The sequence below is a fragment of the Scomber scombrus genome, chromosome 11 (assembly GCF_963691925.1).
Source record: "Scomber scombrus chromosome 11, fScoSco1.1, whole genome shotgun sequence".
Taxonomy (NCBI): domain Eukaryota; kingdom Metazoa; phylum Chordata; class Actinopteri; order Scombriformes; family Scombridae; genus Scomber; species Scomber scombrus.
In genome coordinates, this window is record NC_084980.1 from 24,948,350 (window position 1) to 25,006,080 (window position 57,731).

The following is a 57,731-nucleotide window of genomic DNA, read 5'->3' on the forward strand; positions in this document are numbered from 1 at the left end:
AGGGGGACATTAATGGGGGGAAGAGAATAAAGGAGGGCTGGAGGTACAGCCTATATCCACAAAGCCATAATTAAAGCTGTGCATTAATTTAGGACATATGAAGATAATGTATTAAGTTGAATTTAGTAGGTCTGAGAATGTTTGCCTCCCTCTGGCTTCAGTCTCCTCCTGGCTTGATGCTCCCTCCAACTCAACATTCTGTGTGGACTGTAATTCAGTCCTTCCTCTATCACTCCAACCTCTGTCTCCTGGTTAGCTGCTCCTTCTACCTCAACATTCTCTGTGGGCTCCTCAATAATCCCTGACACATTTCCTCCAGCCTCTGTCTCCTCCTGGCTTTCTGTTCCCAGCAAACTCTCATTTCTCTGTGGCACAATGTCTTCCTCTTTCTCTCCTTCCATCTCCTCATCTTACCTATCATCACTCACTCCCTGTCCATCTGGAAACAAGGCACAATTTGCTCTTGGATTAATATAATTAACATCTCTTACACCTAATCAATAATAAACCCACCATACATAATGACAACATTGAAATTGTGCTTGTTATGTTGTTTTCTCTAACTGAATACCTCTGCAATGTAAATAGCTGGTACCTGTACATGTGTTATCCTTACCTTTTGTGCTCTTTGTCATCCAGCTGGTGAGTGATCCACTGCCTTTCTCAGCCTCTTTCAGCTCCTTTTGTTTTTGTTTTAACCTCCTCTCCTTACGAGGCATCTCTGCAGAATGAAATATGATTGATAAACTACAATCTAATGCACAAACACACACACACACACACACACACACACACACACACACACACACACACACACACACATTCTTTCTCTCTCTCTCTCTCTCTCTCTCTCTCTCTCTCTCTCTCTCTCTCTCTCTCTCTCTCTCTCTCACACACACAGTGACATTTGACATTTCATACCTTTTCAAGAATTAAGAATTATACTGTATAGCCACGGATTTACTCCATGGTGCTGATTCATAATCTGCCCTTTATTATTCCTAATGCTAATAATAAAGTAAATAATAATTAAATGATATAGAAATAATATATTTAAATGTATTTGTGCTTTTATTCAGTTTGACTATCCACTTTGTGTAAGACAACAAGGTTATAAAAGTTATATATTTTATATATTATATTTAATTTGTGTGTATATACAAATGTTATAAACAAGTAATATGTTTAATGAGTGGTTGAGAAAATCACAATTCAAATTCTTCTTTATTATTCTTATTATTGTTATTGTTGTTATATTTATACTGTAATAGTCCAAAATTATGTGAATATGCATGTACATTGCATAGTTTTAGTGAAATAACATAGCCTTAGCCTCCTTGCCTCTAGAACACATAGGAAACACACTGCAACTTACTTGACAGTAAAATGATACATCTCTCTAATGCACTTTGCCCATGACAAAAGAATCATATTGAAACATAGTCTGACATACTTTTTCCCTTCAGCACGCTGTGTGTGGTTAACTGTGCAGAGTCAGACAGGAAGGCACACCGTGCACAACGAATACCGCGGCAGTTGTTTAACTACTACTCGGGTCTTCGGTGTCTAGCAGTGACCACCGTCTCTAGCAGTTTAGCAGCGTTTAGCTACAGGGCACGTCTGGGCACGTCAGGGCAGTGAGGGCAGGTCTAGTGGATCATGTGACTGACCGAGGGTAGATCAAAATTATTATTATTTGTTAAATGTTATTCTTGAAGAGCCACACAGACAGACTTTCACACACACACACACACACACACACACACACACACACACACACACACACACACACACACACACACACACACACACACACACACACTTACAGAAAAAACAAAACAAAAAAAGATACAAATTGACAAAAGGGCACTTTGGGCATCAAGGGGCAAAGGGGCAACTCCAACTCCAACACACTACAATATGTATTCAGAAAGTTTTGAGATAATTAAACCAGTTTTTTTGGTTTTACATTATCATTCCTTTCTTTCCATTGTGTTTTTATCATTTCATCCGTATGATTACATTTAACTGACATAAATACATTTTAAGGAATGATAATGACAAACCAAAACAAAAAGTGATTGAATTATTTGAAAACTTTCTTAATGCATATATTGTAGTGTGTTGGAGATAGTTGGGCTGAGTTCCCAGCATGACTTGAGACAATGTGTTTACAGACATAAGTTAAAATAAATAAGTCACCACAGATGTTATCTGACAAAGATTAATGCTATACTGTTCATCACTAACTCTACAATCTTTCCAGTAGTTTACAGTTTGACATTAAAGAAGAAGGCATGTTGCACCCTGACTGAACGGTGTGTTATTTGGGACCTTACACATGTTGAAAGCTGTATAATAATGAAGTAAACAATAGAAACTTCCAGCTTCAGCTGATGATAGTTGCCAGCTGTGGTTTCATGTTGGGGGTCGTGTCGCAGCACTGACACAGCCCACGCGCACACAGGGAAAAGGAAGCGGGTCGTTTTATGAGACGCTGTCAGAGGTAAGATAGGCTACAGAAGAGAAGGAGAGCTGACAGAGAAACAGCCAGAGAGGAGAGGGTCAGAGGAATATAAAAAAAAGTAGAAGAACTAGACTTTGACCAGACAAGGATCTTGGTACACATCGGAGTGATTAGTGTTGTGACAGCAGAGTGCGATCAGATGCGACAGTTTGCCGTAGGCTAAGTGAGGAGATATTCGATTGTTTTAACAAAAAAGTGTATTGGACTGTGATCCTAACTATACCATTAAGGCTGAAGTAGTTTGTCGAGTTGTGAACGAGTTTAACTGCCAACACACGTTTTAGTCGCATATTAATAAGAGCTCTTCAGGATTTAAAGCTGGACAAAATAACTTTTGGGACTTCTTCACTCATCAGGGAATGAAACAAACAGCAAAGGTAAGACTCAGTATATTTCATATACTATAAGTAAGATATGATAATCACTTATGATAAACACATAACACCTCCACACGGGTATCAAGACCAAACCACACTGTATGATACAATCTAGCCAAGCACGATACGGTAGCTATACTCTACAGAGTGATGTAACCTACACAGAAGACTCTTCACAAACTCCAGCTGGTACAGAACAGCCGCTCGTATCATAACCAGAACTCCCTCTATTGAACACATGACTTTAAGATTCTGCTCCTCACTTTCAAGATCCTTCACAACCTGGCACCATCATGTCTCTCTGAACTTATTTACATCGACACACCTTCCCGAACCCCTCCGATCCTCCTCTGCCAACCAGCTCTCTACCTTGTCTGCCAACTTAACTACCATGAGGTAAGGAGCCTTCAGCCGATCTGCCTCCCGCCTTTGAAACTCTCTCCCACCAGACATTCTAACTATGCAATCACGTTCTTGTTTATTTATTGTACTGATGCACTTTGTAGTCACATTCATATTTATTCTTCATCTTTGCACTAAATGTTACCTGATTTATATTGTTTGATGTACTGTTGTTGTGTTATACGTGCCTTGTAAGGTGCCTTTAAATAAAATGCATTATTATTATTATTATAAATACAAATAACAAATAAATAATAAAATACAACAAATGAACAAAAGACACATTGTCCGTATTGTGATATATATAGTATGAAATGAGTTATGGCTTGAGGTAGTTTCTTCCCTCCCTAATGTCCTGTGCCACTAGTCTGATAGTGGCTGGGCCCTGATGTTCACTGGCCTGCAGTCTCTCTGATTATAGTCCACATTTGTTCTTGATTTTGTAGATTTTCCTTCTCACATCTGTGATGACTGAACTTTGACCTCATGTGTTCATGACTCCTCTCCTCTGTCTCCTCTCACAGGGAGAAGATGATCTGCAGGATCCTTCTGCTCATCAGCCTGATCTCCTGTGTCTCTGGTTAGTTTACATTCCTCACTTCCTCATCCAAAAAGAGAAAAGTCAAAAGCTTTGATGACTTTAGTTGTAAAATATATCAGTGAAAACATCAACATAACTATTGAAGCGAGTAGAAACTCTTCATTACATTTGGGAAGATTATCTATATTCAATGATTACTTAGATTGTATTTATTATTGGTATCAAGAATTACCTTTTTTACTTTTACTTATTTTTAAACACTTTCCCTCTCTGTCTCCTCAACAGGAACATTTGAAGTGAAAGTGACACAGACCTCCTATCAGGCAGAGGAGAACCACAACATCACACTTGAATGGGTGTTTACAACCAAACCTGACAGTTCCTCCACCTCACTGAACATCTTCTGTCGACTGCTTACAGAGGACAAGGACCCAGTCCTGTATCATGTAGGTGATGAGGTCCCAGAGTCTCAGGATGAACAGTTTGCAGGACGAGTTCAGTGTGACAAAGACGCCCTCAGAGAAGGACGAATCAGACTTCATGTGTCCAGACTCAGGACTGATGACTCGGGTCTGTACCATTGTCAGGTGCTCACTGATTATGGAATGAACTCTGACAGATGCCGCCTCAATGTCACTGGTAAGATGATTCAGTAAAAGTCAGAAAGTCTTTTTAACGCATGTTATCAGTGATGTACAGACTGGTGAATCAGAAATGTGTGAATAGTTCATCCACCACTGATTATGAGTTATATAAATCGTCCATATTGAGCCTTTGCTGTTTGTTTCATTCCCTGATGAGTGAAGAAGTCCCAACGCTATTTTGTCCAACTTTAAATCCTGAAGAGCTCTTATTAATATGTGGTTGCAATCAGCAGCCATTGTATTGTTAACAATATGCTGTATGTGAACACAAACATCATTAAGTTCAAACCCAAACTGTCCAGATTTTAATTTTGGACATGAACAGTGTGAAGTGTCACAAGTCGGAGAGTTGAATGTTGGGATAACAGAACTTGTGGAATACAAGTACAATTATTATTATTGTTCTGTCCTTTACAGCAGCTGTTGATCAACCCAAACCTCAGAAACCTACTGTGAGACCACAACCAGAGAGTCTGGGATCAGTCAGGATCGGCCTCTACGTTGGACTGACACCAGCTGGACTTGCTGTCTGTGCTGTACTCTGCTTTGCCTTCAGACGTCGTTTTAGTAAATGTTCTGATAAGACAGGACTTGGGCTTATATCACATTCCTCTTCAAGTAAATCAGTTAAATGGGAACAGACCCCAGTGCATATGGAGGTATGAAAGTTATGTTTCTCATGCCTGCTTTTCTCTGCACATCCAACCTGACCTCTGACCTTTTGGGAGAACCCAGCAGGATGAGAGTGTGAGAGAGGAGAGCAACATCTGATTACACCCATCAGGACTAACAGGACTCTGAAGTATCCCCCTTTTCTGTCAGGGTGGATGTAAATAATAAGTGTAAATAATGCTTCAGTGTAAATGTTTGTTCTTTTGTTCTGGATGCTCCATGTTTGCCACAAAAAAGTAACATAAACAAAGACGGTTTTAGAAAAATTACAACCAAAGACATCTAAACAGTCACCTTCTGAGCAGTGTGTCTGTTTCAATTTCTCGTCATGTGACTCATCCTCTCGTCATGTGACTCACCAGCTTTATCTGAGCGAAGAAACCTCGCCTGTCTGATAGTCAAAGATTCAGCTGTTTGTTTCTTATGAGAGTTTGGAGAGACAACATGCATGATGTCGTTCAGCCTGAGCTGTTGAAGACTGTTTCCAGACAACATGGCCGTCCCCTGCAGCTTATTGTTCTAATGACTTGGAAGGTTTTCTAAAATCTTATTTACGCAATGAATGATTTTTCCTCATGTAGTTTATAATGTGTATATATTGTAAATAAATCTGTACTTTTATGAGATAAGTTCTGACTTTTCAACCGGTGATGACAGCACAATTGTCCATCCTGATCATTGACTGTAATCAATGATCCTGATAGGTAATCCAACCCAGTGAACAATGAGCTGTGAAGTTCAAACCTCAAACAAGTTACAAGTCTGTAAGTTGTTTTGTCATTTTGCTCTGAAATGAACCGAATGTTTGATTTTATTAATATATTATTTAGCGTATTTTAACAGTATTGCCTGAGTCAGATCGTCACTGTTTAAACGTTACTCTTTGTCATAATGTGTAGTGTTGTGGGAGCTGTAATGAAATATGTTTGTAGCCTAAAGGAAAAAGAAATAAAACCTTGATAAATATGTTCGGGTATTTTTATAAGGCAAGCCGAGGGTTTCCAGTTGTTTCAGGTCAGCCCAAAAAAAGAAAAAGAAAAAGAAAAGGTGACCTGGACGTAATTTACTAATACATGAGGAAAAATGAAAACCCCATGACTTTCTGTGGCTCATAATGACAGATAAGTGTCTGGTGTTATATTTTATATATGTTTGTGTTTCACAACCCTTTAACAAAATGCTTCCGGCTGTCTGTAAAGGCGAAACCTTTTTCCTTGAGGCCAGAGACGATCAGAGAGGAGCAGGGCGCCCTCTGCTGTTTCTTGGGGGGTACAGCCATAGACATATATTCACGTATATATGTCTATGGGTACAGCTGAACACATCTAAGACATCTAAAAATAAAATTATGAATAAGCACAAAGAATAAAAAAACAAAGGCTATTTGTGATTCATTTTTTCAAAAACTGATAATGTGAAATTTAGAACACAGGCAAACAGAAAACAGGATTTCAATCAGGCATAAAACCAGAATACAAAAACTTAATAAAAGGTGGTGCTCTAAGGTTAAGATCATATGAGAGACACATTTTTGCCATTTCCTTGTGTCTTGAAAGTTAGGGTTAGCTGTGTTGAGCTGTGGTGGAAGTACAGTAACAAAAAGAGGGACTTTAGCCCTAAAAAGACTGCTACTTAGGAGATAAAGATATCTACTTGATTTGACTCGTCTGAGCAGTTGAAGCTTCATATTAGCTTTAAATAAACTTTTAAATACATTCTTGTTGATTTAGTCCTCCATCATGTACATTAAAAGTGCATCATGAAGGGATCTTCTAATGGTCAGAATGAACAGCAGGCATGATTACAGCAAAAAAAAGCTGTTTCAATGTTCATTTTTGGCTCCTGAATGTTGTTTTAGACTTGAAACCCGTGAACTTGGCCTTAAACAGAAGAAAATCCACATCTGTGACCCACCATACAGCAAAAGAAGTGGACTACCCGGATGTAGTCCTTGTTGAGCCAGCTTGTACAATGTGATACTAAATGTATGCAAGAATGCTATCACACCTTGTTTGTTGCATCTCTGGTGCTCAGATTTATTTTAAAGCTAAGTATGAAAAACAACAGCAAAAAACATCTGCAGGTTTTAAAACCCAATTTAGAAAATGGTTTTATGTGATATGAAGCACTCATTAATATCTGAGAAATCTGGGACTTATATCATCAACCAGTAGATGGATTTGACTTATCATTGTCGTTTATATTCTTGTAACACAGGAAAACATAATTACAGTAACTTTTAAGTCACATTATTTCAACATCTGTTAACTCCCAACGATCTCTTTCAGGGCCGAGGTCAAGTCTGGATACTTGTACTGAAATCCGGCCTCTAAAGTCCTCTTGGGTATGACTTTCTGGCCCTGTGTGAGGACCACAGCCCTCTCCGAGCCCATGAATGCATTCATAACGAAGCCGGGTACAGGAAATATAGTGGGCCGCCTCAGGAGCCGCCCCAGTTCTTTAGTGAACTCGTAGTTGGTGTTCAGGGCGGGTGAAACTCCATTTAACACCTGTGCTGAAGGGGAAGGGGTGTCTGCAGGGGGCTCCAGGGCGTGGGCGATGATCCCTGCTAGATCTGAGACGTGGATCCAGGGGAAAGGCTGTGTCCCGGAGCCCAGGGTGCCCCCGAGGCCAAGCCAGAAGGGCAGCAGCATTTGCTTCATGGCACCGCCGTCACGACCCAGCACTGCCCCTGGTGGACAGAGCAGGTACAGCATGAAGTAATCTTTATATGTTTGTTCTCATAGCTGCAGATCAGGTGAATTTACTTCATTAAAAAGGGTAGAATACACTGCTTTTTTCTTTTTAATGACAGACAATGAAGATACATATAAGTACACTGATAAACTTATTGATACATTTTTTTGTTGTGGATACTTGATTTAATCAATCTTCCATTTTTCTCATCCACTGCACTTTTTAAATGAGTGTAATTGGAAGTTATGTTGACTTAAATAACTACTTGAACTTATATTAGTGCTACACTGTTTATCAGATGATGGGAAATGTTAGGGGGGGCTGTGCAAAGGGGGGTGGGGGGTAGATAAGGTAAACAGGAGGTGGATGGGAATAAAGGAGAAAAACAGGGTTACCTTTGTTGTCATGTGTGTAAATCTGCACCTATATATGTATGTAAGTTAACTTTATTTTATTTATTTAATCATTTTTTTAATCTTTTAGTTGTTTAACTGTATTTTAACTCTCTTTGAAGCACTTCAACAACAAAAATGTGCTTAATAAATACATTTGTCTTGACTAAACTATCACAAATCTACCTGCTTGTTAAACCTGAGCGTGCTGTGCGCAGTTTAACTTTTACGTCCCACTGTCATGATTTTCTATAAATGGATTATTTGTACGTACCCGGCCTGATGACCACTTGTTTGGTGTTTTTTGCCACATTCTCAGGCAGGAGTGCGGAGGCCTCCCACTCTTTCACCAGTCTAGAAAGGAGGTCAAACGGTGACCATTCACTGTCTTCTGTGTACTCAGCTGTCAGACTGGGCTCGTAGCACGCTGAGAGTAAAGAAACAACAACAAACGTCAGTCTCTGTATTGTTTATCACCCAACAGCATTGAAGAATTTTAAATTGCATCACTTTTACAGAGACGTACCTACACCTGAGACCAGGACCCAGGAGTGAGGAGGACTGGAGGAAGCAGCGATAGCTTGAGCGAGAGTTTTTGTAGTGTCGATGCGACTGGAAAACAAATCCTTCTTGTAGCTTTCGTTCCACCTGAAACAACCAAAACAGATTTAACATTATTATATAAAGAATATAGAAATAAAACTGCATTAAAACTGACGGGACACCAGCCTCAGCATTGCTCACTGTGTATAGAAATGACAAAATTAAACGGCAACTACATTCAATTAAAGTTTATTTTGTTCAGGCTTTTAGTATTGTGGAGCTAAAACGATTATTTGAATAATAAGACAGAAAATTCATTTATAGCTACTTTGATAATGATAGTTGTAGTCAATTTTTAAAGAAGAAAATGCTGGTTTGGATGACAATAAAAGAATGCAGAGACAGTTTTCTAGGTTAAAGCACATTTGTGGGTCGTTAGTTGCAATGTTTATGCATATGTGTTTAATGTTTGCTCATTCCATCTTCTCAAATATCAGGTTCCATTTCCATTTCTTCTTAATTTACAGTCTAAGGGCTGCAACTAATCAGTATTGTCATCTTTTCTTTTTTCTTTTTTTAATATGTGTTTTCAGGATTTTTTGCCTTTAATGGACAGCTAAAAACTAGACACATAGAAAAGAAACAAGGACACAGAGAGGCAGGACATGCAACAAGGGTTTCTAGCTGGAGCTGAACCAGGAATGTGGTGGTTATGTGGCATACACTGTAACCATTCGACTTTCTCAAATTCATCAATTCTTTCATTGGTCATTAAAATGTCAGAACATGGTGAAATATGTCAGTCACAGTTTCCCAAAGTCCAAGCTGACGTCAACTCAAAGATATTCAGTTTACTGTCACAAAAAAACAAAAAAAACCCAGAATATATTCACATGTAAAAAGATGGAGTCACTGAATTCGGAAATGTTCATCTTTAAAATGATTGAGATATTATTAAAATATTGGTGAATAATTTAGCAGGCAATCGACTCATCATTGCAGCTCCAATACAATGTGATTGTAACTTAAATATTACTTTTGCACTGTTGATCATATGAAACAGGCACTTTAAATGGCTCTGGAAACGAAGAATGGACATTTTTCACAATTTTCTGACACTATACGGAGAAGACAATAAATTACTAGAAAATAATCTGAAAATAAATAATTAATTTAAAAATGTTAGTTGTAGCCCTTGTTTATGTGTTGCTCACCATCGCAGTGGGTTCATGAGATTCTCTCCGGCCAAATTGACGGCACCTTCACACGGTGGGAGGCCACTAGACTCTAATTCACCCTGCAGATGCACAGAGGAGGAAAAGTATAAGAGTTTAAATGTGATGCTGCATCTGGAGACAAGCACAGTGAGCTCCAGTTTTACTATTAACTCGATCAAACTGAGATCGTACCCATGTTATCTTCCCTGGACCGGGCTGGCGAGATATCACTGTGACCTCGTGACCTTTGTTTCTGAGCAGGCGAATCAGCTCACGGCCCACGAAGCCAGATCCTCCTCCTGCAAGAGAGACAATGTAGAGAAATGCACAAAGAAATCAGAGGAACCATGAAATGCATGCATATGTACTTTAATAGATGTAGGGGCTGCAGCTAATGATTACTTTTATTGTTGATTAATAATTTTTAGGGCTGTGGTGATTAATCAATTAATCTATTAGTTGCCAATTACTGAACTAACCAACCAATTACTAGTTTTGAGTCATTTTTAAGAAGAAAATGTCCACATTTTCTGATTCCAGCTTCTCAAATGTGAATATTTTATGGTTTCATTAGTCCTCTATGCCAGTAAACTGAATATCTTTGGGTTGTTTGTTATGGTCTGAACACAATAACACATTTCATGATGTCACCTTGAGCTTTAGTGTTATAGTTTTCGTGACTTTTCAGCATTTTCTGACATTTTACAGACCAAACAACTAATTGATTAATTGAGGGAATATTGGACAGGTTAATACATAATGAGAAATGATTGTTAGTTTCAGCCCTAAGCTTTTTGTCTATAAAGTATATATGTACATTATGTAGAATTGTCACTGTAGTTTTCCACAACCCAAATTGATGTCTTCAAATGTATTTTTGTCTGACAAACAGTCCAAAAACCCAAAGATATTCAGTTTATGATTATTTATAACAAAGAAAACATCACATTTTAACATTTGAGAATCTGCAGGAAGCAAATATTTATGCTTAACTTTTTTTTGGAAGAGACTAAAACACTTATTCATTATTAGAATAACTGTCAATCAGCTTTCTCTCGATAGCTTAATCGATTAATGGACTTATTATTGCAGCTCAAATTAGATACAAACAGACACTGAAGGCACCACACTCTCAGGAACAGTGCGCATGCGTACAACACATGCTTACGAAACAGGTCTCTGTGCATTACTTAAGCAAACTTAGCTTTAAATAGCAATAAAACACCACAATGACACATTGGTATGTTAAAGCATACATGTGGCTCTCTATTTTGATTATAACTTTAATTGTCATTAACTTCCTCGTTCGTAAATTCAACTTATACCCACAATGCTAACATTATCTAACAGCTAGCAGGCAGCATTGTGTCACTCTGACCTTTCTGCAGCTACTTTAAAAATAAACTTAACTCTGGAAAAACCCACATACCTATTAAGACTCTCATAGTCCCCAAATATGCGTCCAATGTTGACTTAAATAACGAGTGTGGCTGCAGGAGTCTCCGAGCTTCATGAAGGTGATGTTCAGTGAAGAGGCTGTGAGTTGTTTTGAGCCTTTTTGGAACAAGCGAAGCTCCGTAGCCAGTTAATTACGTCATTTTGTAGTTTAAAATATTGTAGTTTTTAAGGCTCTGTGTTCAATAACGACTTTATAAACACATTTTATTGTCTATTAGTTATCTCTACAGTTGTTCATTGATTTTTATTTTTTACATTAGTGTGATAATGAGGTTTATTAATGTTTTTATATGAGAGGGTGCAGATATATAAAAGCTAATAAAACTGTGAATTTAATCAAGTTTAATTCATACAGTTTAACAGTATGAAACCCGTCATTACAGTTCATAAATAAAAAATAAGTTCTAAATAAATTAAAAGTAAACGTGACAGACATCTCAAATTAGAAAACTCTGAATAGATTTTGATAACAGATAAACTTTTCTTATTTTTCATATATTGTAGATACTCAAATTGATATTGTATTTAAATTAAAAAATAACTTAAATTATTGAGTGGTTTTGAGATATTTTGGCTTTGTGGATATGAAACTTACCTAACCAAATAAAAAGGTTTATAATGCTACAAATATTGATATTTTTATTCACAAAATAGGAAATTAAAAGCTTTTTTCCGATATAAATCTTATGGGAAGATTTTAGTTAAAAACAGAGAGAAAAAATACAACACAAAATGAGCAATTACAAAATAAATGAATAATATCCTCTTTTTGAGTTCATCGCTATGTTATGTTTTCTTTTTCTTTTTCTTTTTCTTTTTCTTTTTCTTTTTCTTTTTCTTTTTCTTTTTCTTTTTCTTTTTCTTTTTTTTTCTTTTTCTTTTTCTCTTAGTTTATATTTTCATTTTTATTTTAATTTAATTTTATGATTATTATATTATTTTATTTTTATTTTATTTTATGATTATTATATTATTTTAGTTTAGTTTTTATTATTATTTTTATTTTATTTTATGATCATTATATTATTTTAGTTTTATTTTATTTTATGATTATTATATTATCTTAGTTTTATTTTTATTTTTATTTTTTTAGTTTTTTCTATTTTATGATAATTATATATATTGTTGTTTTTTTAATTTTTAATTTTCATTTCATTTCATTTCATTTCCTTTCATTTCATTTCATTTCATTTTATTTTATTTTATTTTATTTTATTTTATTTTATTTCATTTAATTTTATTTTATTTCAATATATGATTATTTTACTTTATTTTACTTTATTTTATTTTATTAGTATTTTGTTATTATTTTATTTCATTTTATTATTATTTTATTAATTTATTTTATATTATATTATTTATATTTTCAGGCTGTATTATTGACCCGGAAGCTTCCTGCCTTGTGACGACAGACAGCAGCAGACACCACGTGGTTTAGATAAAGAGATAAATTGAGCTGCAGCCTCATTAACAGCCTCTTTCTCTCTTTCTCCTCCTCTTCGCGGGTTGTTGGTGGTCTGTCGTATCTGAGAAGAAAACCCGCGTGTGTTGAAGCTTCATGCACGGTACGTTTTAATCTCCTCCTTCATATTTATCTAAGTTTATTTGGAGCTGATGTGTTTATTTGTCTGCTTGTGGCTTTTTTTGAGCTCATTTCCGCCTTTTTATTGTGATTGTTAGCTGCTTCAGTAGCTCCAGCAGACCTCATGGTTGCTACTAATGAGGCAGGTTTTTACCTTTTTAATAATTCAGACTCCTGCTAAAGTTGTAATCCTGCACCTGGATGCTGTTTTTAGACTCAAATGTCTAAATAAATGGCATTTTAATGAGCTACTACATGGTGGTTTATTTAATTACATGAAGTGACCACAGGCCTCAATCCTGGCTTTGGTTTTGGGGTTAGGGAAAACAAAAGTGAAATCCTGCTGCACCTTACTATGGCTGCAACTATCTGATTAAAGGGCAGATTCACCTTTTTTTATGAAGTCTATTTGAAACATTCAGGTGCATAAATTAACTTTGAAACCTGTTTTTTTTTCTTTTTTCCCCCTTGCTGTAATCATTCTTCCTGTTCATAACTGAAGGGTGCAGCCTACTAATGGTCCACAATTAAGATTCAGTTAGTCATAAAAGACTACCTTCACATTTTATATGCTTGAATTAGAGTATTGGTGTTTTAACTCCAAATGACTACTCCATTTATCAAAATAGCTGCAGATTGAATTTAATAGTCTGCATCTAACCGACTAATCATCGCCTGCTGCAGGAGTTTTGTGGTGACTTCAGTTCCTTACAGTCAAACCTTAATGATGAGTTGCATGTGAGTCCGTGTTTCAGCTGAACCTCGTGATTATTCTTTCACTGCACTGATGGGTTTGACACAATAGATGATGGACAGGATGTTGATGGCTTGTTCTGCAATTTGAGACTAAATGTGATTTTTCAATTGTTTTTTAGGACTGAACATCTGGACTGGATTGATCTCTATAAAGTTTAAGGTCAGTATCATCAGCGTTTTGGTTGTTACATGTGCTGATAACATGGAGTTGCCCATTACTATAAAACTAAACCTGTAAACTAGGGCTGCAACTAGCAAGCATTTTCATTATTTATTAATTTGATTTAGTTACTTGAGGCTGTGAATTTCTTCATTTTGTCTAAACACAAATAAGATTTTCAATTATCTGTCATTTATGAGAAGGAAGAACATAAAGAATTTGACATTTTACAAGCTGGAGACATTAAATGTTTGTCAATATAAATTAGAAAAAAAACTTTTTTTTTTTTTTTAAAGTAGCTGCAGATTGTGAATCGACTAATCATTGTAGCTTTAATGTAAAAGATTCAGCACAGCGAACTTGTTAACTCATCTTTGTGTTTTTACTCTTACAGGTAATGTGAATGTGTGACATGCATCCAGCGCTGGAACCTCAACTTTGGAGTAGTGTAATTTTATGAGCACTTAGTAAAATGTGTTAACTTCCTTGACATTTGTTCATTTGTAGGATAATTTATAGTTTATATCAATTAATGCACCACATGTCTGAGCCTTAAATCCCTAACAGGGTAGAGGTTTATGGCACAACTTAAACTACTAAGGTGCATAGTGAAGGAGGATGAAGTCAAAGCTCCAGCAACATTTGTAGTATAGAACTTTTTTAGATAAGCATACATCCAATGTGTTTTTATGGTGACCCTAATTGAAGGCCACCAACTGGAGCTTTGACTTTTTGGATTTATATCTAGTCAAGTATTGTGATGCAAGTTGTGAAATTCATTGTATGTCTTAAGCATAATGATCAATAAAGTGTGTTGTGGGAAAATATGTGTATTGCTTCTTATCTTGCATATAAATGAGGTAATGTGAATGTGCTTCATAAATAAGCCCAGTAAATGTAACTACAATGGTAAAGACTGGTGGGTATAATTAAAAATGTAACACTAATAACAGATGAACAAATGCCTACTTGAAGCAATTATACATGTAACTTGAGTCCAGTTTATTACGTCTTTAGTTAAAATAACTTGAAGCTTTTTGGACTAAAGTTTAAATATCTTTTTATTGAACAACATCAGCATGTTGAATCATTTATAAAAAAAATCTTTACAAAACAATACAGTGCATAATACTGTTAAAAAGTCCAGAGATGAAGCTGAAATCTTATGAGTTGAGCAGAAATACAAAATGCTGATAAGGTTTGATATAAGTCATAAAATACATTATTTTTTTTACAAAGCAAAACATGATCCAGAACATTCAAACTTAGTCAGATACTTTTCTGCCATAAATTAAACTTTTCAAAGCAGTTTAAAAAATATACTTTAGATTTACATTTATGGACATCAGTCACGGAAAACGTGTTGAAATGTGTTTTATAAAGGCAGGTGGGATGGTTGGATGGAGGTGGACGCTGAGCAGTGATCACATGTTGGGAGTCGAGCTACAGATTTATAAAATAGTGGTGGAAATATGTATTTCAAGAGTGGATTTGAATATTAACTCCATTAATAAAGAAAAACAATTTTAAGTGTCTTGAGCCAGATTCTGTTCAGACTGATGCATTCAATGTCTATAATACAAAAAACCAAGTGTCCAGGTTCCCTGTTTGACCTGAAAGTGTCTTAAACTGGAGTTTGCACAGAAGAGCAAAACAATGAAGGTTTTTATAAATTAAATTAATTAATCATAAGGCTTAGTCTATTACTGAAATGAATGAGTGAATGCTCTGCTTTTTGGGAACAAGTAGTAGTCAAAGTACTACACTAAAGTGTTTTCTGGATATGTATTATGTTTGCCTTGTTCAAGTGTTCTACTCCGTAATGAACACAAAAAGTAAAAAAATAATAATATAAAAATATTAAAAGTATTTACAGTTCTGTTATACAGATCAGGTACAAGCAATTCATTTCTCGTGCCTGCACCTCAGACGTTCAGTCAAACTGAAAATGTTTCAACACGTATCTACAAAGCTCTGAGCTAGTGCTTTGGTTTAGTCTGTATATAATTAAAGGACGAGTTCGCAGTTTTTCCAAGCTCATCTTAAAACAATCAGGTGCTTGAATTACCTCGCTATCATCAAATCCCTCTTTGTGTTGATGGATAAAGATTTTCTGTTTGGCTGTAGGAGCTTAACAAAAAAAAGGCAATTTGACACTAAAAAGACAGTAACGTTGAAAATATTGACTTGATTTGACTAATTTGGACGGCTGAAGCTTCATATTAGCTTCAAATAGACTTTTTTTTAACCAATTTTTGTGGATTTTGGCCTCCATCACTTACATTGTAAGTACATTATGAAGGTATCTTCTAATAGTCCGTATGAACAGGAGGAACGCTTGGAAAAAATGTGAAACTCTCCTTTAAACACAGCTCATATGTTGCCTTTAAGTGTAGTTTTAGATCGCTCTCTTTACACTCAAAGTTCATTCGACGTCCCCGTTTTGTGCGGCACAATTAGCCGAATTGGAATCAGCGTTACTGGTTCCCATTGTGGTTTTTCCCGTGAACCGATTCTTCTTATTTCCCGATTGGTCTTGTGAAATGCCTTCGAAGAGTCGAGCCATGAAGGCGAAGCCGTTCTGCCTAATATAGGACTTTGCAGCGAAGGTGTAGAGGACAGGATTGGCACAGCTGCTGATGAAGGCCAGAGCCGACGTCACCGCACGACTGGATTTAGCGATATAATCCAATCTGCAGACAAACAAACATCTTAGACCACAATTTAAGTACATTTATTAGTGCAAATGTAATTTACTGCTGTATACAAGTACACATCTGAGGTACACTTGAGTATTTACATTTTGTGCTACTTTATACTTATACTACACCACATTTCAGAGGGAAATATTACTGGATTACACTTTTTTCACAGCCATCGTTGCTAGTTACTTCAAATCTAACCTTTTTTTTCTTCTTTTTTTTTTTTTTTTTTTTTACATTTGAGAGATATAAAAACACCCTGTACACATTTCTGTTAGCTGGGTTTTTCCTAATGTGACCTACAGTATACAAAAATGGAAATAAAAAATGATTTTTCAGCTTCCAAATGAAAAATGGGCCAAATTTGCCCCTGAACAGTATGTAAGGGGTTAACATTTTCTAATGCATAAATCCTAGGTTTTCAAAGATAACTGTTTTATAGTGTTATTTCTTACTATGTGTCGGTGAAAATATTTGTGTGAGATCTTGGGTGAAAAGTATGAAAAGCATCCGTTACTCACGTTTCTCTTGTTGATGAGTTTTCGTTGTACCACTCAGCCGCCACCTAAAACAGACCGACTAACAAAGTCACTCAAAAGGTCATGATCATTTATCTAAAAGCATGTAGTGAGATTTATGGTGTTAGAGATACTGCGAACACGCCCCTCTCACACACCTGTATCATGTTGATAACGTGGTACGGCAGCCAGAAAAGGCCAAACATCACCACAATAGCCAGGATGAATTTCTCGCTGCGGACGTTACGGCGGAACTTGGTCTGCCTCAAACGTTTCAGGATGAGGACGTAGCTGGTTACGATGACTGCGTAAGGGAGTATGAATCCTGCCACGGTTTCAAAGGCGTACTGAAACCTCACCTGCATAAAACAAAAAAAAACAGATGTTCACTTTAATGACAGCATGGACCTCTGCGGACATGAACGGATCTGTCAAAACACAGCAGAGCAGGCGGAGAGCAAGAACAACATGCAGGAGCTTGTGTTCATTCATAAAACAAAGCTGATACTTAAAAACTTTTATGCAAAACTGAGCAAAGTCCCTGCGTGTATAACTGTTAAATGGTTTTAGTATTTTTGTCATGGCATGTTTGTAAAACCCAGGTGTTGTCTCTAGAAGAAAATGCAGGTAATAAATGTTCAAATCTTAAATGTAGGAGTATTTTTAAGTTCCACAAACCAGACAGCTATCAATGAAGAGACTCTTTTAAAAGAGCATTTCACTGATTTAGTATTATACTTCAATAAATCGATGCAGCAGAACCAGAGATATCGAGAGATAGTTTTACTTTAGACACTCTTCTTCTTCCTTGTCAAGACTACATTACAAGTGATATGAGGCCATTTATAAAACTTCATGCAGCTCCCTCAGAAGCCACAAAAAGCTTTAAATAACTAGTTCCCATGCACAGTAGTACTCCCCGACAGCTGTAAACAGACCTTAATGTGTAGGAGAGGTGTTCTCAAAATAAATGCTTCTTTTTTTTAAATGTTTGTTTGTACGTTGCCATATTTGTGGATGTCTTTTTCTTCTTTCCGTGGAACATTTTAGCATTTAAGGAAGAAGAAAACAATGCACTATTTGGTAATGAGGAACCTGATCTCACTAATCTCTTACAGTAAGTCGTAACAACGTGACAGAAATAACGTGCAATATCTGCTCTGTATCTAAAACACTTTGTTCATTTACTTTATGTCCTTTAAAAGTCATATCCAGAGCAATTCAGACTACTTTTTGCTAATTATCCCACAATGAAAGGCTCCAAAAAGGTTCCAAATGTTTCAAGTTGGTCTTAAAACAATGATCAGGTGTGTAATAGATTTACCTCACTGTAATCATTCCTCCTTTTTAAAACTCACTTTTAAAATGATCTCCTTCAAATGTTCAGTGTAAGTGCATTATGAAGGGATCTTTTAATAGCTAGTATGAACAGGAGGAATTATTATGGCAAGAAAAAACAATTTCAGTGCTCATTTGGGTACCTGAGTATTGATTGAAGACATACTTTAAAAGTTGCGGACTTGTCCTTTAATTTAACTATTTACACTTGTGCTTTTCCATCCTTCTTTTTTGACGGATTTTACCAATAAATCAAGATTTTTTTTGTGCTTTTAGTGCTTTGAATTTTCATTGAAAGTACATTTAAAGCATATATATAATATATATATGTGAATATAACAATATATCCGGCACTTAGTAATAAAGGAGTGTCTGAAAAAAAAGCAAACAATGACACCTCACATCAGCCAAAGTGTGTTGTTCAATGTAATTAAATCCAAATTTAACGGCTCTAATGTAATTTTGTCAATGCATAGTGCTTTTAACCTTCATATCACCATCTCAGTTAATATATTACTCTTGTAAATAATGTCAAGATTATTTTATTATATATCTTTTACTATTACTGTTCTGATTGTTATTTGTACTATTTTATTGTTCTTTATTCTCTGTCTTATTGCTGCTCTTTTGTTCTATTTTACTGTCCACGTTGCTGCTGTAATAATGCAAATTTCCCCATTGTGGGACTAATAGAGGAATGTCTTATCTTATCATACAACCTTCTTGAATTGGCGGATCATGACGTCACGTGAATGCTCGCATGTCGTTAACACCTGCAAACACTCATCTCACAACTGTCTGACCCATCCAATCCTTTCAAGTCTGTGCACGCCACAGCTATGATTCCTCAAAAATTGGGATATGGGATGTGGGATTAGTAATTTGTTTTCTTGTTGAGTGAGATGATTAATATGACTCATGAAAAAGAAAGCGGTATCGAGCTTGTCACCCAACTCTTTGCAAGAAAGTTAATAACCGTGTTTACTCTACTTACATGTCGAGGAAGTTCGTGTTCGGGCGCACACACCAGTCTTGTTTTATTCATCTCGTCTTTGTCTAGTCGAACATTTCGAAACACCAAGGAGGGGACTGACATGACCATCACCAGCACCCACATGCTAATGAGCACCCTCAGCACGATCTTCTTCCTGAACAGAAAGGTCACTTTCAACGGAAACACCACGGCCACCAGCCGGTGCACGCTCATCAGCGTGATCAGGAAGATGGAGGCGTACATGTTGGCGTTGCACAGGTAGAACAGCAGTTTACACATGGGGTTACCAAAGACCCACTGCTGCTTGGCCAGGTAGATGATGAAGAAGATGGTGAGGGCCATGATGAAGCCGTCGGCACACGCCAGGTTGAGGATGAGCATGGTGGTGACCGAGTATCGTTTGGCCCGTGCCAGGATGCTCCATATGATGAACAAGTTGCCAGGGACACCCAGGAGGAACACCAGGCCGAGGATGAGGGCGCCCAAGGCCGTGGAGAAGTCGTTGCTGACAACGCTGTCATCCTCTGGGTTTCCCAAAGTTGTGAAATTTTCCGTAGGAGGCAATAAGGTTGTTCTGCCGTTCATGCTAGGAGTTTTTGATAATGAGGACATAAATAAAGTTAAAACAGAGTCAATGCGCTTTAAAGTTCAGTTTTGGTTAAACGCTAAATATTCAAAGTCAGAGAAACATGTGGATGCCTTTCTACGACTAGTCTGTGTGAAATTTTAAAGAATATTGAAACATGAGTTGAGTGTAGCTGAGCTCCCGTTTGTTCAGAAAATCTCAAACACTCAAATATGAAAGAAGAAAGAGAAAGAAGAAGAAAACATTTAGCAAAATACGGTTGTTTACTTTCTCTATGAGACTGAGGTGAAGACATTGATATCAATCGAACGTCTGTGTTGAGCGGGAGACAGACGGTGATTAGCTTAGCTTAACATAAAGACATGTTTACCTGACTCTGTCGACAAAGCCTACCAACAAATATAAAGTGCAACTGAGTCATTATATAACCATTTTTTAACCTGTGTGAAAACAAAAACAACAATTTTTAGTTTTAGAAGGAGTTACATGTTGAAGCTACTGGCTCACTGGCTAGCTTCAACTCGAATCTCCCTCCAAAATCACAGCTTGGCTTTGTCCACAGTCAGAAAAAATGTGTCTACCAGAACCTCTAAAGCTTTTATATAAATCGTATTTCATTTGTTTGTTCTGTGCACAAACAGAAGTAGAAAAAATGACAATGTGCGATTTCAGTGGTAGATAAGTATTGAGGCATTTTCTTCTTCTTCTTCTTCTTCCTCTTCTTCTTCTTCTTCTTCTTCTTCTTCTTCTTCTTCTTCTTCTTCACACGCACACATGCACGCACACACACACATTTCTACACTTTTGTTTTATTTTACATTTTTATTTTTAATATTATTATAATTTTGCTTTATTTTTATGGTAATTATTCTTTTTTTTCCTATTTCATAGTGACTTGTTTTTAATTTAACTTGTGAATTTTAATATAGGTAGAAGCCCTTTTGGGTTTCTTGCTGCTACCATGCACCTTTCTTTTGTTGTTATCTCTTTATCTTTTTCTTTTTGTCTTATTATTGTGCAAAAAAAACAAACTTCAAGCTTCAAACTTCTTCGCCCACAAGCCCTGTTGTTCTTGTTTGTGCACACGTTAAACAGATGAGATACAATGTTGTATTTAATGAGCCTGGTAGGCACATGTTTGACTTTAGACCAAGCCTGGGTAGCTATTTCTCCAAGCATCCAGTGTTTATGCTAAGCTGTGCTAAACACATCCTAAATCCAGCTCTCAGTCATGTTTTTCCTGAAGCATATTTCTCAAATGCTAACCTCTTTCTTATAAATGCACAGTATGTAATTATCTTCGTCAGTGTTTTTCCACACTTCTTAATGTGTAATATTGTTACTAAATGCCTGCGTGATGTGGACTGTGTCACTCTTCTTTTAAATTCACAGGATAAAGACGGTAAATTTGAATTTCCTCTTGAAGGAAATGATTTCTAACCGCATGACAAAAAGAGGTAGTAAAAGAGAAAAGGGTTAAAGTATGCAGGTTGGTGTCGTCATTTCATATGGTGTCTTATCCAGATCAGAGCTGAGTTACTCGACCCCTGAGAGTACCTACGTTTAAAAAAATTAAGATGACGATAGAGAAAATAGTTCACCATAAATTGAAGAATATCCAGTAGCACATATTTGCCCTCTGATGATCTGTTTACAGAGCTAGAGGACGGCTGCCATCCTGACGTAACCTCTAAAATATTTCACATCAGACCCCTTAGCCAAACAGTGTAGCTCAAACTGAAACACAGCATGCTTAAACACGTCACAAATTAGTAGTGCAGAGTATAACAACAGCAGTGTTTCGACACAGTCTTTGATTCATGTTATCCTCTGTTCTTCGTCCTCTGTTCCCCGGAGTCTTTCTCACTGTCCTCACTTTCACATGGAAACCAGGACCACAGAATGCAGAGGTCCCAAAATGTTGACCTCTGAGTAATAACATAGTAAATTTACACACGGTAGTAAAAGATGTTACATACCGTGACCAACTCTGACTTATAATACACTGGGGACAGTGGAAGAATAAAACATGCATGATGTAGAGAGAAGGTAATTGGCTCAGAAGATGATCATATCACAAAATAAGATAAGACATCAGGTCCTTATTTCCTGATTAAGTCCTAATTTCCTTGCTCTGGTTCCACAAAAGCAAACGGTTTATATTCCCCCGGTGGTTTTATAAGAGAATAAAGGAGTAAACAAGGGGGAATTAAAGGCAGACTTACATCACTATTGAGAAATGCAACGGACGAGCAAGTCTAAGCATCGATGCTGTCAGGTGAAAGCATTGTTTCTCAAAAATCACAACATTTTTTTTATAAGAAAAGAGTTTAAAAATCTCAATAAACTTATTGAACTGTTACACCCATGCAGGACTGTGCTCCCATTAAATTCAATTAAAAGCACAAAGATCTGTTGATTATGACTTAATAATGTTGCAATAGATATATTGCAGTGTAATACTGTTGCAATGAACAGAGCGCTCAAGGCAGAAAAAAACATCTGCGTATTTGTGTTTACATTACAAAATAAGGTCTAATAATGTAATAGAGACTGATACATTGGAAAGTTTAGAGCAATAAAGCTCTTTTCTGATCTTTGGGTATGACAACAACAAAACAAAACTTAAAAAGATGTCTTAAAATCATCACAACGCTGCAATCTTCTTGCCAGTAAACAATAACAGTGGTCTTAGTCTGTAGTCCAAAGTATTAAAATACTGAGTCATGGTTTTGTAATTCATCATTTTAGCCAAATAATCAAGTCAGGAAAAGTAAATAATTATCTTAAGTTGGGGAAAAAATGAATAGGAATGCAACACAGAATAGAGAATGTGAATGAGGATGAGAAGATAAGGGAAGAAGTCCAAACTAAATCAAGGAGTTGATAGTTTTCCCATCAACGTCTTGTTAATAACTGACCTTTAAAAGGAGGTGATGTCTCTCTGTTTGTTATCCCGCTGCTGCTCTCTGCTCTGTCCGCCTCTTATAGTGGCTCTTCTCCCTTGTGGGACAGTTTCTGTGAGCTCACTTCATAATAAACCGAATCATGTCCTGCCCCACAGGCTGCAACATGCTGCGATTAGACAGAGGGAGGCAGAGAGGTGTGTCCTTCCTTAAAAACTCTCACTCTCCTTCCTTCCCTCTTATTTACTGTATATTCTCTCTATATACATATATTCCACAAACAATTAGTCTGTGGTATTTATGCTTTAATGCTTAATGCTCTTTTGTTTTTTTGTTATTGTTGTTAAGCAAATAGGCTTTAGTCCTTAAAACATGTCACGTGTCAAATATCAAAATGCATGTCTCGAGGTTCTTTTCACTCTATCTGAGTCAAGTGTTGCGTAATGTAAAGGAAACAGAGGAATATGGTGATTCAAATGCTTGCACAAGCCTCCTGTTACTGAGCACGCACACACAAACACACACACACACACACACGCACACACACAAGTGCAAACATGCAAAAAAGTTAGCACACACGCACATAAAAATTCACACCCCCACTAGTTCGTACAGGCCTCTGAAACCGACAGGAATGCTGGTTTCCGATGGGGGAGAAGAAGTGAAGAAATGAGGAGAAACCCAAAGAACTGAGTGAATGAGTTGGTTTCTGTCCATCCATTGCATCCATTGTCTGCAGAACGGGCCTGTGCAGAGTGACGTCACGCTTTCACATCAGTGCAGAAACAATGGAGATGATCAGATAGAGTTACCTGTTATTTTTGTAGACGGGGTGTGAAATGGAGAAGCTGAAGCCTGAAGCACTGATCATGATGATGAGATAATTTAGGTGGAGTAATAATGTCAGTTATTTTACTGAAGTGACAGAAATACGCTGCTACAAGTAAATGTCCTTCATTCAAAAGTTGACTGATACTATATACTTAAAGTTTTGGTACTTTAATATTTAGTTTATCAAAATAAGTGAACAAATGAATCCTCTGCCACACTTCGTATTTCAATTAACAAAAAGGTTTCAACGAAAAAACTAAACCTTAATCACATAAATCAGTACATAAGTAAACTATTGAAATATACAAAATAAATAAAAAATAAATACGTTTTCTCAATTTTTTTGTATTTTACTATCAATAATTAATGTGAGATTTATTTGATTTGATTTCAGTTTGTGTGTAACAGTGATATTGATAATATCTTTACTTATTAGATTTAGTGTAAGTGTAAAAATGTGTCGTTGCCTAGGTAACAATTAATAAGCATACAAATAAACAACTACTTGGATTCTATTCAGAGGCTTTATTTCTTGTACTGGCGTTCATGTGTTTTAGGGTGAGGGTAATATATATTAAACCTACCACAGATATAAAGGTTTTGATGATGTATAAGTAAAAATATGAATAAATAAAATAAGACTTGCATATTTGTAGCAGTGGGGATCAATTAGTGATTTACTTGAACATGTTATTTTAATGACAGTAAATGGTACAGATCTGGAGGTTTAAACTAAAGAAATTAAAAGGTTTAATCTTTTTTTTTTAGGGTGCAAGGTTTTCTTTAAATAACTCTGCAAACCATTTGAGTACACATCTGATCATTTTGCTTGCATGACTCCTGTTTATATGTCACGTTTATACTTTTATACTCATTTTTAAACAGCAGATAGTAAAATGATTCAAAACTGAGCTATGATTTCTTTTTCTTCTCACAGATCAGCAGTTGTTAAGACACTTTTAAAGTCTCTAGTTTGCTTTCACTCCAGGATGAACGCTGTGTAGCTATTAATGAGCCTTAAACAGGGTGTTATCAGTTGTGAGGAATTTTGTTGTGCCTTTTAACTTCTGTAAACACCTAAGCCTCGGGCATTTTGTTAATCAGACAAGACACCCGGTAGTAAAACCGACCCTTTCTGATCTATTAGTGGGTCAGCAAAGCTTATCAGCATTCCTTGGTTGGTTCCTGTATTATCTTATGACTTTGTTACTGTGTTACTTAATTACTTTCTTGTCCTCTCTTATTCAAATGTCCACTAGGAGTTACAGTATAAAAGCTGAAACTGTTTGTTGCTTGGCAGAACGACTGTGTGTCCGTCTCCGTGCTGGCATGTACTGAGTAACTATGAAGTAATATTGTTACTTCTTATTACCAATGTATTACCAGGGGCTCGGGTTATGTCTGTGTACAGAAAGTTTTGCTCAGAGGAAAGCAGAAACACTTTATGTTGAAACACCTTATATTTCGAAATATTTGGAACCTGCCTTGAACTTAAGAAAAGGGTAGTTATACTTTTTGTGTGATCCCCAGGTAATTCAAGTGTATTATCTCATTATTATCATTATTATAACACCACTAATGTCACTTTATTACCATTTATCTCATCCAAAACCATTCAAAAATGATTATAATCTTGTTATTGTATCGTTATCGACATTTCACACTATTACTAAACAGTTCCGCCTCACTGTTATTTTTACACGTGTTTCCTCATTATTATCACTTTGTTCTCACGCCCTTACAAACAATATTAGAGCAAACATTTTCCTCTTATATTACCTAAATGAACCCATTGTTAGTGCCACGCTATTACTTATTTATTACTTTACTTATTACCATGATATTACTTCTTTATTACAAATCTTTATTATCAGAATAGCACCCCCACTATTACCTTATTATTACCGAGGAAGAACATATTAATATATAATATATGTTTTAAAATGTGGATTGTCTTTTATTTTTCAAGTATAATTTTGTTTAAATGTTACAATCAAGCATTTTCCATTTGTGAAAATAATGTATGATTACTTTTTTGGGGGTAGAATCAATTCATTCATTCATCCCTGCTCTTGTTTATTTACAAATTTGACATGAATACCACAACTTCAAACACTTTCATGTAGCACAAATCAAATGTATTTCCTCCATTATTTTACTTAAAGCCGTCCGTTCAGTCAGTCAATCAGTTCCACTCTTTTGCTGACTCAGAACACGCGTCTGTCAATCAAGAAGTTTTAAAAACATTTCCGCTGATAACAAAAATGTGTGCCCTCAGGCTCTAAACGCAGAGCTGACATTTGGGGAAAGTTACTGTAGACTTGGGGAAGGTTTGTGGGGGAAGTTACGTTGAACTTGTTCTGCTTTTAACCACATGATGGCAACACATCCACAAGAATCAGTCGTTCTCCTTCTTCCCAACCGCCCATAAACTTGACACTTAGCAGCTCCTCCTGCGTGTTGCACTCATCCGTCACATCGCAGCAGTCCCTTAAACAATTTATAAGCCGTTAAGCTGCACAGTTTCACCTTCCCCCAAAACAGTTCATTTCTGAGGCTGTGTCTGAGCAACTGGAAATGTGACACTTTATTAAATTTAAGCTCAGTTTTATTAACCAGTTAAAATCAGGATTAACCCTTACTGTTCAGGGTCAAACTTGACCAATTTTTACATTTGAGAGCTGTAGAAACACCACATACACATTTCTTTTAGACTAATGATCCACAGTATACAAAAATGGAAATAAAATATGTCATTTAAAAAAAAAAGTCTGCAGCTGATACACATTTTTATGCAAATGTACAAAATTGAAAAGAAAAATCAGCTTTCAAACATGTTGTATTCATCATATTCTATCAAATGTTCTCCTGGACCATAAAATAGTGATTGTGAATGATTAATCTTATGGAAAAAAGACAAACAGAATGATTCATTTTTATTTGATTTAGTCATTTATTAATGACTGACGGGGAATTAATGAATTGGATTTGGTGCAGAGACTAATTATGAGTCAGACTATGAACAGTATGTAAGGGTTAATTACAGCTTCATCACATGTAAAACCTAATTTATATTAATGGATGGACAAAACACTCAATTATAATGGACTTTAGTACACCACCCGCACCCACTACAACCTCAATAATGATCATTTTTCTGTATAAGCTTTGTAAAAGAAGACTTTGTGGCAGAGCTGTTGTATTGAATTGCATTAGATTGCACAGGTGTTCCTAATAAAGTGCTCAGTGAGTGTATGTGAAGCTTTTGTTGTTTTTTTGTCACTGTATCATTGTCATTAACCAGCACAGTGGAAACACAGGTCAATATGTTTTTTGTTTTAAAGATTTTTTCTGGCATAGACACCTTTATTTAACAGTAGACAGACAGGAAACATGAGATGGGGGGGGGGGGGGGGGGGGGGGGGTGTGTGTGACATGTAGCAAAGGACCTCCGGCCGGGATTCGAACCGGGGTCGGCTGTGTATATGGCATGCGCTCCAACCACTCGACCACCTGGGTCAATATGTTTTTTGTTTTTTTCTTTTGATTCATTTAAGAATGAAGTTGATTTCTAACACTGTTTAGGACTTTATCTAAGGGCAGATTTCATTTGTCCCTGTAGTGGGTGAGAGCTAACAGAGTTACAGCTTATTTTAACACTTATTTGGCATTTAGGGTTGATTGAAAGTCTGTTGTTGTGGTCTTTGAATTCCTGTTAGACTGCCACCTGTTTGTGTTTGTGAGGAACAAATCTGTTGTGGTCGAATAGGCTAAAGTTATGGAATTAACACATACAAACTTTATTCCTGGCAGGTTTATTAGACTTTATTTTTGCAGCATGCCTTGTTGGTTCTAATGGCAGCTGCAGTTTTAATGGCTTTCCACAAGTGGGGGCAATATTAGATATAACAACATATTTATTCAGATTTACAGGCGCCATGTAATTATTTTGTTATCTACAGTAGATTTTTGACAAATTATATAGAAGGTTTGATTGTTACGCTACGAGGCTGTTTACACTTTTTAAAATGAGTTTCAGTGATCAACTGTACAGCTGAGACATACTGCTGTTCATACCTGGGGTAATCATACATCTCCAAGGTGTCCAGCTGACCACTTGTGTTCACATTTGGTTGCTACGTCACTTGTGCTGGAAGATCAAAAGGCAGACAAGCAGCAGATTTGCTTGACACAGGCTCGCTAAGAAAACAAAAATGTCTCAAGAACTAACATACATGTACAGGTTTGTCCAACTGTTGAAATTGGTAGGACAAAGTCATTGGGTGTTGGTGTGCTGTCACCAAAACAACCACTATGTCCTGATTACATGACGTATCTTCCTGTAATGTGCTTGTCAGGGATGCTTCACGACCACGGATGTATTAAAAGAGCTGGATACCCGACCTAAAGTGGTGCCTATAAGAATTGCTCAGCTGGTACATACACCAAAAAAAGTTGAATATGAATATGTGCAGTCATGTTTCCCTTGCTGGCCCCATCCACAAGTTCCTCTTCGGCCCACAGACTTTACATTGTGACGACACAGATTTTTAAATAACTTTTCTTGGTTTGAGGAAAGTTTTATACATATAAAACCTCCATCAATTCATAATAGAAAGAGGTTTGTCACTGTCAATGGTTTTACAGGCGTCTCTTTTACTATGGTGGGCTATGAGTGCAGTAGAGTTGCTGCCACAGAGGGTTTTTCCCAGCAGATACCACAGACAGGCAGGTGCCATTTAGACCTTTTTTATTTGAAACTAAACTGTCATGGAGCTCCCATGTGCGGCTGCCCAGTGCCCAGTCCCGTTTCCACTGATGACACAAACTTAAAACACAAAAACCAAACTTAAACTTTGAGTCTTTGTCTTCAGTTGCACTTTCCATGTGCAGCTCGTCCCAGTCCAGCCACTACTGCAGAGACAAAGAAAGGTTCATTTGTCAATTCACCCCAGCTGAGCTAATCAACTCACCTGGTGCTGCTCCTGCTGAGGTTCTCTCTCTCCTCCAGCTGGCTACCCAAACCACACCCACCTTCACAATGAGGAATGCTTTTTGGGGCATTTTTCACTGCATCACTGGGAAAAATTGCAAAGCTGAGTGGCGGAGCTCTATCAGGCTCTTATAATACATGATCCATGGCAAAAATATGCCAAAAATATGCCAAAAAGAGCTTCCTTTCTAGTTTCCAAGTTCACTTCTGCAGTATGCGGCCCACTAAATATGCTCAATAGTGTTTCCCCCGCTGGCTTTCTCGGCTCGATGTAAATTTTACTAACATAAAACCTCTATGGATCAAAAATTCATAATACACAGAGTCATAATTGATCTGTTAACAGTTTTACAGATGCCTCTTTTACAATGGTGGTGGATTCTTCGCTGCAGTAGCACGAGCGGCCACTAGGGGGAGAAAAAAATCGGCTGCAAAACTGAGCAGTGGCGCCTTATCCAGCTCTTATAATACACCCATGATCAGGACGCTTTAGTGTTTACACTGCAAAAAATATGTGAACAAATGCGTCCCAGACCAGCCTGTGAAGTGGTTTGAGTAATTGAATCATAATGTTAATGCTTTTTATTTAGTGCCGCTCAGTTGTGATCCGATCACACAAAAAACAACCAAATGTGAACAGGGTGCATGAAAGTCCATTTACCTACCACTGATGGCAAGTTTTAACTTTTTTTTAATAAGGAGTTCCCACTAATTTCATAATGTAACATCCTGCAAAAAGTTATTACATCATGCACTCAAATTTTTATTAAATTAGTTATAATTACAACTTTTTTTTATTGCATTACAGTTTAGCTAATAGTTGTAGGCAATAGTAACCTAAATAGCAACTAAGCCAAGTAGAGATTTCACTCATTTCCAGTAGAAGAGGGAAAAAAAGTCTGGGGAAGTCAAAACTTGAGCAACATTCAAACAATAAAGAACAACTTTATTTGACTTTATCTAAACATGTTGGTTTAACAATTAAGTTGTTTTATTTTATACTACAAATGTTGCTCCCAGAGCTCTAAGGCACCTCCAAAAAAAACTGGGACTCATGTTGGACATGGTTTCATGTCATTTAAAAAAAAAAAGTTACATTTCTTGTTTTTGTGTCCAATGATGCCATTTCTTTTAAAAGTTGGCAGGCAAGTGTTGTAAGATTCTGCTAAAGGCCCCCAAAATGTTTTACGCTGGCCCTGCTGGTAGCACTTTTCCCTCTGCAACATCTTGAGATCAGTCCAGGATCCAAAAGGCCTGCCCACACGACCCCATGAGGATGACAGGGAGAGCGAAACAAGCCCCCGGTTACACGCCAGTATAACATAAGCCTAATGATTGTGAGAACCGGAGGAGGGCGAGGAAGGAGGACAGAGGGGAGAGACGAAGAGAGAGAGGAGGGGGAGTAAGGGGGGAGGAATAAGGAGCTGGTCTTGGGGCAGCAAGAGCCAGAGAGAGAGAGCGAGTGTTTATTTAAGTTTTTCGTCTCCTGACTCAGACAGAGAGCAGACTACAGAGGATAATGAGAAACAGATCTTTTTGGTGGAGAGGAAAAGGGGAGGGAGGGTAAGATTTGAGAGAGAGAGAGAGAGGGGGAGAGAGAGAGAGAGGAGGGACGAGGAGTCGGTGGGGAGAAGAGAGGAAAGAGGAAGGAGGAGTGGGGTAAAGAAAAAAAGAGAGAAAAAAAAAGAAGAAAAGGGGGTGGAGAAGGAAGAGTGACAGCCAAAAAAGGGGGGGTTGTCGTGTTCATCGCCACAGGAAATAGGCCCTCTTATGTTCACTAGCTGACACACTGACTGACATCACAGCCCCGGTGGCCCTGCAGCCGGACTACAATGGCAGGTTTTGGAGACAGTGAGCAGCTTGCCATGAGTGGAATGATAATCATATTGGGGGGTTTTGGAGGGGGGATGCTTAAATGTGTCCAACAATTATGAATACTTAGGATGCTCGGGAATCTTAGTGTAAAGAGCATTAAAAAAAGAGTATCTGGATGATATAAAAGTAAAAGAAAAGCCACATTTGCACAGTTGGATTATATGTTTTGGTGTATTAAGTAGATGTGAAGTGAGTCTGACTAAAGAGAGAGAAACCTCCAGAGTGAGTGAGTGAGTGAGGAGGAGGAGGAGGGAGAGGAGGAGGAGGGGGAGGAAAGGGGGGATTCATGAGTGACAGGGAGAAGGCCCTATGGGGAATGAGTAACGGAACAACTGGAGCTGGGAAACCCACCCAAAGGCAATTAAGGGTAAAGGACGACAAAAATATTTGATAAACTTTTTTTTCTTCTCTTCTCTCCCTCGCTCTCTCTCTCTCAGTCTTGAACGGGGGGGAAAGAAGAAGAAGAGGAATAAGAAGTAGAAAACTGGGGATGACGATGGAGCTAGAATGAAAGACCCGACGGTATTTGGGAAATATGTTTCGGTAAAGACTTTAAGAGCTCCTCAGCAAAGATTTATAATAAGGCATCAAGTCTGAAAAAAAGAAAAAAAAGTTGTAGACTTGATCCGAGCAAGAAGAAATCCTCATCGTGTGGAAGCAGCGTGGAAAAGTTGCTTAAATTACACCCCCCCAAAAAAACGCAAAGAGAAGGAATATTTGCGCAATGGCACGCACATAGGACGCAGCCAAAAAAGTTTCTCTCGATTCTTAAGGCGCACCGAGGGGACATTGAAGTCGACGCAGGGAGATAAGATTGTATCAGTCTAATCTTGTATCCTGTCCGGAGGGGAGATGGGGGCTGCGACGGGCACCGGCTGGGAGGAGGGAGAGTTTGAGTTCAAGTTGGTGTTTGAGGAGGACCCGCCGAGGCAGAGCCAGGGACCGTCCCCGGTGCGCACAGCCGAGCCGGAGAGCTCCGGACCCGGGGAGGAAAGTGAAGTCGCCTTGCTGCACCTGGACTCCGGCAACAGCAGCAGCAGCCTGGGTTAGAGTCAGCTCTTGGATAGTTGTGATGTGTTGAAAAGTTGAGGAGACCCACTTGATACAGGAGGTCTGACAGTTTGGCCTCTAATGCATGGGAACTTTTTTTTTAATATGTGTGTGTGCGTGTGTGTGTGTGTGTGTGTGTGTGTGGTCCAGGTATTCCTCATGTTTTGGGGACTGTGTAAATCTACTTACACAGTCATGTTGTTGGTGGGGAGGAAGAAAAAAAGGAAGCCCACTTAAACATAAATCATTTTCACGACAACCAATAATTTTAGGGTGAAGTGACTTGGGTTTTTAAGTTTAAGTTAGTTTAGGGTTATGTTAAGGTTAGAGTAAAGTTTGGGTTAGACATGTAGTGGTTATGGTTAGGGTTAGGATAAGGCTCCAGGAAATGAATTTAAGTCAATGTAATGTCCTCTGAAGTGATGGAAACATGACTGTGTGTGTGTGTGTGTATGTGTGCTGTGATGAGGGCCTTCATCTGCATGCCTGTGTTTATGTGCAGTGTGTGTGCGTGTGTGTATGCGTGCCTCTTTCTGTAAGCATGTGAGCATGAGTATATTTTTATTGTGTGTTTGTCTTGTGTGTGGTATGCATGTCTATCTCCCTCTCTCTCTCTCTATGTGTGTTCATATTGTACTGTATTCCTGTTTAGTGCATTTGTGTGTTTGTGTGTGTGTTTGTGCGTGTGTGCGTGCAGCCCCAGACTCAATGTGTTTCTAATCAGCTGTGCGTGTGAGTAGAGTTAACAGCTGCCATCTGGGAAGGAACCTCAACCTCTGTGTACTGAACACGCACCACATACACACCTCCCTCCCATTTTCACTCTGCCTCCATCTCCACTACTTTTTTCACTCCAAACACACACATACACACACACACACATACAAACACACACCTCACATCCATTCTCTCGTTTGTTTCCCGCCTACACTGGCATACAGTTGTATTACCACACCCAAGGCATGAAAGTGAACTACAGGACAAACAAGAGAGTAATTTTTCATTCTAGGTGACTGATTTTCGCTTCTCGGAGATGCACGCAGACTTTGGCTCGAGTTTTGTTTTAGCTCTTCTGACACTCTCACGTCACTACTGATGTTCAGGATTTTTTTTTTTTGCCCCAAGCTCTCCAGATCTCTCCGTGTAAACATCTATGCTTTCCAACTTTTTGGACTTGCATGTCAACTTGCAGCAACTCTTGCTGCTCAATGCTGTTACTTCTGACTAGTTCAACCAAACAGCGAGTTGATTTATCTGGATGACGTTCATAGGCCTAAACATGAGAAATATCAATTAAATCACAACAGTCTGAAAGAATAAACATGATTTTGTAGAAGAAATGTCACTTTTTTTTAGTTTTGCTATCTGTTAATTATCTAACAACATCTCAGATTTATCTAAGAGGGCTTTGTGAGGAGCCTGACCCCTGAAAGGTTCAACTCAGGACACAGAATCATTCCTATTTTAGACCTGTTAGACTTCAGATGAGGCTTCCCAAAACAGAAAAAGACAAGCTGGACTGTGCTCAGTAACAGTTTGATACATGTTGGTAATAAGAGGCCTGAAGAGATCAAATTCACCTACAATTTACAAGAAAAAGGCAACAAATAGAGCAAAATTTGAGAACAGGAAACAGTTTAACAGCAGAAATACGTTTCTTTTGTTTTCCGATACTGTTAATCATCTCTTGATCCCCAGAGTCAAAACATCACTTTTTGTGAGGTTCAATTTAGGACACAGAATAATTTATTATTTTTTTGATCTGCTCAACTTCCGATGAGGCTTCCCAAAATGAAAAAGAGACGCTGATTGTGCTCAATAACAGGCAGGTAAATCTTGGTAGTAATAAACTCCTCTGCTGCTATGTTCAGAAATCTCAAGAACATTTTTCGATAGTTTTAAGATGTAAAATTGGCAACAAATGGAGCAAAAAAAGAAGAAGAAAAAAAGAAGCTTTCCTATCGACTAACTTTAGATTAATTTTGTGAGCCTTTATGTGGGTCTTGACTCCGTGGATCAAAACATCACTTTTTGTTTTTCTCAACTCAGGATACAAGATAAAGTAGACAGAGGCTACACAAAAGAAAATGACAAACCTATTGCGTTCACTAAGTGTTAGGTAAGTGTTCGTGGCTCATAAACTCCTCTGCTGCTCTGTACACAAACATTTAAATCATTGTTTCATGTGAAAAATCCACCAAGTAGAAGAGTTGCCTCAGCACTGCAGCTTTAATCACTTGGAAATATTTTTGTTGCCAGGAAACATTTGAAGAGATTTTTCACCCCGAGTCTCTTAATTTGTTGGCAGTTGCTGTTGTGTGTCTGCTTTGCCCAAAAATTGCCTGTATGGCCCGCCGCCACTGCAGAGCAACAATGATCGGTTGGAGCCTCGCTCGTTAGAGACTAACTACTGTTTGGCTTTGTGTGGAGGCCGACCACACCATGCTGGGGAAGTGTTGTGGTGAGGACTGTGGCGCTGAGGGGTCGTGTCCTCATTTGGTGGACGCTTGTTTGACAAAGTCCAAGACGTTTTGTCAAGAGCGTTTTCTGTAATTAAAACAAAAAAAGAAGTGAAATGCAGCCATGCTCTAAATCATCTAAAGTCATTTTCATGGTTGTTATGATCAGCAGTAGAGTCAGGTTTGTGATTTTTAGCGGTATGAGATTCGGATCAGTGACGTAACCAAATGTAAACGTTCGTGATGTGGTTCAAATTCCCATTTTACCCTTGACTGAACAATCTGTGACTGATGCATGGAGAAAAAAAAGCCTAGTTATTCATAGTAAATGCATGGAAACAAAACTACGTCAAAACCGAATATATGGCTGGACTGTGTATGAAACGCTAGAAGGGTTTTTAATTTATATGTTGCATGGTTACCATCAGACATGGACATTGCAACATTTTCCAGATGTTCGTTTTTATGTAGGTTTAAGTTTTATCTGTACAGCACTTTTCATAATGTAATTGTAACCCAAGATGCTGTAAAGATAAGAAAAAGCTTAAAAATACTTACAATACATTACACCAAGTTCTGGGTGTAGACTGTATGGTGCTGTTGTTAAAAGGTTTGAGTCAAGTTTAAGGCTATTTTTTTAATGTTTTAGATAAATGCAGTAACTATAAATAATCAATGTTAAGTATAAATGACCCCAGTACAGTGTGTGTTAAGTTTGAATTAGTAAATGTATTTGTTACATCGCTTTGATTTTATTAACCATTAGCCAATCTGGGGTTTCATTTTAAAGACTGTAAAATGTAGCCACCATGACCGTGGACTCCTGTTTTGAAGCCTTGAGGTCGGTATTTTGACTGTCGCCATTAGGGCTCGGTATCATTTAAAAAATGATGATACCGTTACAAATCCAAGTACCCTTAAAGTGATACCGATACCAATTGAGTACTTCATTCGATACACATTACACATTCTGTGCGTTTGCTTTTATCCGGTGTAACAGGCGTGTAGTTTAGCCACACTTTAGAGCGTTTAGGTGGCATCTTAGCTGCTGAACTGCTAAGTGCGCTAACTCAAATTCACCGTGACTTGACCACCACAGACGGGTCGTAGCTGCTGTAGCCGTGGGCCAATCACATGTTGCATTAAATCGAAGAATGCTTGCGTCGATTGGCTGTGAGCGAGTCCATACAAATAATCGTATTTTCTGTTTCTGGGTGCAAAAAGGATCGATTGCAGGTGTTGTTTGAAAGGAGACGTTTCAATACTACTTGGTATCGATTTATTTCCATCGATACCTTACATGTATCGAGTACCGATACCCAGCCCTGTTCGCCTTAATGGAGCCAGAAGTGACCATGTTTAGATGAAAGGGTGGAGTCTACCCTTAGTCTTAGCTGCTAGCTTGATTAGCAAGGTGCATTGACAGTCTATGGTTACGTTTGATATCACTAATGCTGATGCTAATATTGGCTAGTGAAAAACAGGCTTAATACAAAATATATTTACAACACTGTTGCTGTGGTAGCAACCTGTCAATCCCAGCATAGCCATGCCCTAAAGTATACGCTGCTTTATCGTCTATTTAACTCTAAATTTTGCTTACAAATTAATCTGGTATTCAGTATATAGTCATGTTCCTGAGCAGATTTTAGGAGCATATCATTTAAAGCTAGAGTGCGGGACTTTCACATACACATACAAGTTCACACAATGCTGATTATAAGTCTATCACCACCAGGTAAATCTCTTTCTCAACAGCTTAACTTAGCATAAAGACTAGAAACAGCAGGAAACCGATAGCCTGGTTCTATCAGAAGCTTGCATCAATGAAAAAATGAGCGCCTGCACACTGACTCCAAGCTACAAAATGTATTCGAATAGACAATGCTTCCATCCAAGTCAGATTTTCATCAGGTGAAAGTGTTTGAAGAGTTGGACAGAGTGCACAAAACCTACCTGGAGTCTCCAGTAGTTGTTTGGCAAAAGAGTCACTGCATCTGGACAAGAAATAGTTTGGCACATAACCCTCTGTAAAACCACAGAATATCCTTTTTATACTCTAGTTTTTGTGCAGATTAAACAAAACAATCAATAACATGTCAATTCATGAGCTTTAAAAGGGCTGATATGTGGATTTTTTTTGTTGCTTTTGGATAGAGCAGACAAGGTATTTCCCCCCTATTTTCAGTCTTCATGCTAAGCTAAGCTAAGTGGTTTCAGGCTGTAGCTTCATATTCACTCTACAGACGTTAATAATATCAATCTTTTCATCTAAGTTTTGGCAAGATGGCAAATAAGCTTTTTCCCAAACAACTTCTTTGAATGAAAGTGACAAAAATGCAGCACTTGTTTCTAAAGACAATAACTGTGCACTTCCAGGGGAACGCTTACAATAACACGAGTTTCCCATATGGTAACAATTTCAGCCCAGTAAATCAAGGACAATTGATGTGTAATGAATGATGTAGGCATGTTAATGTTAAAAAAAAAATGGATTTTTTACTTACCACAAAGTGTGTTTACAATATTTTGATTGACATCTAATGAGTCTTTCTCGTGCCAGACATGCAATGAGAGTAGATTTTAAAAGTTAGTTGTCATCATGCGGTTTCAGCATTAAAGGGGGGTGGACGTTGAAGGATAGGTTTGCAATTCTTCAGGTGCCCAAAATGGCTGTTGAAGGAGGATTTGCTTGCTGTAATCATTCCTCCTGTTCATAATAGCTATCAAATAATCCCATTAAAAAAGTTTTGTGTAAAAATGTATTTAAAAGCTTATCTAAAGCTATTACAAGCTTCAGCTGTCCACATTAGTCAAGTCAAGTAGATATATAATTCAGTATTACATCCCTTTTAGTGCCAAAGTCCTCTGCAGTTCAAGAGGCAAACACTGTCCCTAAAAGTTATTTTTGGAAGCTATGTTATAGTTTGTGACGCTGACAGTGACTTCCTGTTTACATAGTTGGCCCATTCTTATTGGACAGTGTGACAAATGTTTCCTAGCAACCGATTTACACACTACTGAATGTTTACTAGCCAAGACATTTCTCTGAGATGTTTGAATGGTGCGACCTGATTCAGTAAATTACAAGTTTGAATCTAGTTAGTAATTAGTAAGAAGAAAGAAAGAGTTAGTAGTTAGTAATTACGAAGAATGACTTTACATATAAACTTACTGATGGATAGAAACAGCTGGTCTATGTGTTTTCTGAACTTCCAAAGCTCCAGTTATCTATGAAAACAGTTTCATATATACTGTATCTGGTGCCAGTATCATGTTTTATCTCATTAAGTCTGATCTTCTTTTTTCTTCTATCAGTTACAGACAACCACCTGGCTGCCACTCATGTTGGCCACTCAATCAGCATCCCTAGCCCACCACCCTCAGCCAATCAGCGGGCTGGGATGCATTCCCCGCCTCCACGAAGGGCCCCAGTCAGAGAGTTCAGTGGGACCTATGAGAGCCTGCCGGCACGCTCTGTACAGGTACATCAGCTTGTTTACAAGACCTACAAAAGCACTAGGTTTGAACATCGTTTTCCACCTTTGTTCCACCTCATTTTCTCCATATGAGCATCTCAAATGTTTAAGCAAGCATGCATTAAGAGTTATTCCAGATAGTCAAGAACACTGGTTAGGAGCTCTTGAATAAAAATGTGTCTATTTCAGCACTAACTCATTTCTACTCAGATGCACATTACTTTAAACAGAAACATATAGCCTAGAAGAGGGCTCTGGATAGATTTCTTACCTTTCAGACAGTCAATAGTTTCAGTTCATACCACATAAAAATCAACATGCAGGGACGTGCTTGACATCATATATTACAGTGAACTTCTATTCACTTTATTTTTTTAAATTTTTTTTTTACATATCACCTTATTGTCACAAGGCGATGTGTTGGGTTTGTGTTTGTACATTTAGCTGCTGAAAATCATTACATCCCCAGGTTAGACTAAAAATAAGCAACCATTGACAAAGTGAAAATTAGTTTGACAGTCTCTGTTCAGTTGCTCAGTCAAGTACAAGTCTGTTTCATATAAGCACTAACATGCATGACCACATTATTATAATGTAACTGAGAAAATATAAAGGCATGCAGCTAAATGCTCATTGTGATATATTTTCTAAAGTGTATTCAGTATGTTTCAGATGAATGGCTGCCTGAAAGGTAGAAATCCAGATTTTTTTTCCCTCAAACCACAGAAAATTAACTACAGCCAATAAATATTTTAGTTTAGTTGATCAATTATTTTATCGAAATGTGCCAATCACAGTTTATCAGAGCCCAACGTTATGTCTTCAAATAACTTGTTTTGTCTGACAGTGATCAGTAGTGCAACCAAATGTACCATGTTTACTATGAAAAAACAGCCAATATTCATCTTTGAACAGCTGTAAACTAAAAATGCTTTCCTTGATAAACTGATCAATTAAATGACTTATTTTTATTAGTTGTCAGCTGTACTTGAACACTAAGCCAAAGCTCAGAAGATGAAGTCTGTCACTCTCATCTTCCCTCCAGGTTTCAGAGTCTCGTGTGGTCGAGTGTCCGAGCATTCAGATAACCACCATCTCACCTGAAGATGACCCATCAACCACCATTTCCAGTTACTGGGACATGGGGGGCGGAGGTGGGTGGGACCGCGAGCGCCTCTACCTCCCCCTGCTGGACCCCTTTTCCTATCGTGACAGATGCCCCGGCTCCCTCAGCCCCAGCCCCGCCTCCAGCCCGTCCTCCCGCGGCTGGCTCAGCCCAGCCTCCAGCTGCGACTCCCTGTTGGTGGAGGAAGAGGAGCTCAACGAGGCCACAATCAATTTCGGGCTCTCGCCATCCTCGAGGCCTACTTCGCCAGGGGGTAAGAAGCGTAGAAACTCCCCTCTGGCTTCCCCCTGTACTTCACGGAGGGGCAGTTACTCGGATGAACTGCAGGGGTGCAACCTGGAGGGCGGAGACTCCTCCCCTCAGTTACAAGCTCTGCCCAGCAGCTGTGAGCTCAGCATCCCTCAGAAAACCAGGAAGACGTCATTAGAGCAGGTAAAGATGCTTTCTATGGTTTTATGATATGAGAGATAATTGCAATATAACATTTTATTACTTTGCACTGCAGTGTAATAGCCACATTTTTGTCTACCAGTTATCTTCAAGGGAGGTGGATCAGGAGCAGGCTCCAGGCCACAGCTCCCCCTGCCCGCTGCCAGAGACGCAGCAGACCAGGAGAGAGCCCCCCTCGCTGGGCATGGACTACCTCTCTGTGCCCCCTGCTCTGGCCTGGGGCAGGACCCGAGCCAGCGCCCACAGTCCTCTGTTCAGGCAAGGACACACGACACCACATATACGATAATATACAGTAAAAAATCGCAGTCTGAAACTCGCTACTAGTGATAGGTGAAAGTTACAAAAGAAATAACAAAACACTTTCCATTACTTCTTCTGATTTTTTAAAGTTTTCATAACTTTATTTGTGTGTAGAGTTGAACTTTGGTACCTTTACCTGACTAGTTACCTAGTGCAGATATTTGAGAGAACAGACAGAGGCATAGAGTCCAAAATGAAGAAAACTATTTTATTAACTGTGTCGCATCATCCAAATGTGTAATCCTGCTTTGCCAAATGTCAATAGAGCTTTTATCTTGGTATCTATTTTGCCACAAATGAAACTATCCACAACCAGGAGTATCAATACATCGATACATTGCCCAGCCCTGAATGCAACTATAATCTTTTACTGATCCCATACACTTTTAGGTCTAATGCCTTGCCGCCACTCGACTGGCCGCTGCCGTCCCAGTTCGACCAGTACGAGCTGCGAATTGAGGTGCAGCCCCGTCCACACCACAGAGCCCACTACGAGACGGAGGGGAGCCGAGGAGCCGTCAAGGCTACACCATCAGGGCATCCTGTCGTTAAGGTGAAATCCAAACCTGCAGACCTTCATGACTTTCTTCTTCTGCTTCTATAATAAGAGCTCTGCTATATTTTATCTAAAATGTAATTTATAATCAAAGTGAGGTAGACATTTAGTTTGAATGTTGTGTTTTCATCACACTGGATCAAAGTGTTTGGACACACGTTGTGGCTCACTGCTGTCGACCTCGTCACAGTTTGAGTTCGTCCCTCACTCTGTGTCTCTCTGTGCAGCTGTGTGGATACACAGAGAGGAAGCCGCTCTCGCTTCAGGTTTTCGTCGGAACAGCTGACGATCGATCCATCAGGCCACATCCTTTCTATCAGATACACAGGTACTACATTTTATTCATATTAAAAAACAGACTTATTATCAAGTATCTGCATTATCTCTGTCATGCATTAATAATCAAGATAAACAACATGAGACACATCATCTGATCACTGCGGCTTTCACTGCTGCTTCTTGTGTTGGACGAAGAGATTTACTGCATCTAGACTTTTCTGTATGTGAACATCAGCTTAATGTAGTTTAATGTCATTTAAAACATTTAATATTTTAAAGCACTTTACAGTAAAAGAAGTCCCTTAATTTAACTTCCAGATACAGATACAGATAGAAGACTTTACATGTAGCTACTGTATGACTTATTTTATTCTACTGTAAAACTCAACTCCTATATTTTAGGGCATTTTGGGATATCAGCAGTATATTCCAAAGTATTTTAGTTGTTTTGACAATGTCCTCACTAAATGGCATGCATTTCATCTTGTCATGGTTGGATGTATGGATATTATTGTCAGTGTTTCCACGCTAAGTCAAAGTGTAATCAAAGCAGCAAAAAGAAAATACAATTTAAATTAAAAAAATATTATTTATTCAATATATTTTACAGTACTGTGCAAAAGTTTTAGGTATTAAAAGTAAAGTGATGGTGCTTTTAAATATAATGCCATGAATAATTCAGAACCTAAAGGCATTCATTTAATGATATATATCATAAAAGCAACAAATCTGTGTCGATTAATCAATTAGTAGATCAACATGACATTAATCAACAACTATTTAGATTATCGAATAATCATTCCAATCATTTTCTTACGCAAAAACCTGCAGTTTACAGATTTATTATCTTTGGACAGATTATTGGGCAAAATAAGACATTTGAAGACATCATCATGGGCTCTAAGAAATTTTCTGACATGTTACAGACAAAACAATCAATTAAGAAGACAATGAGCAGATTAATTATTATATATAATAGAAAATCATGGTAAGTTGCAGCCTTAAATTTGAATATCTGTGAACCCCAAAAGTTGGCAATTTATCCTGTGAAGAGCTCCGGATGTCTGAAGCCTATCCCAGCACGCACTGTGTGAGAGGAGCGGCAGGGTTCACCTCAGACAGACTGCCAGTCTATCAAAGGTTTTTCCTCTCTCAGGGTGACAGGGAAGATGGTGGGCACCGCCAGTCATGAGAGCGTCCAGGCGGGGACCAAGCTGCTGGACATCCCCCTCAACCCTGAGAACAACATGACGGCACTGTGAGTGGAAGACAAACAGAGCAAATGTTCCCTTTGCAGGCCCACAGGACAAAAATGTTATATTTGTGTGTGTAATTCAGCCTTTTACTGCAGTTAGAAGGATAGTTGCAGTACAGCTCTATGTGGCCAATAAGGATTATAATGTTGAAAAATATAAGGAAACAACAATCAACAGATACTGAAATGCAACAGTAACATAATAACTGTATGAATGTGAAGCAGGGTGCAGAAACATGCTAATCAAACCTTCCTTTGTAGCATCGACTGCGCCGGGATCCTGAAGTTGAGGAACTCAGACATCGAGCTGAGGAAAGGCGAAACAGACGTTGGGAGGAAAAACACACGAGTCCGTTTGGTCTTTCGTACCCATCTCCCTCTAGCGCCTCCTGTTGCACCTCTTAGTCGGGTCCTGGCTCTGCAGGTTGCGTCCCTGCCCATCGAATGCTGTGAGTGGTCGATCAGATGTTTTATGGAGTCAGATACACATAAAACTTAACAAAGCAGCAAGTAAAAGTGTTAATTTAGCAGTGTGCATTTTCAAATTTGACACTCATTGGTTTTAAATTTAATTATACTGAAGCTCATCTTTAATTTGACTCTTTTCCTCCCTGCCTCAGCTCAGCGTTCGGCACAGGAGCTGCCCGTCATCGAGTCTGTCAGCCTCACTTCCTGTTCGGTGGAAGGAGGAGAAGAGCTCCTGCTGAGCGGCAACAACTTTCTGCCGATCTCCAGAGTCCTTTTAATGGAGAGAGGGACAGGTAAATGTCCACAGAGGAGACACAATCCTCTCCTATGTTATTTTCTGATCTTTTTGTCTCTAATATGTAGATGGATGAGTAGATATCTGGCTAAAAAGTATGTTCTGAAGGTCCAGAACAGGCTTTCAAACATCACTGGAGTAAATCTTTTTCTGCTGTACAAACAGAGACTTCAGATATGATTTAACCTCAGTTGAATAATAGTTATAATAATAATTATTATTATTATTATAATTCAAGCCACTCCATTCATAACTCAAAGTCAGTGTTTGAGCTCTTTCACTTTTTTATTCACTATATCAGTTGTAAGAATTCAAAGTTTAAATGCAAATCAACAGTCTGTGCTGATCTGTTCATAGAAGTGATTTAACAGCAGTCAGTCATTCAGAGAAAAAACTGGCACTTGGGTACACAAGTGAGTTTATAATAAATAAGCAAGGAATGTATATTCAGGCCAATTATGACAGATTTTAAAAACAGGGTAAAGGTATTTAACGGAATTGGTAAGATGATGTCTGCAACCTGCATATAAGAACTATCTAAATAAATGTGCTGTTAAATTGGGTTTTCAGGATAATTAATAATAATAATATTTTTAGTGTTTTCTAGATTAAAATCGGCAGCCACCCAGCTATATGATGCACAGGAACAATAGATCATGTATATTTAGCAGCACTGAGCCCATACGTTAAAGAGGTGCATGTGCAAATGGCAAGTAAAAGATATAAGCTTATGTATTTAAAAAGCACAGATGAAACATAAATAAAAGACACATTTTCCAATTTTAGATCAAATTTTGGTAGATTTGTTTGCATTAAATGAATTAACATTAACAAATTCATAGTCTTGGTTTGAGAGAACATTTTTTATTAATGTTAAGCTGGAAAAATAATAGTATTTCACATATTTAAATTTATGATTTAAACGCAGCAGTTTATTTAAAAATCTCACGCCTGCCATGATATTTAAAAGCTTTAACTTTTGGCTGCACTTCTGTCCTAGTGGGAGCGACTTACATGAATTAAACTGTATGTGTGCTCGTGCCTGATTCCACCTCGTCTTCTTATCTATTAGATGGTAAATTACATTGGGAGGAGGAGGCTCATGTCGACCGTGACAACAGTAATGAGGTAACTGTGTGTGTGTATACGTGTGTGTGTGTGTGTGTGTGTGTGGGTGGCTGCGTGTGTTTGTGTGTGTTTATATGTGAGAGCTTTCCAAGAATGTCCCAAAATCCAAACTGACCTTTAAGTCAGCAGATACAGATGAAGCAACGAAACAAACTTTTAATGCCTGCTATTCCTTCCAGTGTTTGCTGTGTGTGAGGGTTCCCGCCTACAGCGACATGTCCGTCAGTCGGCCCGTTTCCGTCAGTCTTTACGTCTCCAACGGGAAGAGAAAAAGGAGCAGCACCCACTGCTTCAAATATCTGCCCAGTGAGTGTCCGATCCCTCCGTTCTGTCTCTGTAGTCTCTTCTATGGTGCTTCTGTCGTGGAATATTTATTCCTACTGTTTTATTCCTGATATTCTGCAGAGATTTAAATGCAAAACATATTATTTTATAACATTTTTCAGTATGGGTAGCTGCAGTGAGTTAGTCTGATTTGACTTAAATCACTGTTTGAATCACTGAAACTGTAAATTGTACTTATGCACATGCAAAAGTTTTCCTATCAAATTTACTTTATTTCAAGGCTGCAACTCACATTTTCATCTTTGATTAATCTGTTGATTATTTTTGATTTCTTTGTAAAATGACAGAAAAATGTGAATGAAAAAGGAAACTAATTGGAAGCTTTTGTTCATGATATGAATCTTCTTTTATGTTACATTGATCCGCCTTTTTTCAAATTTATCCTCAATGTTTACTCTTGTTTTGCCATTTAAATGTTTTATTTTTTCTCAAACCCATTAACACATTACAGTACAAAACATATGCTCCACATAGTCCTCTTCAGGTAATAAAGTACACAAACACATACAGAACAAAAATAGAAAATGAAAGCAAACGCAGAAGCACCGCATGATATTATTATTATTATTATTACATATTACTATCTAATGCTCCTAAACACTAATAAATCTGAGGAAGCTACCACACAGTCTTTTAGTTTGTCTAGCCTGAACTCGTTTGTGGCTGTAACCATCATGAGTTTGATACAGTCTTTATAACACGATGTGATTGTATATTTTCAGTTCTTTAGTGTAATCCTGGCTGCTCAGCAAGAGTTAACCCAAACTCTGCCTTTGTAAGTCCAGCTGGTAGAATAGATTTATCTCCAAGAAGGCAGAGAAAAGTCTCACATGAGATGTAGAAAGGTGCCCATAGAAATATTACATTTCAATGTTCATTGCTTTGAATAAGGCCAAGCTTTTTAAACCCAAGTTATGGACAATATTCTATGTCCTGGTCCCCTTTGCCCTTTACCATTTGCTGCCATTTATATCGGAAAGCTTTAGAAACTTTTTCCTTCTGTCCTGTATTAAAATTGATAGGAGTAGTAAACTTCCCCAAAAATGATCAGCAACTGTGACTAAACCTCCTAATGTGCCATGCCCTCCAACATACTGTTTCCTCCCTATTTTAGATGAGTAACAGTCTCCCATGAGTGTTGAAGTAATGGACTAATATCTCATTTAGGAGTGGACTGTGATGGTTTTTTGAGACAGAGCATCTGTAAATCTAAAAGGGGAGGTAAAGGGAAGCGACCCCTCTATCTCCATCCAACCCAGATGTGGACCACTCCCTGACTAGTGTTTGCTTAGTTTAACCATTTCAAAGGCAATATTGCACAAGTCCATATTTGGCAATGCCAGTCCACCCCTCCCTCTAGCGACGAACAGCTTATTCAGACTAATATGGGTTTTTTTCCCCCCACGTTCTACAAGTAATCCTCAACTACTTCGTTATACTGCATTATACTGCACTGACTTTATTCTCCCTGCAGTTATGTTTAAAGAGGAGGACCCGCTGCTGTCCCGGCCCCAGGTGCTGCCTCTCGATGGGGGGACTGTGTGTCCTGTGGGAGGTCAACCCAGAATGGACAGGGGCTTCCACGTGAGAGGGGACCCCATGGCGGACGAGAGAGGCCTGGGCTTCCACCTGCCCCCTTACCCCTCCACCTACTCCCCTCCGTGCCCGACCATCGGCTACCAGGAGGAGTACTGCTCTAAACCTGATTCTGCGTCGGAGGAGCCCGGCGGGTCCAGGGCAGCCCTGTCCGAAAGTCACCCCAGCTTTGAGAACCTGGAGCTGGGCTTCACCGAGCTCCTACCCCCTCTGTACCCCCGCGTCCCGCAGCCTCCCTCCCCTTCCCCTTCCCCATGGCTGGACTCACCTTACCTCTCCTCCTCACCCTCTCCTTCCCACTCCTCCTCTCTCAGCCCGTTCCCAGCCGGCAGTCCCATCTCCACCTCCCCTCTCCCCCCGATCCCCACCTCCCCTTACCCACAGTACTCTGCCTATCCTCAGGAGATGTGTCCGTCCCCTCCCTCCAACCAGAACCCCTATCAGGACATCTGTCCAGCACCCTACTCCCATTACGAGGGCTGGGACCCTCAGGGAAGGATGCTGGGGATGGGACATGTGGGAGAGAGGGATGCGAAGATTCAAGAGTGCCCCCTGGAGTTTACCAACTCTGCTTCTATGCACCACATTACATTTGAAGAAGGTGAGCTGCACGTATTGATCACCGTAACACCATAAAGTCAAAGAATCCTGAAGGCTGTCGTCACTTGAACTCTTAAATAACACAAAGTTTCAGTCCTCAGACCTTCATCGTTATACTTTGGGTAACAGCAGACAGACTTCATATGCATGTTGTTTTTTCTTTGGTGCTTTTTGTCTTTATGAATCTTTCCTGATGGAGGTCTGAGAACCGAAATGTTGTGTTCAAGTGGTGGACAATGTGTGGGATTCTTTGGTTTTCTTTTAAATTAGTGCAACAAATGTATTAAAATCTTTTGCTAAGTTATTGATGATTAATCAGGTGGCTGCATTACAGACAGGTACAGGACATAGAGACAAATGAATAACAATAAACTCATTTTTTCTATGTTTTTTAGTACAGTATGTTTGTATTGATAGATGCAGAAGTGGGATGAATGGGTGGATGGAAGATGGTTGAATGAATGGTTGAATTTGCCAAGCTATTGATAAGGAGAGTCGGTCTGTGATGAAGTCACATTTTAAAGCTAGAATATGAAAGTTTAATGATATACATATGATTAGCATCTCTTATTTCCCATGGTTAAGATGCTCTATTAAGAAGTAGTCATCAATTTGGTCAGGTCAGGTATGAATCATATAAAGGTGATATAAACCTTATTAATAAAGTGAAGTTACTTAGGTTATATTAACTGCTTTACACTTTACTCACTACTATCTTCTGCAACTACAGGAAATACAACAGTAGACGCTCCGTCATTGCGGTCAGAGTTTAGACTTACTTGAAGTTAATGGATGTCAGTTTTAAGCCTGTAATTTGGGTTTACACTCTCCACCATCTTAGCCAGTTATTGATGTCAAAAAATGCAAGTTTGGTCAATTGGTTGAAGGCTGGGCGGAGCTGAAAGGGAGGAAGAGCATGTGCCAGTGATTGCCTGAGAGATCTGTCTATCAACACAGCTGTGATCCATTAGGAAATGTTTTACAAGCCTCAATATGAGCATTAATAACCACGGCTAATGCCCGATAACTTGGATTTCCATTTGGCAGTCTTTACTCTGATTGTAATGTTCCTCAGAGTGATAATAAATATAATTTGTACTTGGATGTCGTGCAAATATTCATCAGTATACTGGATATCTCATAAGTTTTGACCACACATGCCCCCCTCAGCTCTGTGGAGATTTAAGACTTCTTTCAGCTTCTTTTATCGTTTTCTTTCAACCTCTCTCATCAACCTCATTTCCAGTCGCAGCAGGCAGCAACTTTCTGTGAGAAAGCTTTAAAAAAGACCTGCTGTAAACTACCCGCCCAGCTCCAAACTGTAGCCAAAGTTGGAGAATCACTTGTGAACATATATTATTAAGCAGCTTAAGACCCAGATATATTTCTCAGGAGTTTGTAGAACAGGTCAAAACAGGTCGCAAGTAACAAGAAAATGCTAATGTTGCAGATTTTTGCCCTCAAGAGGCCAAAAACAAACCTAATTAATGTTGCTTTAATCATTTAATAAAGTATATGCATATTTTTTCTTTCCTTGGACCTCTGAACTAATCAGCTACCTTTATTTACTGTAAAAAAAAAAATATATATATATTTCTATCAGGATATTATATCTCTGTGTAAGAGGAAATTAGTTTTTTAGATGCTGCAGTTATTGTTGCTATAAGTAATCCACTAAAAGATAGATTAAGTAAGTAATCCTTCTGTTTCTTGTGATTCAAAAGCTGAAGAAACTAACAAGTTGAATACGTTACAATTGACAGGATTGTGAATTTTTTTCTCTTCTTCCTCCCTCCACAGTGACGGAGTACATCGGGGAGGACATCCAGTCTTACCAGTCGGGCTCACACATGGACAACCAGCCGAACTGAGCTCAGTGCAGCTCAGCGTCTTTCTATCCCAAAAAAAAACCGCACTTCAGATGCATCTTGAAAGAGGAATTTGATTACCAGGACACTGTTGTAATTATGACCACAGGTAACTGTATGGTTTTATAAAGGGAAACAAATGTTTTTAACATGTTTTCAATATAAATTATACATGAAACCATTTGGATTCAAAGTCTTTTCTTTGCAAAAACCAACACTAACAAGTTGAATCCACGCTAGACTTAATCACATTTAAACAAGTGATGAAGAAGGATGTATTTTCTACAATCTCTCTTAAATACGCAGGTGTCTTTGTTTCAAGTGGTGCAATGATTTCCTGAAAGTGTCTTTATTTTAAGATTTCACTCGTAGAAACGTCATCCATCCAGCAGTAAGAGCACACTTCTCCACTCAGTTCCTGGATGTGATGGAAACTTTTTGAGTAATGGTGACAGGATTTAAGATCCTGTGTAGCCAAATAGCAGTAATTATTTCATTTTTTCCCCCCTTGCACTGTCAGATTTATGCATAGTAGTTCAATAAAATGACTTATTAGCAGAGAAACTGGCTAAAAAGGCTGTTAACAAAAAATAATTTTAAAAAATGGCCTGAGTGATCGCTTAGTTGCTAAAAGTTTATCTTATCTCAGCAGATGTTGAGCCTGTGGCGGACCTGTGTAAAGGTGACCGAGCTGTGACTGTTTCATTCGTTTGAAAGGTTTGAATGAAAGATAGTTTGTTAGACCTTCTTAAAGCAGAGCAGGGTTCATCTTGGAGGAACAGTGCCACCTGGGGGGGGAAACTCAAGACCAGAGCGCCTCTAAATCAGCAACTGTTTGAGTTATCATTCACTTCACTGTAAAACTTCACAGGTCTTATTTTCTGCTTGTGTGCACTTTCTCCACTAAAAACAGCGCGGCTACGAGAAAGACAGAGAAAAGTCGCAAAACAGAAAAGGCAATAAAAATGCAACATCCTAACAAAAAGACGCTAAAGCAGCGTTATAAGTTTTCTTGACAGTTTTATGGGTCTATATGGTTCGACACAGCCATAAATGGGCATGTTGAGAGCTTGAGACCAAAAAAAGCCTAATGGTAAGGGATAGATATAGTAGTTTGGCATTGGTGTATAGAGCTTTGAACATCTTTTAAGATGAACTTACTCCTGGAATCTGAAGCCGTAATTTCTTCCTGACATTGACTTTTCCAGTTCCAACTCCTACTTTTCTCTCTGGCCACGGCTCAGGAAAGATAGTTACACATGGAGAGTTCATGAGAGGTGAACGTGGCTCCACGTACAAGATTCTGACCAAAATGGTGAATACATTCCCCCTGAAGAGCTGCAAATTATGTTTTATTTCGTTTGTTTATATTCAGTGCAAAAAGAGTTTGGTGTCTCCAATTTGGTTTTAGGACATTTTTAACACTTTTACAGTGTGCAACATTCAAAACTATTAGTTTTAATTTTAGATGCAGACCTCTAATGTTATAACTCAGCTCTACCAATGAAAAAAAAAGAAAGTAATGTCAAGTGTGGTCACATGTGTTTGATTATATTTTTTTCCATTGTCTCTCAACGTGATTTTGAAAAACCCATAACCTTTGTTATTATTATTATTATTATTATTATTATTATTATTATTTGTAATTTGGTTATGTGTACAGAAAAGTTAACCAGCATATGAACAGACAAACTAAGTTCTGTCTCACTTAAGCTGCCAAATGTCCAACTGAAATTTCATCAGTGTGAATTTACATTAAAGGACAGGTTTACAATTTTTCAGTCAGGTGTCCATATGAACACTGCAAAAGGCTTTCCTCACTGTAATCATTCCTCCTGTTCATATTGACTATTAAAAGATCCCCTTTAAGTGTGCTTAAATGTAAGTGATGGGGGATAAAATTCAGTGTCCACACAGTCATTTTGTGCAAAAATAGTTTATATGAAGCTTCAACAGTCTGAGTTAGTCATATCAAGTGGATATCTGACACATTTACAATCTTTTTAGCATCAAATTCGTGTTCTTTGTGTTTCCCTGTTGAGCTGTGGTGGAAGTATAGTAACAAAAAGAGGGACTTTGGCACTAAAAAGGCTGTAACATTGAAACATATCTACTTGATTTGGTTCATTTGGACAACTGAAGCTTCATATTAGCTTAGATCAACTTTTAAATAAAGATTTGCACAGAAGGAGGACTGTGGATTTTGGCCTCCATCACTTCCATTGTAAGCACATTATGAAGGTATCTTCTAATGGTCAGTATGAACAGGAGGAATGATTACAGGAAGAAAAACCTGTTTTACTTTTCATTTGGACACCTGATTGTTGTTTTAAGACAGACTTGAAAAACTGTAAACTGTAAACCTTTCAGGGTTTTACTGCTTTGGGAAATACATCTTAAAAAGCTTTTTTCAGATTCATGAATCGGACTGCTTAGTAATTAAAAACAGGCTTCATCCTGCCTGAATATGCCCAACACATGTTCAATTACATCATCATATCTTGTAATGTTATCTAGGAATGTCGGGTAAACCTTTATCAACGTCTTGTTACATGAAGTGACTCAGAGGGTCACCAGGGGGAGATATTATCTCAGGCATCAGAGTGAGCTCACTGTGACTCAGCCTGACTGACACATACAGGTTCACACATCAGCAGCCAAATGGACCCTTAATGGAAATGCCTTCACAAGCTCATTAAGGGGCCTGTGTGATAATAGAAAGACCATTATGTGAAACCTAGCGTCAGTCAGTCCCACTAGACAAGCTATCTATAGGGTCACTGAGTTATGTGAAAGCAATGCAGAGTCAGCTGCTTCCTGGTAATGTCACTTAATACAATTTAAAGCATACAGACTCTGTTTTACCAGAACAATACTAGTTACAGCTTCTGTTTACTGCTTCTAAGCCTCTAATATTATGCTACCACTAGTAAACTTACCTAAACTAATGCTAGTATTAATAATGATGTGAACACTAATACTTTTTATTATGATGTAGTTAAAGTATTGCAGTAAAAGTACTGCAGTATTATGAGTGATGTAGTATGCAGTATTACAGTAAAAGTACTGCAGTAATATGAGTGATGTAGTATGCAGTATTACAGTAAATGTACTGCAGTATTATGAGTGATGTAGTATGCAGTATTACAGTAAAAGTACTGCAGTATTATGAGTAATGTAGTATGCAGTATTACAGTAAAAGTATTGCAGTATTATGAGTGATGTAGTATGCAGTATTACAGTAAAAGTACTGCAGTATTATGAATGATGTAGTATGCAGTTTTACCGTAAAAGTACTGCAGTATTATGAGTGATGTAGTATGCAGTATTACAGTAAAAGTACTGCAGTATTATGAGCGATGTAGTATGCAGTATTACAGTAAAAGTACTGCAGTATTATGAGTGATGTAGTATGCAGTATTACAGTAAAAGTACTGCAGTATTATGAGCGATGTAGTATGCAGTATTACAGTAAAAGTACTGCAGTATTATGACTGATGTAGTATGCAGTATTACAGTAAAAGTACTGCAGTAATATGAGTGATGTAGTATGCAGTATTACAGTAAAAGTACTGCAGTATTATGAGCGATGTAGTATGCAGTATTACAGTAAAAGTACTGCAGTATTATGAGTGATGTAGTATGCAGTATTACAGTAAAAGTACTGCTGTATTATGAGTGATGTAGTATGCAGTATTACAGTAAAAGTACTGCAGTATTATGAGCGATGTAGTATGCAGTATTACAGTAAAAGTACTGCAGTATTATGAGTGATGTAGTATGCAGTATTACTGTAAAAGTACTGCAGTATTATGAGTGATGTAGTATGCAGTATTACAGTAAAAGTACTGCAGTATTATGAGTGATGTAGTATTCAGTATTACAGTAAAAGTAGTGGTTTGGTCCCTCTGACTGATATATTATTATATATGACATCATTAGATTATTAATAGTGAAGCATCAGTGTTAGAGCAGCATGTTACTGTTGTAGCTGCTGGAGGTGGAGCTAGTTTACACTACTTTATATACAGTTAGCTAGTTTAGTCCAGTGGGTCCCAACCTAGGGGTCGCATACCTCTAAAGGGTCAGCAGATAAATCTTAATGAATGAAATACATTTGCGAAGTGCAAGTACCTCACAATTGTAATTAAGTACTTGAGTAAATGTACTTAGTTACTTTTCACCAATGCATATAAATTCCATGTTTGAACCAGTTTGAGCAGGTTTTGAGATCTTTGGAGCCAAGATTTCTGCCTGCAGACTAATGTTTCCAGAATCAGGATCCCCATTGCTCCGGATAATCCACAGACGTCACATTACAACAGTCTACGTAGGGACAATTTCTTCCATAGAAGGTCGTTCCAGTTAAATCTATGAGCCGTGACCATCATGTAAACTATTCTGTTCACTTCAAGTGGAATCAGATATTTCAGGGTAGCAGTTGGAAATTTTGTAAATAATATCTTAAAAAGCTGTGTAAATAAAAAGGAAACTATTTGCATGGCTAAGTACCACGACAGATGAACGAGAAAATATGTTCTGTGTAATTTAAGTGAACATTTCATCACATTAATGGCCTCCTAATCCTAATTTATTGGCACTAATATACTCCCACACATACAGATACTTATGCTAAAACCCATACTATCCTTGTTGTAATACGTATTCTATAATATTTCTTACCTACTAAGTTTTATATGTTTATATGTTAAAGATAATTTGATATTTAGTTCATTTTACATATCAAGCTACTTGCTCATAAGTGACTGATGCCAATAGTTGTTGTGAGTGTTCTGAATGTTAAAAGCATTTCAAAACAGTGGTTTAAAATGAATTAAATCATTAAAATTAATAATGTTTTAATTCCATTTAGCTCCTCCAGTTACAAGATCTTGATATGTGGATATTTCGTACTGTCATGGTTTAACAAGGCACTACTATGAAAAGTGTCCATTTTAGCGTGATATTAATACTATACTGATACTACAATCACTATTTGTGTTCATGTTCCCATAATACTTTTTTTTAAATGCCATAATCTGATCCACGATGTATGATTACTGTGCTGCTGCCTAGAATTTTCTTGAAAAAAGACGAGCTCCACAGAGAGACATTTTAAAAGATTAGTTTAAAACATTATCCCTGTCTTGCACTGCAGTGTTTTTACTGGACAACAGGATCTGTAATGGATAACACAGACAAGTAACATTAGAGTGATTCACTGCACGGTTAAAGGATCCCTGTAGAAACAATCTGCAGTATTTATGGACAGAAATGAACATCGGGTAGTCATCTTTATTTTCATGCATGTCTGATTATCTCATAAACTTGACCTGAGAAGAAAACAGTTTCCAGAAGTTTGAAGTTTATATTTCAGTTGCGGAGAGAGGCAAAGTGTTTTCAGGTTTCAGTGCCTATGACAGATGAGTTAAAGGGGTATTCCAGTGATTTAGTGTTAAACTTTTATAACCCACAAGAAAGATATAAAGGACAGGTTCATAGTTTTTCAAGTTTGTCTTATAATAACACTCAGGTGCCCAAATGAACACTAAACAGGGTTTTCCTCGCTGTAATCGTTCCTCCTGTCTATAGTAGCTGTTAAAACAGTCTCTTTAAATGCATTTTCAATGTAAGTGATGGAGGACAAAATCCACAGTGTGTCCAGCCGCAGTCATTTAAGAGTTCATGTGAAGGTTATATGAGGCTTCAGCAGTCTGAGTTAGTCATATCAAGTGGATATCTGACACATTTACAGTCTCTTTAGCATCAAATTCCCTCTTTGTGTTTCCTTGAGCTGTGGTGGAAGTATAGTTACAAAAAGAGGGACTTTGGCACTAAAAAGACTGTAACGTTGAAAGATATATACTTGATTTGACTCATTTGGATGACTGAAGCTTCATATTAGCTTCACATAAACTTTTAAATACATTTTTACAGAGATGGAGGACTTTGGGTTTTGTCCTCCGTTGTAGGTGCATTAATGAAGGGATCTTCTAATGGTCAGTATGAACAGGAAGAATGATTACAGTAAAAACAACTTAATGTATGTGAGTGTTCATTTAGGCTCCTGACTGTTGTTTTAGGACAGACTTGAAATATTGTGAACTTGTCCTTTAAGTTATCAAACCAACTATCACAACATAGCAGTCAAAGAAAAAACACAGTTACTATGATACAGTGTGAAACTCCCATTTGAAGAAGTGCCGCAATACACATTTCCCCAAAACTGTGGCAGCCTGTACGCTGAAGTCAGCACCACAGCAACCGAAAAACGCTTTGCCAACCGACGTTAACGGTTTTAAAGGACCAAACACATTGTGAACTGGCACTCTCATATCCGTTCAGTTAATATGAAACTAGAGCCAGTTAGCTTAGCTTTGCATAACAACTGGAAACAGAGGCGAGCGGCTAGCCTGTCGGAGTTAACTAAATCTGCCAACCAGCACCTATAAAGCTCATTAAGTAATATGTTAAATCTCGTTGGTTTCATATGTGCAGAAACAAAAAGAGGGAAAAAACAAGTTGTAGTTTTATATATATTGGTGCGTTCCATTTCCGAGACTTATCTGAGGGATCATAACTGAAACATCAAGTCCTATGAGCTCACTTATTAACTAGCAGTTTGTCTTATTTGTGTCTCATTAAATCAACTTCTGCTACGCTGTTTGTATGAAAAAAATACAGCGAAATGTGTTTTTATCCACTGGTTTTGGTATCAGTAGATAACTGGAGCTATAACTGTTTTTTTCTGACTTGTAAACTCAAGTGTGACGTCATTCCCAGCTCCGGCATCCAACGTCCGAGGTCACCGGAACGCAGCACATGTGTTGCTATTTCTTGGTCCGGAGTGGTGACTTCCTGAAGTTTTGTCGTCACTCTGAAGTTGCCAGGCAACCAGGCAAATAGTCCCCCTAATAACCCCCCTGTAAAACCACGACTTGTTGTTTCACAGACTGAGAGGTACTCCCGTGACATATCAAGTGACTCTTCTGTGTAAAATTGGTTCCTCTTTAAAATATGTAGATAATGGGAAAGTGTACCACGGCAGGAACAAATTACAACACAGTCATGAGTCATTTTAGGGTCAGAGGACACACAAAGTATGTTGGAATACAATGATATCAGGGAGCAACACAACAAAATTGCTTCATTTGTTCCTCAAAAACTGCTTGTGCAGCTGTTTTCCATCGAGGCGCTTTTGGCCCAGAGAGGAAGGAGGTCAGAAATCAGATCATCGAGCCAAGCATGAAGCTATTTCTGTATGAATATGAAGATACATGGGGCTGACCTTAAGCACTAAAGGAATGGCGGGAACATCTGTGAGTCTATTTTAATTAGCTGTATGTTTTCCATTCAGTATTGTGTTCTCAGTAAAGGATGCATGTTGTTACACACTTGATTCTTGGCAGCGGTGAGAACAACACAAGTGGAAACATGATGCTGTGTTTGAGTTCTTTCTATGGCCTCTTTCATTTGAGATTGTATCACGCTATTGTAATGCAGCTGACTTATTCTCTTTGTTCTTTTCAAGGGTCGAGTAGGAAGGCCAAGAATTAATTTAGTTTCTTAAGAAGGGCAGGAAGGCCCCTCTCCACAGGACTCCACGTGTTGTACAACAGTAGCAAAGCTTACTGGGAGATAGTGTAAAACAGACACAAGCAGTGCAGATGAGCCTGGTGCCAGCAGAGGAAAGGGGAGGGGGGGGGGGGGGGGGGGGGGGATTAAGGAAAAAAAGCTGGGATTCAGTCCTTCTCCCTTCACCATATTCCCAGCTACAGGAATGTTTATAATGAAAACAAAAGGTGCCTGTCATTGTCTACAAACTGAAATATCTCAATCAATATTGGGCTAATTGCCAATTGCCCCCCTCCCCAGCCAGCATGTCCATCTGGGGCCCACATGGGTTAAATGTAGGCTACATGTGTACTGAGTTGGCTTGAACAGGGGAAATTTTCACTGCAATTTTTTTCAGTTCTTGCCAAGATTTAGAATCTTAGATCAGGAAATATGAGATTAGTTATCTTGTTTTAAAAGTTATTTCTACCTTTGAGAATATTCTTAAATGTAGCATGAATATGTCTTTTATGCCTTAATTAGTCAGGTAATCTTAAATGTAATTTTTTATTGGTAAAACAAGTTGCAATACCTTGACAATGAATGTCTACTGTTCTCTTTCACTATATAAAAAAAGTGCTTTAATTAAGAACGACAGATTGACATATTTAAAACAAAAAACATTTTATTCAAAAGTTATTGCCCAACAATGCTTCAACTTAACACTTTGATTTTCATTGCTCAGACACAGGTGACCCTAGCTTCTTGGAAATGTAATGTCACTGGAAAAGCAAGAGTTATCATTAAATTAGTAAACTGTAATTTGATCTAATTTAAAAGGAGTTGACCTGCACACACCCAAGTGAACATACAAAGATAGGCAGAGCTACAGAAGTCAAAACACATACCAATGTCTCCTGTTATTTTCCACAACTCCAGCATGCACGTCACCCCGTTCTCCCTTATCATACGCTGCTCCCAAACTGTCCTTGATCTCCTGGATACTCACACCACATATCCTGCTCTTTAGCTGAATCTCTGCACATGCACTCTGCCTCTAACTCTTTCACAGAAAATGGCCTTTGCAACTTGACCTCTGCCATACCATATATATACATGATACCATACCTGACACACAAGGTGAATTGTATGACATGTAATTGACTACTGACACAGTAAAGTTCTGTCAGATCCTACTCATGCAACTCAGGAAGTTCAAGTTATAATCGTAAACTACTAATAAGAGTCATGAACTGCATTACCATCTCACAATTGAAATTACAAGGATATAGTAATCAAATAACAACAACTGCTAAACCAACAGATAACATGTAACTGGCTTTTACAAAATAATGTAAAATATACAGTATTGAAGAGATCTATAACCTCAATAAGAACTAATGATACATTTATATACCCAGGGCCATTCCTATTTGCAATTATATCACAAAGATTATATTTTATTGCCACAAACACATTTTCCTTGAAAGTATTAGAAAATATGAGGTGTAATCAATAAACTCATGCACTAGTTCTGTTGCCTGGGCCAGAATGGGAACTGCTGCTTCATAAGCCAACAAATCTTTATCCAAATCTAAAGTTTCGTAAGGCACCAAAGCAAAGCATCAAAGGCAGCGCTGTGCTGACAGGCAGACAGCAACAGCTGATTGACAGCGGTGGTGCTGAACAGGCCGTGTGCACTTTCTCAGTCAGTACCACACTCAAACACGGTGGGCTACAGCACTATATCAGGAATATCCTAACACAAAGAGATGCAGCACACACAGAGTAAAACAACATATTAATCTAACATTCTGACTTTTTCACAACCAAAATGTAAATTATTAAAGATCTCACCAATTGTAGCCTGCTCTGTTTGTTGGTTTAGTTTAGTTCATTTTGATCCTCCATAAAACAAATAATCTGAACAGTTAACAAACTATGTACATATCATGGTCCCTTTTTAACAAATGTCATCCTCCTCTCCTTCATGGTGGCAAACCTGCCAATCACTTTGTCCTTGTCAGTATTTATGTCCCGCTCCACACAAAGCAAAGTGAGATGAGACAGTCTGGCCTCATTAATGCAAGATGTCTTAATGAGGTTGAAACTCCGTTCAACACTGGCTGAATTTAAGTATTTTTTCTTATTGTATTTCTTATGTGTTGTGGGTTTCTCATGGTTTCAGAAACATGGGCCCCTCATGTGA

The 57,731-nt window shown here is 38.1% G+C and overlaps 3 protein-coding genes and 1 long non-coding RNA gene across 4 annotated transcripts; 2 read left to right on the forward strand and 2 right to left on the reverse strand.

The window, feature by feature from the left end:
* Positions 1-7,115: 7,115 nt before the first annotated feature.
* Positions 7,116-11,552, reverse strand: sdr39u1 (short chain dehydrogenase/reductase family 39U, member 1). The gene is made up of 6 exons (XM_062428803.1): positions 11,442-11,552; positions 10,205-10,311; positions 10,010-10,092; positions 8,779-8,900; positions 8,527-8,679; positions 7,116-7,855 (listed from the first exon to the last, which is right to left on the reverse strand). The coding sequence occupies exons 1-6, from the start codon at positions 11,455-11,457 to the stop codon at positions 7,428-7,430; spliced, it is 909 nt and encodes a 302-aa protein (XP_062284787.1). The 5' UTR covers positions 11,458-11,552; the 3' UTR covers positions 7,116-7,427.
* A 1,399-nt stretch (positions 11,553-12,951) lies between these two features.
* LOC133990474 (uncharacterized) lies at positions 12,952-14,778 on the forward strand. Its single transcript, XR_009926963.1, has 3 exons — positions 12,952-13,035; positions 13,928-13,968; positions 14,363-14,778. It is a non-coding gene; the product is annotated as an uncharacterized LOC133990474 (long non-coding RNA).
* A 1,615-nt stretch (positions 14,779-16,393) lies between these two features.
* Positions 16,394-23,087, reverse strand: ltb4r2b (leukotriene B4 receptor 2b). Its single transcript, XM_062428244.1, has 5 exons — positions 23,028-23,087; positions 19,521-20,106; positions 17,347-17,547; positions 17,192-17,235; positions 16,394-16,661 (listed from the first exon to the last, which is right to left on the reverse strand). The coding sequence occupies exons 2-5, from the start codon at positions 20,103-20,105 to the stop codon at positions 16,394-16,396; spliced, it is 1,098 nt and encodes a 365-aa protein (XP_062284228.1). The 5' UTR covers position 20,106; positions 23,028-23,087.
* An 8,476-nt stretch (positions 23,088-31,563) lies between these two features.
* Positions 31,564-48,034, forward strand: nfatc4 (nuclear factor of activated T cells 4). Its single transcript, XM_062428727.1, has 13 exons — positions 31,564-31,756; positions 37,539-37,705; positions 38,745-39,257; positions 39,358-39,533; positions 39,969-40,131; positions 40,362-40,462; positions 41,570-41,671; positions 41,930-42,117; positions 42,289-42,429; positions 43,504-43,559; positions 43,739-43,865; positions 45,379-46,101; positions 47,901-48,034. The coding sequence occupies exons 1-13, from the start codon at positions 31,564-31,566 to the stop codon at positions 47,969-47,971; spliced, it is 2,721 nt and encodes a 906-aa protein (XP_062284711.1). The 3' UTR covers positions 47,972-48,034.
* Positions 48,035-57,731: the final 9,697 nt, after the last annotated feature.

Bases quoted from the DNA above. Each gene is read 5' to 3' on its own strand.
- sdr39u1 (XM_062428803.1), bottom strand. The intron at 10,093-10,204 runs GTACGATCTCAG...GTGCATCTGCAG, and splicing joins GTCCAGGGAAGATAACATGG to GGTGAATTAGAGTCTAGTGG. The intron at 8,680-8,778 runs GTACGTCTCTGT...CTTTACTCTCAG, and splicing joins GGTCCTGGTCTCAGGTGTAG to CGTGCTACGAGCCCAGTCTG.
- ltb4r2b (XM_062428244.1), bottom strand. From the start codon at position 20,105: ATGAACGGCAGAACAACCTTATTGCCTCCTACGGAAAATTTCACAACT. The intron at 17,548-19,520 runs GTAAGTAGAGTA...TGTTTTATGCAG, and splicing joins AACACGAACTTCCTCGACAT to GTGAGGTTTCAGTACGCCTT. The intron at 17,236-17,346 runs GTGTGTGAGAGG...GGTCTGTTTTAG, and splicing joins ACGTTATCAACATGATACAG to GTGGCGGCTGAGTGGTACAA.
- nfatc4 (XM_062428727.1), top strand. From the start codon at position 31,564: ATGGGGGCTGCGACGGGCACCGGCTGGGAGGAGGGAGAGTTTGAGTTC. The intron at 39,258-39,357 runs GTAAAGATGCTT...TTTGTCTACCAG, and splicing joins GGAAGACGTCATTAGAGCAG to TTATCTTCAAGGGAGGTGGA. The intron at 42,430-43,503 runs GTAAATGTCCAC...CTTATCTATTAG, and splicing joins TTTAATGGAGAGAGGGACAG to ATGGTAAATTACATTGGGAG.